At 38.8% G+C, this 68669-nt stretch overlaps 1 protein-coding gene across 1 annotated transcript; it reads right to left on the minus strand.

Moving 5' to 3' along the window:
- Positions 1-13096: 13096 nt before the first annotated feature.
- Positions 13097-24503, minus strand: ZNF475 (zinc finger protein 475). The gene is given in 3 exon segments (XM_066339549.1): positions 13097-13248; positions 16458-16638; positions 23811-24503. Coding segments are annotated over 3 exon segments (1026 nt in total).
- Positions 24504-68669: the final 44166 nt, after the last annotated feature.

Raw genomic sequence — 68669 nt, forward strand, 5'->3', positions numbered from 1 at the left:
TTTACTTGCTGATTTTGACCATTAATTTCTTCCTTGTTACCAAACACTTCATAAAGACTGGGAAGTCTGCAGATCCAGTAAGTTAGATACTTAGGGAGAAGAAATACATGATATAACAATGCACCACCTGCACCGGAAAGACAGCCTAGTGGTTATAATTAATCAATATCCCACAGTTGACCAAGGTCTTCTGCCTTTGACAAAATACATGACTTCAGCCAAAGTCTGCTCTCAATTACATGCACAGAAATCAAAAACAATTTCACTGTATTCTCTGATGTAAACAAGACCAAAGTTCAGGCCTTAGTTTCTTTCCTTTTTTTTTTTTTTTCTCTCCAAAATATGATATTTCACCACGTTTCTGATCCACAAAAATTCTGAGTCTGTGGCATACACAGACATACACAGTGAAATTCTTCCCATCAGCCTTTGGCAACATTTAAAGTATGTCTGCTGAAACTTAAAGCAGGATGATATAGATGTGGTCAGATATATAGACAATAAAATAATATAGGAGAAAGGGGAATAATGAGATGAAACAGAAGGGCTTGAAGAAAATAAAATCCTAGAATCAGAAAGGTTCACCTTTACACCTTCATGACTTGTATGTCTTTTATTTTTGACACTCAGGCTTTTAAACAAATGTTGCTTGGGCAGCAAGAGATTTGAGCCTTATTGACACTACACTGATGAGCATTGATGTATATTTCCCCTTCTTAGGAAAAGTAACCTAAGGACCATTATAATCCTTCAATATATTTCAAAACTTGGGAATCCAAATCTCTTAGCTATATTTATCCTATCCTTTGTGACTGGTCACTGTCAATCTCCCATGTGTGCCAGGTCTGCAGCAGGCTGTGGACACCTGGCAGGACTGTCGAGGGAGACCAGCACACAATGGAAATCAGTTCTGTCACTATGTCACCCCAGTGATGGGGGCAGCCAAGTGGCAACACAGTGGTGGCAATTCTGGGCATTGGAAGCTGCCACTAAGCCAATAAGCTTCTCTTATTGTGCAGCCTGTGGGTGGTACACAGCAGGGAGGAGTGATGTGGGAAAGGGCTGGATGCTGCTGACAGTTCCCATGTTCCACCCAGAACTCCCAAATGTGATCCTCCTCCCAACTACCTCCCACCTTTCTTTCCCCCCCACCCCCCGGGTCGAAACATGTCAGCCAGGATGCATCCTCCCAGTCACAGGGCTCCTGCCTGCAAGCTGAGGGTCCATATAATGTTGAATAGCTGGGGAGAGGGTAGTGCTGGTGCTCAACGCTTAATGATTGGCCTAGCCTCTTAAGTTGTTTTCATCAAACCCAGATGGTGATGGTGGCCCAGAGTCCTGGTGCTTTTTTTCCACATGGGTGTGTGTCTGAAGGCTGGGCCCCAAGCCTAGAGAGTCACAGACCATGAGTAGCACTGTGACACAGTCCTGAGATTTGCTTGTCAGACTGCAGTCTCTTCTCATGAGTGTGTCAGACAGTCTGACTTAGAAAGGAAGTGGTCTTCATCTCTCTCACTGACAGCGCCTCAGCTCTTGTCACAGCCAGAAGAAGTAATCTGCTAAAGTTCCTGGTGTTGCCTCTGGGAACAAACCTTAACTTGAAAATCATGAACTCTCTCCAGGTACAGCCTGATCAGAAGGCAGACAGTGACCTCCTCTGAGCAACATGTGTGACTAGAACTGTGACTGGGCCTGAGAGAGCATGTTTTGTGGGATCCTTTTCTCCTTTTTAAAATTTATTTACTATTTTTTGAAAACAAAAGGGCAAAATAGGAAACAAAACCAAAAACATAATTGGAGCCAACAGAACAAATAGTATACCAGAAAGCTAAGTATCTAAATGTTAAGAAAATACTGCACAGCATGTCAGATGAGTGTGTTTATAGCATCCCCTGAATTGTTCTCATACAGCATAAGGACCTAGGCACATGGTTCTTTGAAAAATTTTGAAGGATTCCTTCTTGAGCAGGGGCCTCTGGGAATCAGGAGGAATGCTAGGAATGAAATGTCTTCTCCTTCATATAGTGTGGTGTGCATCTTTCACTCCAGACATATGACAGGAGTATGACAGGAGTATGAGTAACAGGTATTAGATAAATATTACCGAGAAATAAAAGACCTGGGATTGAGCAAGTTGCTGAACAGATTTCTCAAGCAACAGTACTACTATGAGCAGAAGCAACCAGTTCTGTTCTCCAGAGACTTTGCTTGGGAACGCATTTGCAAAGATCTGTTTCTCATCAGCATCATAGAAAATGCCAAAGATTTTACATAGTCATATTGGTATATCTACATATGACTTATTCTAGAACTGGTTTGCAGCATTAAATATCAATTTTAACTTCTACATTGCCTGCCGTAGTTCAGAAGATCAGGCTTCTGGCAAACTTCAAGTTCCTGGCAAACCACCGAGTCAGGGTCCATTTCATGGAGGTTAGAGTGGGCAGAGAAAACCAGGACTGATCTGCAACGCTGCACTCTGTTTCACCAGCAATCTATTTTATCAGCTTTAGAGTGATGGTGATGAGCCTTGCCTGGCAAAGGCTGTAAGCCTGAACTAATGGTTGGTTTTAAAGCAGTTGGAGAGCCCTGAAGAGAAGGTGCAGTGCTAGTGCAAAGCATTACTCATATTAGATCTGTCAGATGCCTTAGCAGTCTGTGTGGAGTTCCTAGTGGCTCTCCAGCACTTTTGGTTCTTAGTTGCACCCTGAGGGTCTCTCCAATTACTTCAGTACCCAGAAGCCTGGAAGAAAACTTGATGTCTACTACAGCTCACTTTCTCAATATATTTCTCCAAGCATATACAGATAATCAGGACACTTTTATGAGAGTGGCTTATGGCTATAAACATCTTCTTTCAATATCTCCTTTGTACCCTTCACATGCCTTTTCCCATAAACTCTTTGTTTGAGTCTATTTAGAAGCAAAACATTCTAGTCCAATCTTAAGTGTTTTCACTCCTCTCTAAACAGTACATTTAAGTACAAAAAGAGCTGGAAATCAGTGTTAGTCACTAGGAGACATGATCTTGAAATCATACTGCAGTAGGAGGTCATAGTTTTGAAGAAAGCTGATTAATTGTGGATAGAGCAAACCTTTTGAAACCTTAACCATATGAGAATATTGACTTCATATGGACTCATATGTAAAACTTGCTTAGAACCACATTTTAGAAGAAATTTCAGGTCAGAGCTCATTCTTTCAACTTACAGAAATAAAATATCTGAGGTGTGTTTCTAGATGTAATTTGGTCTCAGCAGCTACAAGGCACTGTTCAATCTGAGATGAATGCAATAGATATGCAATAGTACTTGATAAATTCCAAAGACACGACAACGACCCAGAAATGGAAAGAATGGCAGATTCTCACACGTGGAATTTGCATTATTTTAGTGAACAGAATCACCTTCAGTATGAGGCTTATTTTCCATGCAAGTCAGACCCATGAAAGACTAAATCACAATGCTATTGGAGTACAAGACTTCAACTATTTCAAATTAGGAGAAGTGCTTCTATTGCCACCTGCTGGGCTTCGTTGCTTCACGAGCACAAGCTCAGCAAGCACATTGTTTTTCAAGTGCCTCTTGCAGATACAGGCTTGCCAGTAATTCAAAGTTGAATGAACAGAGAGAGTCACAGAAAAAAAAAATAAAAACCAAAACTATCAGTGTTCATGTGCTTGTGGTTCCAACAGACTACTCACTAATCTGCAAACTCCTCTAGAAAACTAACTATACAAACTGGGTTTTGTTAAAATGCAAGTAAATCCATTTTTAAGAGCCACATTTGGTCACTCTTACCACATGTGAAAGTACCTGTTTACAAGATAGGACAAAAATATATTTGACATACTGAATAGGGGGGCTGTTTTGCTATGGTGCAGTATCTAACACTAGAAAGACAGGGTAACAATAAGTATTTGAACCCTTTTAAATAGAATTATTTATATCTCTTCTATACTGAATGTTTTAGTCACTTCTGTTGTTGCACAAACACTCTAGAGTGCTGTGTCTGCTACAGTGAGACTGTATCAGCTGTAATCAACTGTGTCAATGCAGCCATCATTTTGTTCTGTTTTATGCAGTGCAGTTCATCTACAAGATAATGCAGCATAATTGGTGTAGATGTGAGTGATGGCAAGTTTGCAGCAAGCAAAGTGCTTCCTGAACACCTTTCCTCTCTTTAGATTTAGAAATATCATGAGAATGGGAACTAGTAGGAAAATGCTGCATATGAGACTTGGACATTAAAGTGCCATATGTTCTGTGAAAATAGTACTGTTTCTTCACAAAAACAGTTCTTAGGAAACAAGTGAAATGAAATCTAAGAACACAATATATTTGGAGGATTTTTGAATCTAAAATTTTTTTGGATGAAATAAAAAATGAGATGGGAAAAATACTTTAAAAATTTCAGTATCAAAGTTAAAAGTTGTAGTTTGGCCCTCTACTTTTACTCCTAAACAGATTTTGGTCCCTTGACCACTATGCTGTTGAATAGTAACAAACAACTTCTTAAAACTAGCAAAAGACCTATCCCCAAAAATGCTTAGTTTTCATCTGCATAATTGTTTTATTTTATCCGTTGTGGAGGTGGGCGGAGCTCGGAATTTTATGTAGATCTGTTACAATTGATTGGTTCTGTACCCTTTTCCTCCCACCCTGGTGTCCCATAAAAACCCCTGGGTTTCCTCTGGTCAGCAGAGGTTCCTCGTCCCTGGATCCCTTTCGCTGGTACCCTCTCAATAAAGTACCACCTGCGAAAATTCCATACGAGACCTCTCTCTCTCTCACCACGGCCGGCTAAAAGAGGGGCTAACTCACAAGGGCATGAGCTAAGAGCACTGAGCTGAAATCACTGAAAGCTGAAATCACTGAGCTGAAAAATCACTGCTCTGCCCGATGCTGAGAAGCCCCTCTGTCCAGCTGAGGAGCGCCCTGACCCCCCAAGGAGCTGTTTCTAGCGAGACATCCTTTGGGGTGACTGTGGCTCTCTGGGTCCCAAGCGGCGGACCCCATCCACCAGCTAGCATAATCCACTTCCAGATCAGAGGATTTACAGCTGTTTAATGAAGCTTTTCTTGAAAAACATGTAATTGAAAAACGTGTGTTCACATGTATGTTTGACATTCATCAAAGGATTCTAACCCTCTATTTCTCTTAGACATTAGGTTATGCACTCTGAGAAATACAACATTAGTGGAAATACCTGGGGCTTTTTTAAGGCAGTTCAGCCAGGTGCAGTTCAGAGTAAAGGACATCCTGCATGCTGCAAAACCTGCCTGCAAATACAATGTGTTAGCCTATTTGGATCATCATGGTTAGAATGCTTTCAAGGTCAGAACTTGGTGTGTTGAACTTAGCTGGACATTTACATGCAATGGTGCAGACTGTTGCATAGCAATGTGTCTGGACGGCTTCAGTTGCAGCTTGTCCTCTCTTTTGAAAGTCATAACCCTCCTCACTGACCCAGGCGGAACAGATCAGAAACATCTGTAATACCACAGTGTGGAAAAGCACTGGGTATGTACTGTAACTCTGCCCTCAACAGCTGGTATCCTTTTCCTTTTCCTGCTCTTTACTCATGACAAACATCTTGCTTGCATTGGAGACTGTCACTCCCAAAGCTGGGTTTTCATAATCATTTTTGCTAATGAGAGGAGTGAAACTTTGATATACCTGCAATTTTATCCATAAAAAAATCTCTAAATGGTTCTGCAAGGGCTGGTTCATTTTACCAGGATGATACTGCAGCTTTTGTATGACAAAAGAATAGCTACTTCATAAGGCTGTTTTAAACTAATTACCTGTATCAGTGTAATTGTACTGTACAGAATCTTATTACATTGTTTTATTTAAATGAATGGAAATATACGATGAAAATAAATTTGAAAAGAAAATACAGAAGTCTACCCCATAAGCGAGCCAACCAAGTCCCAAACAAAACAACCATTTACAAAGAGAGTTGTTGTAACAGGTTTTGGGCATGAAAAAAATGCAGACTCAAACTGTGGATAATAGAGAGAGATGAAGGCAATAAACTGGACTAAGGAGACTCTCAAGAAACAGAAAAAAAAAAAACAACCAAAAAACAAAAAACAACCCCAAAACAGAAAAAGGGCTGTGTCTTATTAGACTTTGACTTCAAATAACTGAGTTTATCTTTCCATTTATTTCAAGCTGGATTGCTGGAACTCTATTTATAAGTGCCAGCTGTTGACGGTCAGAGTTGTCCTCCCTGATCTTTTTGGGAGTGCTGTGAAACTCCTAGGCTTGCCTGTAACACGCTGATATTTAGTGTGCCCTGCAGAGTAGGAAGTTAGTCTGGAGTCACTGAATAAGGACCTTGGGACTTAGGTTACCAACTCCACTTCTCCACAAATTTTCCCTTAGAAGAGCAGCCGACTAATATTTGAAAGAATCATATTCAGGAAAAAATCCAATTATAAGTCTCATAAAACTCCAGAAATTTTTGCTTAGTTCTAATAAAAACCTCTCAAGACATTCATAACACATATATATAATTGCTGGAACCCTACTAGATAGAAGCTCTCTTTATTCTTCAGTCTTAGAAATATTATGCTGCCTAATGTTGTATTTGTCTTATATCCATCATAAAGTCCACAGATCTTCAGATTCTTCATAACACATGACAAACTTTTTTGCATAAGCCAACAGCTCATTCTAGCTTCCAAATACAAGTACAGTTCTCTAGATAAATACAGCTGAATCTCTTGAGATACATAGGCACATAACTCCTTTGACCAATGATGCTCACGAAAAGGAGAAAGGCCTCTTACCTCCCCTGAAAAGAAACTGCTTGTCCAGACCACTTCATACCACAGTCACATTTCTGACAACTCTCTATTCTCTCTGACATTCAGGTCAGCTTCACAGACCAAACTCAAGGGGAAACACTAGAGAATCTGATGATATTTGCCACAGACTGTTTCAAAAGAGCCAAGACAAGCTGATATGAGTGTCATCCCTTGTCTTTTCAGAAGATTAAATTTTGCTAAGCTGATATTCTGGAAGTTGCACCAGGTATTTTTAGTGCCACATCAATGAGGAATTTGGTATCTAGTCTGTTATGTTACCCATATGAGATGAAGTTTGTAAAACATTCTTGGGATCTTGGGCATGTCTAGGTTAAGTATGTAAAAGTGGAATTCTTTGAGTGCTCACTTCTACCCTTGTACTTGGTTTACAAAAAATTCAGAGCTGAAACAAGTCATCTATAACAGATCGGACAGCCCGTCTTGTCTTTGAGAAAGTGGACAGACTGAGCCTCTTTATTTTTGTAGCCACAATTGTGTTTTTCAAGATGCATAGTCCTTTTAGATCTTATCTTCTGAGTGATATAATGTAAATATTTCAGATTAAAGGATTAAAAACCCTCCATGTGGCTCTGTTGTATTATTTGAATGCATCCACATTACAGCTTTGTAACATGGAGTGTAGTGTGCTTCTAGCTTCCTCCATGCTGCATACATTTTGCAGCCTTATGGCAATACACTGAGAATTGTATTCAACTATCCTCCAAGAGGTATTCAGAGACGAGACCTCTGTCCAAATGCATCAAATAAACCTAAATGGTAGAGCAGGGGACATAGGGAGGAAAACAACTACTGTGAAAGCAAGGGTGGGTAACCAGCATTTGTTACATAGAGTAGACTGGAGAAAGAGCTCTTGGAAATCTGCTTTTATTTCAAGCTGAATCTGGCAGAGCCGTTATTTTGCATCTTTCCAGCCTTTAAACTTGGTATAAATAAATAGCAATAAGTTTTGAATTGGATGTATTACAACAATAAAGTGTGAAACTAGCCTGAAACAGCCAGTTTCCTAACTATTTAAGATTTACAAGACCTATGAGCTAACCTGGGTAAATATTTTTCCCTTTAAGGTGCCAGAGAAAGCAAGGAAGGCAAAGCATTTAATTGTTTTGAAATCAATCTCCTCTTTCTGACGAGACTGGCAGCTTATCTTCCATTCGAGACTGTATCTTAAATTTTTTTGTCCAGAGATCTCTCACTGCTGCTCTAAATACCTCCTTATCACAATCTGACTTGGCAGTCTGATTCAGCTTCCAAATAGAAGTACAAATCCTAACTCAATTCAAACACTTTTACCTTAAGAAGCTGTTCACTCTTGTTATTTACATGTTTCATTTGGGGCGGGGGGGGGGGGCTGGGTGTCTCCACATTCTTGGAGAGATGGCACCATTTTTAAAATATATGCATCTTTCAGTTCCTTCTTTTTATTTGCTACCTTTGAATTCTTGAATACCTAACCCAGAGATACCACTAATTACTTGCAATATTTTTCTTAGACTTCTGCAAACTGTTTTCTGTCCTTACAAATATAAGCCAATTATTGTATTTCATAATAATCTGGATGAATTTTAGAGTCCACTGCTTTACAGGCTACACCTAGATTTATTCATATTAGACCTGTGCCTATGTTGTTTTTTTCTCATTTGTTTGTAAAAATCCTGCCATAGACAATCTACTGAAAATCTCAGTAAACTGTTTGAAAGTTCTGGATTTCTTACTTCTGAGTTTGACTAGCAACAAATTCCTGATTGTTCAACTGTTCAATTGTTTTCTTCTGGAAAGAAGTCTCTTTAATCTGAATATGCCTGATAGGCACTTAATGTTTTTTTGAGAAGTTAAACAGTCTACTTTCCTGGAGTCTCACTTGTCAGGTACATTTTCCTGCTCTGTTGTCAACTCTTTCCTCTCAACTCTATGAAGATTATAAATCCTTTTCTTCAGCTGAAAATTACAGAAGTTGTTTAATATATATTTAGGAGAAGCACCTAATCTTTGCATGCTCCAGAGTCAACAATACTCTGTGTATGTCAGTTATGATATTGACCACGGAATAAACAGTAACAGCATGCAAGAATTTAGACAGTCCTTTCTTGGAGGGTTTTCCAGGCTTGCAGGATTTGTTTAAGGTGGACTTCACACCCCTGTTGAATCCTGGTTTTGCATAATCCTACCACTTTGCTGAAGGTGGCAAGTCTCCAGATACAGCAAACTCACTTATACCCATTGTTTTTGACACAGTTCAGAAATATAGAATTAAGCCTTATCCTCACTGAAAATGAAGCAAAACTAATCACTGGACCCTCAAAGAAAATACTAATTCAGAAAAAAGACTACCTAGAATTCTTTGTTCATGGACCAGCTCCGTGAACTGGGTAATAAAACCAAAATTCTCAACTATGAAATTCTATTGTTAAGCAAACATAAGCTTTGAAAGCTTGTGTGCCATCATAAAAAACTGCACAATCTAATTTGATTAAGACACATACATGTATCAGCACCTGATCATCCTGAAATCATATATTACTGTAGGATTTGTTTCAGTGAGTACAGGATCAAAAATCATGTTCACGAATCCTGGAGTAAAGCTTTAAGCATTGAAATTGTGAGTAGTCAATACTGAAAACATAATTTCGACATGGTGCTATAAGGTTTCTAGGTCTGTGGCCTGCAAGAAGAATTCACAGATCTATGTAAGTGCTCACTATCTTTAATTAGAAACTGAAATTACATTTACAAATGTTTTTGTTCCTTAAACTGTGGTCTGTTCACTCGTAGTAGTCCTTAAGAAAAAGGGTCCATGAAACTGTCTTGTTCAGGCCTATTAGGCATTTTTAACTACTGCCCTTAAAGGTGCAGGACCTTTTCAAGTTTACATGATAACAGTGATATTCCAAACTACATAAATTATAACACTTTACATATAATACTTAACTGTAGTTATGGATTCTTTCATTAATGCCCAATTTTTCAAGTCTCCAGTTAAACTTTTCTAGCTTGACAATGATCTTTTGATTTGCTTTCATAAAATGCCTCATTTCTTATTTGAAATTGGTAGGTTCAAATGGTTGAACTAAAACCTAAGTCATGGCTTTTATTTATGATCAGAGAGTGCATGCTCATTTGTTTAATGTGATTGTACTTTGCTTGTCAATCCATGTACTGACTTTATGCATGTTTTGTCCAGGAATTGTTTTAGCCGCTATCAGCACAATTGTGGGAAACTAGGTTAAATGTCACTGGTTTTGAACCACCAGAAGGTAGTTTTCAGCTCTTTAAATGTGCTGTGGCAGTAGGAAAACATGGGATTCAGCTGGAAATAACATTGAGCCAACAGTGGATGAGATAAGGTTAAATGACAAATCACTAAAGTATGGAAACAAAGGAAGCAAAGTAGCTCAATTTCTCATTTCCTTTTCCCCTCCTGCAAAAAAAAAAGTCAAAATTATACATGCCAAGCAATAATGAGAAATGTGCATATGATCTCATTTTAACTCTGTTGAGAGCAAACAGGCACTCTCAGTGTTTCTCCAGTAAACAAAGCTTGCTTTGAACTCATCATCATCATTGGCACACACAAAAGAGCTGGTGAGCTCAGCAGAAAAGCTTATGACAGAGTAATAATCTTGGGATGTGAGTGACAATCTGAAATGGGATAATATACAGGCCTGTGTCAATGATTTTTATATTTCTACATATTTTAGAAATCACTGTTCCCATGAAGTTGTGGAGGGAAGGGAATGCTACAAACTTTGAGATCTTGCTGAGGGCTGTTTGCTCCAGCTGAGCTTCTGGAGCCAGCATACTCTGGTCTCATCATCAGCCCTCACAGCCCAATGCTGACTTGATTCCATGAATGGTAAAGCTTCACCATTTCTCAAATCCCACGTAAAATTCAGAACTCAGCAGCAATCACCTACTAGCAGAGACAGCTCTTAATTTGCCAGATCCTCCTTTCCCTTTTTAAAAGAGATGATATGGAAAACACTCTAGGCTTATGGCTTCAGGAGTTCCCATACAATGGTATTTCTGGGTAAGACATAACATACACTTAATACTGGTACTTTTTTATTGTTCATAAACATTCAGCTCATCAGAAAAATTTTACTGCTTTTCTGGAAAAAAAATCCAGAAACCAAAAAATATACAAGTGTAGAGCTGACAGTGAAACACAGAAAAAGTGTTCTGGGTGAAGTCTCTGGCAGATTTAAAAGCATCAAGACACTAAATCCAACTTTCAGAATGACACAGGGACTCCCAATATCTGAATTCCACCAAGTGGCAGAGCTGAATTTTTAATGCCAAACACTCCAGTGACTCTGCAAAGGTTTCATTTCTTTAAAATATGTTTTTGCTTTTGAAGTGGTGTCGTGAACCTCAATGACCAATGAGGAAGATGTGGCCAAAAAATGCTTATCATGTCTAAGAAAAGAGAGGAAGAGGGAAGACAAAGGTGAGATTGCATGACATCCATAATCCTCCAATTACCACACCACTTGTCAGTGAGACAGCAATTGGTGTGACTTAGAAAATCCTAACGGGTTTGCAGTGTATGCTGCCAGCCAGCAGCTACTAGAAGCCAGTCTAGCAATCACAAACTAGTGCCCCTGTTCTTCTGTCCTCAGGCCACAAGCCTTCTCCCAGCCAGCCAGAAGGAGGAGGGGTGGCATTGGTCCAGCTCCAATAGCACCTCTTCTTACGCTGGAGACACTATGAACAGACCTGCAGGGTTTACACAGCTTTGTTCTGCTGAACAGAAACTGAACCTTTGACTCTTGAAGATATCTATCTTTAAACTATACAATCCTCATTCCAAAGATGAAAGGGATGCTGAGGTACCAGTGATTGTTTTGGAAATTACTTTTACCAAAGAATGCTGGTATTTCTCCAGTCTGAATTATCAGCTCTCCAGGGCTGGAGCCAGGAGCATTTCTCTAATAGCAGAACAAAGATATTACTTCTTGTTTCACTTACTCCACAAATCACACAACTTGATCGCTTGGAAAAGAAAAGTTGTTGGTACTCATATTTCATTTTAGTGTATATGAAAGCATTCACTTCCTCGGATTTGTAAGTACAATAGTAAGTGTGAATGCTCTGAAAAAAGTCACATCAATCACATAATATATAACAGACAACTCTTGGCCTTAAGCCCATACATGAGGTACAGTTTCTTTCATGATATCAGGAAGCCTAGATTGCTAGTTCACAACTTGTACTGGATTTTGTCATACCTTTTGAATAACCTCACCACTTAATAAAATGTTTCAGAGAAACTAAAATAATAATTGCTCTCTGCTGTACCTTGTAAAAGGGAGTATTACCTCCTTCATGTGTTTAGCCTATCCCTATACCAATGTGTTTTGGCACTCATTCCTCTACATAATGTAACAGCATTTTTCAAAATAGCACCTTCAAACACCTTCTCCATGGCTTTCTTGTATTAATACCCACCCTTCCAGCCAGCACCGGCTCTCTGTTATGGCCACATTTGGTACAGAGGGCAGGGTGGTATTATATTCCAGCCATCTGGCACATCATGCTTGTTTTACCTTTACATTAAAATGCTCTCTTTTACAAAGTTCATGACCAAGATGTGCTTCCCTGACTTATAAATTCTTTGGCATGATCAGTTTACTGAGTTGAGCATAAATCACATGGTCGGTATCATTCTTAAGCAATGAGAGGCACACTTCTGGGCATTTTTTAAAAACAGCCTGTGTCTGCTTCTACCACACGAATGGATCCCTTTAGATGGGAAGGTTTCACTTGCAGCAGTCAAGGGCTTCATAAGATGCAGTTACACAAGGAACTGGAGTGAACACTGGAGTGGTCCAAACAAAAAAAAAAAAAAAAAAAAAAAAAGGAAAACCCAAAAAAAAATTAACAAAAATAAAGGAGCTACTTGGTCTCTCTGATTAGTCAAGTTTGGCTAAAAGTCCTCATCAGAGAGTCTTTGAAAGAGGAGAAGCAAAATTTTCCAAGAACTAATTTTCTGTATTTGACTTTACACTTTAGTAGCAACTGCTGATTTTTACTCTGGAGATTTTTGGAACACATATCACCATTACACAATAAAGTTTTGGTGACCATGTCTCTCCAGATGAATTTTATTTCTCTCATGGTTTGTCTGAAAGGACGAGTGCACATGTGTGTACTCACATGTGTACACACACATACACTCTCTTTTTAGCTTGGGATGAATGTGTGTGAGTCTGTGTATCTGTGAGCAGACATGGATTCATATGCATGTGTGCTACATCTACTTCAGTTTGCAGTTTTCAGTTTACAGGACCTCTGGTGGACGATCAGTCTGTCTGGGAGAAAAGTACGCCCACAAACATCACATGGAACTAGCCGGCTTTGGGCACTGGTCCAGGCAGCCTCATTTAAAGCATCAAGATCATAGAAACCTTTGGCTGGAAAATTAGAAAAAGAAAGTATCAGCTTTCATTCTGGAGACCCACACTCAACTCTTCATGGAAAATATTTTCAGGAAATACCTGTTGACTGAGCCTTTCAGTTTAACCAAACCATATTGCTTTTGCAAATGAAAAAGAAAAGAAAGAAGCAAAAGAGTAAAAAATATATTAAAAAGACTCTGTTTTTTGTCCCAGGGGTTGAATTAAATTAACTTCAAACAGAATCATTTTGTATTGTATGAGAGTATAGAAAAAACATCATGCTGTGTGTTATGATCTGCATTCTCAGCTAATTATTAACATATTTGCATACATACTATTATCAGCAAATTCACTTTTTGGCTTTGCTTCAAGCTCTGTTTAACAAGCATGTGTTATCTGACCATGGCTATTGATGGGAGTGTATCGTACTTGAGAATATGCCCTTTGTACTGCTCTGGACAAGGAGCCAAATTTTCTTCCTGTTAGAGTCCATGTAAGTTACACTAAAAAGTGGAGTAGATCTTAGACAAGCCTAAAACCTTATAGACAAAACCTACAGTAATTTTAAGCCACAACTTCCTGTGAGGTCATTGCACTGATGGATCTATTGTCATATAAACACTAATCCAGCCTTCCTCTCAGTTATTTTCCACTGTGGGAAGAATGACTGCTCTGAAAACTCAAGAGCATTCTTCAAACACTCAGATGTGTTTTCAAGATTTAATTTGGGTAAAAAAAAAAGAAAATCTTGTTTACATTCATCTTGAAATGGACTTTCCTTCTGAAGTAAATTTTCACACAGTGTTGTTTCAAACTGATTTGCAAAAAGGCCAGGCAGGTTGCTTAATACCTGGATTTAGATCTTAAGGATTTTCATTTGAACTGCATGCACAAAAAAATCCACAGGGCTCAAATTGAAGACATATTTGCTTCACCCTTCTTATTTGGTATGACAATATAGAAAAAGATTTCAAAATCTGTTTTTTTTCTTTGAACAGTTAGCAGTGGAGAATTTTTAAAAGAAAAGGATTTGTGTATTTAAAAATATTCCATGGTTTCTGTCATTGGCACGTGATAGAGCTCTTCATTAAACGCCCATACAATTTTAATATGATTCATATCCAACGATTCACATAACCACAATAAGCCTTAGATCTCTTAATATGCCTGTTCCTAATGTTCTTTTTGTTAGAAGAGCAACCAAGTAGTGTTTCTTTTCTTGGCTGAGACAAATATCCCCTTTGCTTGCAGGAAATGAATGTGTATTTTCTGTACTTTGGAAAGTTTATGGAATATTAAAAAAAAAAAAAAAAAGGAGAGGGAGAAAGAGAGATGACTTTCTCCTTGCAGGCATGTGTTAGGCATTCCACAAACAAAACACTGTGTAATGAGGGCAGCGGTTGTCTTCCTGTGACACTTGAGTTTTCAGAAAAAGATTTATGTAAGTTATAAAAGGTTTTATGTAAGCAGTTAATATTTCTGAGCTTTTTTTGAACATTGTCTATTTAATTCAACAACAGGGGTAATCCCTCCCCCCTGAGCTGAGAAACTGTGAGACATGCAGTACATGCATGTGGTCTGAAGGTCAGTTATAGCATTTACAACATGATCAAGAGTAAGTCTTATAGAAAAAGAACAACACTGAGATTCTTTTCTCAAGGCCAAGAGTAGGAGGCAGCTGCAGGGGGAACAACAATTTTAGCTCAAGCAACAGAAGTGATCAGGCTTGCATCAGCAGGCATTTAGGGACAGATGCTGGAAGCAGGTCAGTATCCCCAGAGGAACTGTGGACACACAACACCTCACAGGAGATGCAAGGCGCCTGATATGACTCATTGACTAAATGAGACAACTTTCTGATTCATATCTGGGAGCCTTCTGCTAGATTGTTTTCTCAAAGAGTGGCTGTCTTTCTGTTTCCACTCCTTCAAAATAAGAATAGTGCATTTCAAAATAACCTGATTTGCCTTTTGCATCCTTCTCTTTCACATGTAATTCTCATTTCCTCCATCTGTTTTACCACACAGTGTGTAGTAATTAAAAGTGCTTAACATCTAAAAAAGCAAATACAATGAAGATGTCTTTTGAACACAGCTTTTACTGGAGATTCAACTATGCCACTTGGCATCTGTTAACCAAGTTCCAATTTTTATATTTTTTGAAGTTTGATTATTATTTTGAACATCTGGTTAGTGTTCTCAGTGATCCTGCATGTCTTCTGAGGACATATTTCTTTGTACTGCTGTAAACTGATCTAGTGTATGACTCTTTCTCAAGTGAGTTGTAGGAGACTTTGTCTACTTTTCCAGACATTATGGGAAGCTGAGGGAAATTGTGGGGAATATAAAAAAAAGTGTGTGTGAATTAAATGACTGTGAGAAAGTGGTCCAAACTTGGCCCAAAGGAGATCAGACCAGCTGACAGGGACAGGGAAAGCATCAAGCAGGAAAGGTGAAATAACTTTATGTGGGAATAGGGAAGTCTTGAGAACAGCTTCCAGGCAAAGCATGAACTGTAATTCCTTTTCATCCTACAGTGAACATATGATCTTGGGATATGACAGCCTATCTCTGTGGGTGCTGGGGATCTTCAGTGTTCATTGATTTCAAGTGGAATCTTAGAAAACAGAACCCACAGCACAAACATGTAAAACTGGCAAATATAAATTGTCTATTTTGTACTATATATATTTTTTCTCCACTGTGTTTATATTACACTGTCTCATAGTGAAAGCTTCTCAGACTTGTAAATTAGAAGGGGTCAATAACATCTAAGGGCTGTTGACTGTAGAAGAATCTGGCTGAAGTATCTACACCTATGTTGTCTGGGCATATTTTATTTTAATGATGCTCTGTCATGTCTGCATGCTATTGTTGTATGTTTTTGCTTGTTTTAAGATATGACTGTCTACAGCATGAAAAGAAGTCAAAAAGTAGTAATGTAGCTGTGAAGCAGATTGCTAATCTATTTGTGTTTTGATTCAGGACACATTGGCATTTAGAGGGGATTGTCCCAGGAGGCTTGTTCCATAGATAATGATTACTTTTACTTTCAAGACCTTGTTTTAAGATTTCCTTCTGCTTCACAGAAGGAAATCTTAAAACAAGGTCTTGAAAGTAAACTGCAGAAAAAAGTACCTGGAAACTGCTTACCTATTGCTTCAAAATACTTTTTTAATTCCTTCCATTTTTTGCTCATCTCTCTTAATTTGGTCTGTAGCCTACCTTGTATGGTTCTGACTTCAGGCTTTTTGGGTTCTGGCCTTCTCAAGTGCTTGGGGAGGTTGTCATTCTCCTGGTGCCATTTTTTCAGGCATTGTGGCTCATGTATACTGATAGATTTTGTTCCATACTCACGGCCACATATGTAGCAAATCACTGTTGGTGGCCGTCTTACCTCTTTTGCCTGCAAATAATGGTGAAGAAGAAGAAATATTATTTTCAATATTAATTTTGAATCAGAATGACTTTGTATGAAAGCAATCATGTAGATAAGGAACCTGCTATCTCTGAAATCTGTGTAACTGTTTATTTCAGTCTGGTTTTGTTTGGAATCAGGCCTGAGGCTTGTAAGAGATATTGTCTCATTAACTGGGCACCTGGAACAGGCAGGTTTCTTTTGCAGATGCTGGGCTGAAAATTCATGTGTATGATTAATCAATACTTAGTTGTGTTAAGTTTCCTCTTTTATTTTCATACTTTCAAATTCATGAAAATGCTAAGTCTTCACATGCATAAACAACACCTCTGTTCCCTCAGGCTGCAATGCAGCATCCACCTCAAATGGTTGAAGCCATTTACTTACCAAGCAGAAGTAAAATGGAAAGCAGCAACAGTACAGTACAGTAATAGAAAGATTGCATCTTCCATCAGAACAAATCTTGAAGTGCTGTGTACAGTCTTAGTATCTCTCTTAAGCTAGACAGTGAGGGCAGTTCTCCCAAGAGGAGATGTGATTCTTTACCCTACTTTTGCCACAAATCAGTTAGTTGGTGGAATTCTTGGCCTTCAAAGATTAAAACCAATCCAAGATATTTCAGGATGAAGGGTAAAATAGGAACTGTTGTTTGTTTATCCCAAAGTTCCTTGGTGTGAACTCTGCCAGTGACTGCAGCAAGGGCAGAACTGGACTCTAAGCAAGTCATTGTTTCCACACTGAATATGTGCTTTTGTTCTCAGAGAAAAACTGTTCAACAACAGAAGAAAAAGACTCCTCAACCCCAAACCTCACAGAGACATAATCTAAGGCTGAAAAATGTATAATTACCATGGTATTGCAGATTATGGACTCAGCTGTGTCCTTAGGCACGTCTTGGGCTAGGCGTGGTGTCAGTACCAGCCTTTCTCCAGGAAGTAGGATAAAAACATGCTGTAGAGAAGAACTTTGAGGCACACAGATGGATGTCACAACTGCCAGCACTTCCTACACTTCTGACTGCAGAGTACCAGTAAGAGATGAGCTATTCCCTGCCCTCCTCAAGTTAGACAGCCATACCAGACCAAATATGGGAAACTCTTCTCACTCAAACAAGTGTGGTGGGGGTTTCATTTTTTCCTCTGCTGCTGTGTAAAACAAAGCATAACCTGTTCCCGTATTTATGACTCTTTCTGTCAGCCCATCAATGTGTTTACAAAATTCTGGGCAGCTCTTCTCGTATTTAGGTTACAGCCTGAAAATGTCATTAGTGAACAATCTGCATAAGATTGCCTTCCTGAATCACACATGTAATCTCACTTACATGAAAGAAATACTACTCTATAAAGTGTATTTTTTCTGGGAAAAGTTGGACTTCATCTGGAAAAATTCTCACAGTGTCTTGAAATATAACATCCAAAAGATGGGCTTTCCAAGGACATTTTCATCCTCTTGACTTTCAAATGGAATTTCCTTGCTATCTTTGATAACATAGTATTTTATACAAGCATATTTTCTAATATATCTAAAAATATAGCCTTCTCCTATTTTTAGGAGAATACAGCAACAGCTGTTTTAAAAACACCTTATAATATTTTATTATCAGATTTCACCTATTTCTTTTCAAGTCGTGAGCTAGAACTTGCCTGATTTTGAAGTAAGACTGTGTACAAATACAAAGTCTTCTGAAGACACTGTAAGTTTATTTGTAGGCTCTGGAGAGCTTTAGATAAGGATACTACAATCTAAACTCCTGAAGCCAGAGAACTGTTTTTAGTGTGCATTCCTGCTGTGCATATGGTCATACCGTTTTAGAAATGGTTTCTTAAAAGAATGCTAGGTGTAAAATCACTGAAAACACACTTTCACTAGTTCTGATTAGCTAGGTTACTGTTATTCATCTAAATGAATAGTTACTTATTGGCTGTGAACTAGCAAAGAGCCATTTGACAATTCAGTTTGTAAGGACTCTTCATATACAAACAGAAAAAAGAAAAAGAGGTTGATGTGGTGGTGTATTTTGTTCATGTTTCTGTATATGATTTGTTCAATAAGATTTTACCGTAATGGTTCGTTCTGTAACCCCCTATGTTTCTCCTTGTATGGTTTACCCCATGTTCGGCTTTATGTCAATCATTGGTTATATAACCTCCTGGTCCTGTCTGTCATTCTGGGGCCTCTCCCTGCGTCCAGAAAGTTCCAGGGAAGGCGTCGAGTGATTGGGCAGGATCCAGGCTTCCCCTCCTATTGTGTTCTGTATGGTTGTTGCACATGTCTATTATGTTAAGAGCCACACCCTTACTGTATCCCATTGGTCCCTGACTGAACCCTCCCCTATGTTACACCCCCTGTTAAATGTTACAGCACAGAGGGGTTCTTGGTCTCTCTGAGGCTGGTGTCCCGAGGTGAGGACTCTATGTCTGGAGCCTCCAATAAACTCGATTGGATACACCACTGGAGAGTCCCTCCTTTCATTTCCTTTGCCATAGCCACGCTGCCCTCCTGATAAGCCAAGTACCACTGTGTTGCTGTTGTGCCAGGGCTGGCTGGACAGACGACACAGGCACCGCCGCAGGTCTTAGTACAAATGCAGAAATCTTTTCAAGTAAAATTGTCTGTCTTTTGCAATTTCCACATCTCAAAATAGTACAAAAACAACAGGAGAAAACAGAATTAATTAAAAGGAATCAGGTCACTCTTGGGATAGAATTGTTTTTATTCCAGAAAAATACTGAGATTGACCCATCACAACACATACAATTATATGCACAAATTCTTCTCTGTACACATGTTTAAAACCTGAAAGCGATTAGCCTAACAATTGGTAATAACAGAATTTTCTTTTTTTAACTGTGGAATCCAAGATATGATAAGCTTTACTTGGAATTTCTACAGCTGATGATATTTACCCTTCATTACGTTTTATTTTCAGTGTGCCTATCCCAAATGTCACATCTGGAGGCCTGCAGTTTAAAACTAAACTATTTTTGGAAACACCACAATTTTCCAACCCAAACTACTCACAGGCCAGTGGCTAGGCTGTCTGTTCACTGCTTTGTTTTTAACTTTCAAAAAGGGTTGTAGGGAAGGTCTGTTCCTGAGGATATGTGTTATTATAAAAATACCTAACAGTGTAGTTAGGCTTTCCTCTGGTCTCTCAGTATTTTCTTTTTTACTCCAAGACTGCTAAGTATGTCTGCGTGACTATGAATGAAGTTATTTAGCTCAGAGGGCTATGCAACTATGTATTTTCAATAGACCTGACATTACTTAAGGTTAGCCCCAGGCTGCTGTTATAGTGTTACATGAGGTCAAATCCTTCCATACTGCACAAAGCTTTTTATTTCTTCTGAAGTACACACAATAAGACTGAATCCCAAACTCTCCTACATAAATATTTATCATCCAGTACTGCATACAGCTCTGCTCTTCTTATTTGTTTAATTATCCCTGTATTTTAGCGGGAAAAGGGGGGGCATCCTGCTCTAGGATGGAGCTCTTCTCATAGACTTGAATTGCCCACGGATTAGAGGCAGGAAGAGATTGGTACAAGCACTTAGGAGCAGCATTTTATGAAAGCAGCCCTTCCCATACATTCCTCTCTGCCAAGTAAAAGGCATTTTGCTTATAAGGATCATGGACAAGGTATAGCATGGTTCTCATGACTATCCAAAGGTGCACTTCACAGCCTACTGAATCTTTAAAACAGACACAATAGCACCCATGTTAGGATCATATGCCTGTGTAGGAAATTTCCTTGAACAGCAAGGTGATTCTGCAAGATGATGCATATAATTAAAAATATTACTCCACTGGAGCATGAAATATCCCATGTGCTTTCTTTTTTAAATTGAGTAAGTCAGTACAATGAATATGGCATCCATGTACAAGTAAAGGACGGGAGCCCAGTCATTCCCAATGAAAACATTCAGTAAGTTTCATTCAAACCATCCATTCACTGTCCATTCTCATCTAACTTTCTATATTTGCCAATTTACTTGTCAGTATTCTCCTAGGAAGGTGTTGAAAACCACTGCAATAAGGCAAAAAAAGCTCATAGTTGACTTTCCACCTTCAGTAGAACTATACTATACCTGAAGAAGTTTTCCCTTTACCAAGATGCTAAATGACTTTATAGCAGAGCAAAATATAACATCAAAGTTCTTGCTACACAAATTTTCAAGACTTACTCTGTGTTAAAATGCATTACAATTCAGCAAAGGAAGATCAGTGAAATCTTTATGGGTAGTAAACCAGATAAGAAGAAAACAGCAGATGGCAGCACCATCTAATAGGCCTTTAAGATCAGCGTTTTATCTATTGTCAAAAATCCCATAACTCATATACACACAGCAAGTTATTGATGCTCACTTACATTTATCACACATTTTTATCTATGAAAAAATAGAGCGCAGACTCTATTTCAGTGCAAGTCTGAGTTTCAGTAGCTGCAGACGCCACTTCCGTTGTTTGGGGTATCACAGTAGAATTCACAGCAGAATTTCTGAGCTGATGTGACCCTTGAGAGTGTCTAAGCAAAGACTGTTGTTTTACACAGCCTGACATGATTAACTCAAACGTGTTCATTGATTCTGAGAGCAAGAACAGGTACTGGAAGAGATAGCTTACAGAAGCTGTTCAGTCTCCACCTCTAAAGACATTTAAAGCAAAACTGAGAAACAGTTTGTCATTGATGATACTGGCCTAGTTGATGCCACACTTGCTAAAGGGGAGAGAATTCCAGAGCATACAGGCAGAGGCATAGACGGTGAAGGGCTTGCAGTTGTAAAGTTAAAATGCACTTCACATGGTGTACCACTAAATCAGCCAAAACTTTATTTTGAAAATGTGGAAAATCCAGCTTTTTCATTTAGGGCATCTTTCATTGCTTAAATTTATTTGACAGTAGCATTACTCTTAAATACACTTACATAAGGGCTGGATGGAATTTTTTTTTTTTTTTTTTCAGTTACTGCTTTCCTCTGATGTTCTGCTGAATCAGGACTTCAAGCAGGTACTTAAATAATTCACTGTCACGGTGAGTAAGTCTGTTAGATGAGGCAGGGACTGCTCCAAATGCTTTCCAGCCAGGACCAAAACAGTACCCATTTCACTCTGCCACTAGTGAAGCACCATTTCTTAACAGAATTGTTAAGTAGCTGAGTAGCAGGTAAGGTGAGCAAAATTAAAACCATATGCTGGAAAAAGAGGAAGACTTTAGCACTAGAGACACAGACCTTGTCCCTGTTCATAACCAATCTGTAATTACTGCATAAGCTTTGGGCTTTTCCACACCCTTCAATGTGTGGGCCTTTCAAAATGTTCCACTGGAAATTAAGATCCTCTCACAGAGAATTTAAACCTACAGGAAAGTGGCTTTCTTTGACAACTTCTTCTAAGCTGTCTGTGAGCCCTAAAGAAGCCCTTAGATCAGAGGATATTTCTTTCAATCTTCCCATCCCATCTCTGTCTTAAATGCACAACTCTGTACTAAAGAACAGCTCTAAAAAAGTACAGTAATAGACCTCAGAGAGGTAAAATCCATCATCCTTTCTTGAAAGTCATTGTTAATAATAAAGACCCTCCAAGTCAATTACAAACTGGAAGCTGTACAGCCTCATTAGCTCTGCTGCAACTGACGAACTGTAACTGCTTGGAAGTAAAAGAGGAAACCTGTTTTTCACACAGAAGGAAGAACATATTTGAGCAGATTTCATTTTGGCTCTGCAGAGTTCACAGAAGTGGTAATATTGTTGTTCAACAAGTCAGCAGATGTGAGCAAATGCACATAGGGAACAGATACGTTGTGCAAAAGGGTAACATTTTTTACAGTCACTGTCATTGCCAAACCACACTCTAAACTGTTGTGTTGGTTTTTTTAATGGTATCATAACCATAGAAAATCGCCCTCACCTTCTTTTAATCTACAGAATTATGTGTGATAGATTAAACTCTCTGCTTCACACCCATGCCTTTCACTGAAGTCACCTCTAGAGCAATGACAGTTCTTAGGGAAAGGGCACAGTATAGTGTAAACAGCACCACTTTTCCTACATCTATAAATGCAGCTGTGCAGCACTTTGAACTGCCTGTGGATTACGCAAAATTTGCTGATAAAAGACCTGAGAAGTGACCTTTTATTTGCCAAAATATATAATTAGTGGCCTCATAGGGCAAAATAAAAAAGGTCTCATGAAGTCTTTAATCTCATTTGAGCTGGGGTAATGCTATTATCTTCATTTTACTCAGCAGCTGGTAAACCAACATGGTACATATTTTGACTTCTAAAGCATCTTAAGAAACGCTCTGCATAGCACTGCATTCCTTTGGCAACAGAGAGCTAAATCCCATTTTCAAAAGTAATGTAGGCAATCAGGATTCCAACTTGCATTTGAAAAAAAAAAAAAAAAAAAAAAAGGCCATTTAATTATTTAATTTGGACACTGGGCCTAAATTTAGACATCTATCTTACAAAACTCCTGGCTAAAAGACAGCTTCTGCAGAAACAAATGCAGAAAAAAATATCCCATTTTCCAAAACTCTGTGTAGCTTTTGGATAATGTGAATCAGCTTCTTTATTCTTGGATCCTGAATCAAATTCAGTGGAAAAAAATGTGCAGTCTTATTTATTTTGTTGTTGTTATACCCAGAACTGCTGCCTTTGAACACGCAGTCCTCAATAAACTCATATTGCATGCCAAGGTTAAGAATAACAGTAAAATATGAAAATCATGTTTTGAAGTGCTGGATGCTTGCAGGACAATGAAACATTGCATTTCATGTTAACTACATAAAAATACCTAACATCTCCTAAAACATATGATATCCAAACCTTGCCTAAGCTGCTTAACAGAATCTCCTAGGGAACTATATCAAACAATTGTCCCTCTTGGGGATATAACTGTTAAAGGATAACAAAGAACCCAACTACTCTCATTCAAAAGAAAAATCAAAATAAATAGGAATAAATAGTTTCCCTTATTCCCTTCCCAGTATTTCCCTTTTCTTTATCCTCTATTTAGCAGAGAAACATTTGCATGGAGCTAAAAGGTTCCTCTGAAGAAAAGTGATTTTAAATTTGGATGGCAAGCCAGTCTCCACCAGAATGCCAAGCATCAAGATTCATCTACACCCTTCCATACAGCACATGCTTAGCAATTTACCTGGTCTGATGCAGGTGGTGCAGCTCTGCTTGTTCCTTGATGGGCCTTAGATGCTTCACCACTTCCTGAGCCAGTTCCAGGTCTTGGTGCTTTACCAGATTTACTCGCAGCAGTGCTTGGCAGCCTTGCAGCGCTGCTGCCTCCTTTGCAACACCTTTCATGCACAGGGAGACGGTCAGGAAAAAAGGTTCGGCCACAGTTTCTACAGGGCACAAGCTGGGCTTGAGCACTATAATAAGCGGCTTCATTTTCATCGGCAAGTGTGTAGGAGCCACTACCAGTAAGGATCTCAGGTTTCTTGGGCTCTGGCCTTCTAAGGCGCTTTGGTAGCTGATTGTTTTCAATACGCCACTTCTCTAGGCACTTAGGTTCATGTATAGCAATAGAATGTGACCCAAATTCTCTGCCACAGATATAGCATACCTTGAGGGCAGGTCTTCTTGTGAAGGGTGCTTGAGACATGTCTGAAGAATGTGACTGTTGTGATACGATTGCAGTGCCTGGTCACCTTTGCTGGGATTCAGTTTCTAGATGTACTACTTTGGGAAAAATTCTGGGAAGATCTGGCACATTAGATGGTGAAACCTGCCCTAAAGGCAAGGTGCTAGAGATACTAATAGTGGCTTCCTCACCACTAGATAGAATACTACAAGAAGTTTTGTTCACACTCTTATTCTTGACATTTGTTTCCATTAAGGGTATCACATTTCAGGAAACTCCTCTCTCTCCTACGCATAAAGAGCTTGGCAAAGTCTGTTATTCAGAATGATTTACATCTTCTTAATCCATTTTCATGGGCCAAAATATATTAGGGACTTCAAAGCTGGAACACTGAACCTAATGGATGTTTCGGTAGAGAAAGGGGGTTTCTGTGTGTTTTCCTTTTGTCTTTTGCTCTTACATGGCCCTGAAACAAATGAAATTAGTATAAATTAATGTGTTCTCTCTAGTTAAGGTTGCCAACCACCTGTTTATCAAAAGGCACAATTAACCTTACTAATGTGTTATATTTTTAAATAGCAGATAAATAAATCAAATAAAAAAATCAAATTTTAAATAGCAGATAAATAAATCAAATAAATAAGAATCACATATTCTTATCCATAGTGATCAGCTAAACAATGCAAATCTGAACTTCTAGCCCAAGAGGAAGTAAAATCATGAAGGACGTGAAAGAAAATGGGTTTGCACAAACTGAAGCTGAGGACATGTAAGTGGTTTAGTGTATAACCAATATGCTTTATTTTCAGTTACTGATCGAACTGGTATTTCTGGCAGTCTTCAGTTTATAAGCCTTTGAAGTTGATACTTAAACATCATTTTTCTGTCTCCAGATACATAAGAAAAAGTCCCTCAGTAGAGAGCTGTCAATGTCCAATCTACAAAGGGACAGTCAGAAAAAAAAGTGTTCCCAGTCAGTCTATTCGTTGAAAGAGATTATTAGCACTTATTATTATTAGCACCTTAATTCAGCCCTTCTGATGTGGTGTCTCAATCCCTAACCAGTCTTGATTCTCCCAGGACAAAAGTGTTATTAATGAAATGGCGCACAATTTTTTAATAAGGCTTACTGAGGTGCTCTGGGAGCTGAAGCACATGCTAGATGAGAGAGAAAGGGCACTGTATTTGTTTAGTCTCCAGACAGCACTAAATATATTTCAGTTTTTCAATGCCCAGTCTACTCCTGTAAACAGATAAATTTGTGCTTCATCCCTTAATGTTCATTTCTTAAAACATTTTGTGCTGGTCCTCCAAGGATTAGAAAACATAATTCAGACCATACACATGTATAGCAGAGTCTACTGTTTTAACTGCATGGAAAAGTAAAAAACCAAACTAGCACATTGAATAGATAGGTAATTGCCAAGGACAGTCTACTTTATCTGTAAGAGAAGAAATATCTAGCTAAAGCCATCTTGCTCTTACTGAATATTCCAGATTTGATCTCAATACTTCCAAACTTGTAGGGGGTTCCTAACACACAAATATATCCACACTGGTTGTCTCGGTGTCTTGGTTCACGTCCTCAGCTGCAACCATCGAACCTGAATCAATCTTTTTACCATGTCACAATTGAAGACTTTGTTCCCACTCAAAAGCCTTTTCACCCTTATCTGTCCCACCTCTAAAAAAGAGCCCACAGGCTGACTTTTACTATACCCAAGTGCAATGACACAGTTTTGTTATTACCTTTGAGATGACAAAGTTAAACTTTGTATCACTGAGAAGCAACCGAGCTCATTCTAGTCTCTTACAAATATTCTAGGGCGTATCTTAAGTACAGGGGTAAGAGTGAAAAAACAAGCTGTCACTAGGATAATGTGAATAGTCATCTTTTGCCAGGTATAGAAAAATGTTTAGACGGTTGCATTGACACTGCTTGCTTAAATACTCACAAAGCTGCATATTTCTGGGACACTTGGGATACTTTCTTATTTTACAAAAAAATCCTGTGGAGCTTGTATTTATTTGTAGGCAAACTCAAAAATGTGAAGACCATCACACCCAGTCTACGATTTGTACTGGAACAAATCTCTGTGAGCAAGTATGTTGCAGTTAGCTGTTAAAAATAAAATTCTTGAGGGCTATTATACTTTGTGCCTTCAAAGTTAATACCTCATTCAAAACTGTATTAGATAACTGCAGTCTGCCAAAAAACAGCGTAGAGTATGTGGCTGTAGTATCCTCTCATGTCTGAAGCTATAAGGTGTATCAGGTGCATATAATGTACGTTGATGGTTAAAAAAATTATAGCACTGGAATTTTTAGTTCAGATACCAAAATAGCAAGTTCAGAAGTATCTGAAATTTAAATGTGCAAACTAGTATTCAGGCTACTGCACTGTAAGGCTGTTTCAAAGACTGGGAGAGTTTCCAAGGAGGGTGGCCTGTTGGATGAATCCAAGTTGGGAAGTAGCCAAACTCTTTAGGAGGATGAAGGGAATGGAGAACAGGGAAACATTAAAGGGTCATGAAGGCAGGAGAGATAAGGATTATTGGCAGGTCACAGGAAGGGAGCATCAGAAAGTTCAGTAACATTTCAGGGAACTTCTGAACTTTGCAAGGTCTATTTATGTCCTATTTATTGATTTATGTCAGAACAAAACTTTCTCGCACCTGAGAGGATTCTTGAAGCAACACTGAAAACTGAACTGCCTGCCATATGAAGAATGTTAGGTGACTTAATCTGTTGCAATTAGGAATGAATCAGTCAATAGAAGATGCTATAAACAATCTATTAACAATATAACCTATTGTTGGATTTCCAAGCTTGCTATTGTAAATACTTCATAAGAGAATTATGCTTCCTTGTGGGGATTACACCATTTGGCCTACATTTACTCCTGCCAAGTTGACTGTTATTATTTGGAAACTTCCTATAAATCCAGCGTGAAATGAAAAGGCATATAGGCAGTTCAAATCTTGTCTCAAGCTCAATGGTAAAGATGTGGAAGTAAATCAGGACTGGGATTAAACAATTCAAAGCATAAAACTTTTTTATGTTTTTCTTTCAAAAATGTTGCAACATGTTTTAATAAGTGGGAAGGTACAGTTGATCATTGCGTACAGCTATGGGAATGCAGCAGTGCCTGTGTCGTCTGTCCAGCCAGCCCTGGCACCACAGCAACACAGTGGTACTTGGCTTATCAGGAGGGCAGCGTGGCTATGGCAAAGGAAATGAAAGGAGGGACTCTCCAGTGGTGTATCCAATCGAGTTTATTGGAGGCTCCAGACATAGAGTCCTCACCTCGGGACACCAGCCTCAGAGAGACCAAGAACCCCTCTGTGCTGTAACATTTAACAGGGGGTGTAACATAGGGGAGGGTTCAGTCAGGGACCAATGGGGTACAGTAAGGGTGTGGCTCTTAACATAATAGACATGTGCAACAACCATACAGAACACAATAGGAGGGGAAGCCTGGATCCTGCCCAATCACTCGACGCCTTCCCTGGAACTTTCTGGACGCAGGGAGAGGCCCCAGAATGACAGACAGGACCAGGAGGTTATATAACCAATGATTGACATAAAGCCGAACATGGGGTAAACCATACAAGGGGAAACACAGGGGGTTACAGAACGAACCATTATGGTAAAATCTTATTGAACAAATCATATACAGAAATATGAACAAAATACACCACCACATGGGAAAACATTTCTCTCCTCTGCAATTCCTCTGAGGACAATACTTAAAAACAATTTCATGAACTGCAGTGACAGGTCACTTACAACTGCAAAAGGTCACTTACAACTAGTGGAGAAATTCAATGTAATTAAAGCAAATTAGCCATAAATACTATGGCTAGTTTAGAATCAGTATAAGAGCTTCAGTCTAACCAAAACAGAACAGAATGACGAGAGCACAAACAGCTCAATACATCCACCATTTTCCTGTCCTGAAGTGGGAACAGGAACTCTTGCACGCAGTTTTTAAACTTCACCTAATCAATTGCAACAATAACACTATTACAACACCAGCAACAACAGCATTATTAACAACACTTATGCTGCTTTCTCTTAACTACCATGTGTGATTCACTCTATAGAAGTGGAAACTTCCCTGAAATAGCCTTTGTTATGTCTTGTTTCATGTCAGTGTTGGAACTTGGAAGCAAAATTGACACATACGTTTCCTATTTCCTATATGCAGCCCATTTCTGAAGAGCGACCCTCTCTGTTTTTCATCTTTCTTGATTTTGTCCTGTAAACAATTCCTCAAAAACCATTACAAGATCATTTTATAAGCCTGGATTCCTTGACTGAATTGAACAAAACATACTGGTGTTAGCCAGGGGATTAAACTGGCTGTCTCCAATCCTCAACACTACTGCTTTTGACTTAGCTAGAACTCCACACAGAGACCTCCCAGCTATAAAAAACCCCAGAGTTTACCTTATGGAAAAGGTAACACATTGCATGAAGCTTCCTACTACTAGGACATAACTACACTTATTCAGTAGACAAAATACAGGAACAACTGAAAGAATCTGGGGAATCTGTTTTTGTACAGCTTATGGGTGCTGACTGGTATCACAGCCTTTCCATGTGTAGCTATATCAGACTGTAAAATCTATTTAATCTACATGGTGGTTCACTGTCACTGTTCTAATCTGCTAGCACAGAAGGACAAATCCTTGCACCAAATAAACACAGAGCTAAAACAAAGGTCACAGAACTTTCAAGCTTACATGTCAAAAATATCCCAAGAACCTCTTAGACATGTTTGACTCCATCTACAAGCAGAGACAATTTCAAAAAAACTTCCCCTTGGACATGCTCAGCTTCATCTAAAAGCAGACACAATTTCCAAGAAGACCATAAACTAGATAAGTAAGCAGTGGGAACCAATTACTTTGCCATTTTTTCCCAAAGTGCTTGATAAAGCTGAGAAAGATTTATATGGAGTACTTGCTTCAGGTGACAGTGGCTTAAATCCAGACGGCTCTTTGGAGACGTCATCTATAATTGTAGAGTGCTTACAAATATCAGGACTCCCATAACAGATTTATGAGAACGTCTGCAAGGGTTGATCTGCTTGACAGAGAGGATGAAAGGCTACAGAGACACATAAATGAAGGGGAAAACATACGGGTCCAAAATGGTGGTAAATACAAAAGCCTAGAAGAAGTTACAGACCATTTTGTCAGTGCCAAAAAAAGAATAGACTAATTTTGGCTTGCCAAAAGGAACTGGTTAATTCACTATCTTGGATTCAAGAACTCTTGGTTGTGTGAACCCTATTTATGTAAAACCCCACTTCACTCTGAGTTTTCCCTTCCTTCAATACTACACTCAATGTTGTATACTTACTCTGCCTGTCCACAACCCAGTGCTTAGAACCATAAGCTTTCTTTTTGTGACGCCACATTGTTATGCTGGTCATTTAATAAGGGTGATTTATTGGATTAAATTCACAAGTATCCTAAAAGAAAAGATTTTACTTGTAATACCGAACTTTACTGTTATATAAATTGTCTCAAATAGCTTTAAGTGAGAAGCAACAAGCAAAAACTTCTTGTACTACAAGGGCACCCAGAGATCCTTGTTTTTCAGTTTGCGCTGGACTGTGTAAACAGACAAAAGAGAAAACTCAGTATAAGAGGATATAAGATATAGAGAGATGAAATAAGTGATCTGCCAAGCATAACACAGCAAGTCTAAAAAAGAAGGAAATTAAATTTAGATTTTCTTGCACCCCAGTATTGAATCAGCCCAGTCACAGGATTTTCTAAGGCTGATCCCTAACTTTACAGTCAAGACAAAGGTAAGTCTTTTTTCTCTACTTTCCTGGGTTCTCATTATATTTACATGTAAAAGAGGCGTCAGAAAGGACCAAACTGACACCCTCTGCTGAGTGCCAGAAAGCACTAATTCAGGCTTTTTCCATATATTTTTTCTATGAGGCTTCACATTATTCTTTAAGGAAAAGCAAATAAAATTAAACCAGCATCTTGAGCTTTATTTTTTCTTGTGCTAAATGTTTTATATTGCTCAATTATAAATAATTTTAGAAATCTGTTAAGACAAAGTACTCAAATGTAAGCTGGACAAAAATATTGGACAATTTGTAGTATCTTACTGTTGGATCTGTTTTTCACTGAAAGATAAAAGGAAAAAAAACATTTTTATGTTTCCAACAATATTTTTAGCAAATTAACCACATATTGAAAACCTCACATTTTTCCAGCACAGTGCTACATTCTCTCCAGTTTCTGGCTGAAGGAACCTCCTTTGCTTAGCCCTAGAGACTAATAATTTCTTTCAGTCATGTGAAAAGAATAATCTATTATTTTATGGAACTTAAATAAATACCACTGAGATGTGGAAAATGCAAAGTTTACTATGTCAGCATCCTTCAGCTTTTCACAGCTGAGCATGATCCATGTTTTTATGCATCCTCCTCTCTCAAGAAACCACTTGCAAGCTCCAAACATACAAATATTGGCATGTACTTCACTTCTGTCAGCTTCCAGACTTTGTTAGTCTGTAATGTCTAGTATCACTGGCTTAGATGTCTTAGGAGCAATGCACACTCAGAAACATCCACGTGTGGAGCTTGTTCCAGCAGAGGATCAAGTGCACATACACCTTTTTCCCCATGTGATCTGCAGCCCAGAGGGTGGTGGTTATGCCTTTGTTTAAAGTGGATGCAGCCTGACAGGAGGACAGGACAGGAATACTCAAAAGCAGGCAAGTTAAAAAGCCATTGTGTTCTGATATTTGCAAACAGGCTAGAACTGTCTGGGAATCGTCTAGTGAACATTTTTCCCACTGTTTAAAGTGTTGGTTAGACAAAACTGGAAGTTTCCTCAAAGATGTACCCTGTATGACTTAGACAAGAGAGAAATTGTGGATGTGTCTGAGCCTGTGTCTGCATGTGTTCGCAAAGGTCCTCTACAAGATAAGGATAGCATAACATGATTCAGTGATGGAAAGACACTTTTCCCAAAAAACTGCAGTAATGCAGTTACATTATACAGGATAAAGTCATCTAAAGGGGTAAATGTTCTTTTCTTTTACAGTGTAAATCAATCTTAATAGATTGGTTTCTCTGAATAGAAAAAAGTGTTTCTGCTGATAAATGATCCCATAACTAAGGTTTTTGGTACTTTCGTTATGAACAGGATACTCAAATAGATAATCTGATTACCACAGAAATTACTAAACTCAGCAAGAAAGACCACCTACTAAAATATAAAAAACTAAATCATGAGCAGAGAGCCACAAGAGCAGAGGAGAAGCTGAGGGAATCTGGAGCAGCAGATGAAATTATCTTAAGTGGAAAATGTCTAGAAAAGCAAAACTCTGGACATTCCAATTATTTTGTGAAATGTGAAAACCTAACAAGACATTATTAAATACTCACTGTTGCATTTTGCATGAATTATGCAGCACATCCTAATACTTTACAGAACACCCGTGATGTAGTGACAAAAAAGAAAGGGATGCCTGTTTAATCTTTTAAAGAAAACAGCATGCTAGGAGGGCTATCAAAACATTCATCATATCCAGCAAGAGCATTAAGAGCATTATAGCACTCATTTTAAAGGTTCTTTTTTGTAAAAAATCATAAAAACATCATTCTCCTACATTGTTATTTTTCTCCTCCAGATTAAATCAACAGTTATTTACAATTGGGGTGTGATGACATGATGGATAAAGGTCATCAAGTTCTACCTGGTACCCCTGGGTCCTGATGATTATATAACTTGTCATGTTTAATGATCATCTTTTATTCACTTTGTATTTGAAGTATTTTATACTTCAAATAGAAAACCCCTGTTTTCTGTTTTATAATTCTTTAGTGAACATGATTAAATTCCACTTGCCAACAAAAATACATATGGAATATAAACCTGAAGTGTCCCCAGATAATGTGGCGTAAAATGTCTGAGATCTCTACTGTGTAGCCATAATTTCACCTGTTTATAAACGAGTGCATTCTACTACACATCAACTCCCTACAGAGTTAAGTAAATAGAAAACAAAATTTTAGTAAAATATATAAATTTGTAATGAAGGAAATGGTTTGTAGTTTGTAACTTGAGCAATCAGTTCAGTTACAGTACCTTAAGAATAAAGTTTGCAGTAAGCTTTAAGATAAACCCCTTGGACAGCAAAGTTTTCTATATCTGTTGTTCTTTCTAAACTAAACAAAACAAAGCAAAATGAAATGGCTTTTTAGTAAACCTTTTCATTATTGTTATGTACCACGTATTTTCCAGGAACAGAACTGAAAGAGATAATTTGCTACATAGTACAGTGAGCAATTATGTGCCAGGCTGCCTTTTAGAGGGAGTAACATTTCTACCTTTCAATGTCTACATTGTTGGCCATGAGTACTGCAATTGTATTCTCCTGTCCCTTAAACACACACGCAAATGAACTCAGTCCAGCCCCCTAGAAGAGTGGGGAGCCAAGAAGTCAGAACATTTGACCTGGTAAATGCTCATGCACTACTGTTGCCAGGGCAGAAAAACCTCTGAAGAAACAAGTTACAGAGAACAAATGCATTATCCTCACAGTAAGCACTAATATAGATGAATGCTAGCTGGTCTACGGGTAGAAAGTCACACAAATTTTTGTTGATTGACCTTTCTCCTTATTTACAACTGGCCCCTGACCTCTGCAGGAATCTGACCATCTGGTACTCAGGAAAAACACTGTTACAGTTGCATGAGGACAGGACACAAGACTGCATTATTTAAACCGTAGCTGACCAAGGCTCAGGCCAGGCACGGTATCAAGAGTGGCTTGGACTCCGGGAGATAAGGAAAAAAATGGCTCCTCTTCACCCAACCATTCTTCCACTGCCCTGCCCGAAAACAAGAATTGACAGGCTCATTCGGATCCACAGCTCTTGAGACCGTGGATGGCATCTAATTTTTCGTGTTTTCCTAAACACCTATTACCTCCGCTTGGATCCCTCATATCCCCTAAGGCTGGGTTTCTGTGCTGTTGCCCCTGTGCTCGGTATGCCCGCTCTGGATGGAAGGATGGAAGGAGGGAAGGAGGGAAGCAGAGAAAGAGGGAAGCAGGGAAGGAGCTCACACGCCCGCGGCGCAGGCCCCACCGGCCGCCCTGGCGCCGCAGCCCGCGCGCTGCCGTTACCGCGGCAACGCCGCACCGCGTGCAAACCCCTGCCGCCGGCTCGGCCACCGATTGGCCGGTGTGGCTGTCAGTCACGCGCGGGCAGCCCCGCCCCCGGGCGCTGAGCGGGGCGCAGGGAGCCTCTGGGAGTTGAGGCGACGCCTGTGCGCTTGTGGCGGGGAGTGCGGCTGAGGGCAGCTCCGGTCGGCGGGACGCCGGGCAGCGTTCTGTGGGTCACAGCGTTCTGTGACCCCTCGCAGGCAAAGCATCCTTGCACAAGGACCCTTCTCTGAATCCCTTTCCGTTCTTGCCTAGGCGAGAAGGGACATACGGGTATCATTGTCAAGTCCAAGCAGCAGAGAAGGGAATGACAAGTCCTAAATCATCTCCCACGTAGGCACTCTTCTCATTCAAAAATTGACACTTTTCGGCCAGACTGTTTTCGACACTTTTCCAAATTTAACTTTTGCAGACTTAATATTTTCCGTGGAAGTTGATTCTTACAGGAACAATGATAAATAATTGCTGCAAGAAAACACTACTGGTTCAAACATTCCCATGGCAAGCGTTCTCTGGTGGCAGTGCCAAGAGTAAGCCAGCAGGGCCGCTTTCATGCTGCCCCTTTCTGCATAACAAACTTCACTTGTCGCTTAGTGAAAACTTAAAATTCACATCAGCATTGTTTGTGTAGGGTCATGCCAAGAGCAAGTGTTCTGCTAAGCAACAGAGATCTACTGCAAACAAAGTCTAGTAGCTGTTTGAAATTTTCGGTGTGCCTCGTGTGCCTCCAGGTTTGATGGAAGCAAACTTGTCAAACAGGCTTTTACAAAATCACATCCATCAACCAGGTGAATTCCCAGGCCTGACACCCAAAATTATATTTACAAAAAGCTTTCAGATAAGTAAAATCAAGTTGTCTAATTAAAACATGTTGCACTGCAGAATGTCAGGGTGCAAAGGAAAGTTGTAGCAGGCAAGGCCTTTTGACACTGTAGCACCAGTAAATCCAACAGTTAATTCAGCTTTATGCTACCTGTAACTAAGGGTGATCATCAAATGAATAGCACCTGGATTAAAAACAAATGACATTTAACCTGCACTTTTCCTTAGGGGTTAAACACAATTTGTATTGCACCAAATTTATTGTCAGCATGACATAGGGTTCTCACCTTTTGACAGATTAAGATGCAGACCCTCTTTTTAGCAGTATTTGCAGAATGCTTTGATGCCATGAAAAATGCAAGAATAAATTATTTCACCTTCATCATTGATTCTATCACCTAAGACTGTTAGTTTCAAGTTATTTCAGGTTACAAAACTGTGATCATTGATAAGCAAATACTAAAGGATAATAGTGTGGTTACAGAGTCAAAATCCAGCAAGTGCTAAGGTTAAAGTTACCCTTTGCCTCACAGATCTAACAGGAAGTTTATAAATAGAAATAAAAACATGTTTTCATGTTGTAAAAACCTACATTAATCTATGTATCTTCAGAAAAATAAAAAATATTTTTCTCCATTGTTTGATTTTAGGTGGTAGACAGGTAAGACTGTTGGTTCCACATTGGCTGTCTCAGATGTCAACTCAAAGGTCTGAAAATAGCAAGAGAAGTAATCACAGTACAAGATTTAGGAAAAAGACCCCAACATCTTGCCTTTTTTTTTTTTTTTTTTTTTTTTTTTGTTTGTTTGTTTGTTTAAATTAATAGAAGTGTTTTCAGAGCATTAGAAATGAGGAACAAACTAAACAATACTTCTACTCCAATTCAAAAGCCTACCCCAAATCCTTAACAAAGTTTTCATCAAGGTGATGGAATACATTTTCTGTTACATGTACCATCAATAAAATAGATTGATTTTTAATAAGTTACTTTGCGTATAAAACTTGGTAATATTTTGTATAAATTAATACCAACAATATATTATAAATTTCCAGCTGAATTCCTGATTGGCATATTATATGTGTATGTACATATGCTTAGGTACTTGAAAAAGCAAAAATGGATGACCCTGAAAAATGTTTGCTGTACCACATATGCCATACATGTGGTTTACTGCAGCTGACTGGCACAGATCTCTGTGTTATTTTAAATTAAATGGTACAAAATTGGATTTAATCTCTTCTGGTTTGTATCTTTTCCATACTCCATTATGAACTCCTGCTGACTAGATAGAATCAAAACAAAAAATACAGGAATTACTTTTACCAGAGAAAGAAGAACAGCAGAAATTTATTGCTTTCCACTGTGTATCTTGTTTAAGCCAGACTCTGTCACATAGTGGACAATATACTCCCTAGAATCAGCTTTATTATATTAAATAATTTACATTTCACGTGCACGTGCATTTAGGGCACCTTGGAACAACAGGAAGTGTCCTAGAGAAGCCATGGGAAACTTATCATAGGATTTCAATGTGTTTGATAATTTCCCAAAGGGCCTGAGACAAACATCAATAAAAATATTTGCATCCCAGTGAGACAGGAACAGCCCTGATATAATTACTTGGCACATATTTTTGTAACCATCATTCCAGATAGTAACTTGTGCTTCTGCTGACCTATTTTGCTTCCTCCAAATCTCTGGGTGGGATCCTATCAGAAGGTCAACTTGGAAGCAGCAGAGGAACAATAAATAAACCAAGAGTATGAAAAATGCCTTAAAAAGTAGCTTGGATGGGGTAAAGGTGAGAGGTCATCAATTGCTAGGACTTCTTTATTTTTACTGTTTATTATAGCTCATTTGCTCGTGGAGAGAAAACAAATGAGGGAAGTCTATTTCATTATACATTATTTTTACTTTCTGGCTTGCTTTTCTGAAAGTTTGGAAACATTTATTATATGTTTTTCCCATTACCAGTATTTCTTTTCTCTTGTATGTAAAGCAGTAATATTAGCTCCACTGAAGATTTTCCTATGACAACATGTTTTGGAAACTGAAGATTTAAGAACTTGACTATTCAGCCTGTGAAATCAGTCTATGTTTAATATGATTTAGTCGTTGTGAAGACATTACACAGGAGAGTGATGTATTTCTATTTTTACATCACTTTATTAGGTGCCACCCTTTTTTTTAACTCTACAGATTAGCTTGCAGAGACCCTCCCTCAGAGCATATCTTCAAAGCATCTGAAAAATTGTCAGTAAATTAATTACTGAACCCTCTGTGTTCAGTAACTTTTCTTTCCTGAAGAAGGGAAAGGTTACACCAAGGCTGAAAGGAACGTTTCCAATGGACAACCAGAAGACAGAAAAGATTATGTTGCAGCTAAGAACATAGTTCAGATGTGTACAACCAGATTTCCCTTTGAAGCTGGAAGTTTTCCCAGGAAGATGGATATGGCTGCAGCTGAAGCAACAATCATTTTTCATGAAGAGAAATACTGCCACACATTCCAAGGCTGGACTACTCCAAGCAAATTACACAGTGTTAATGACATTTCCCCATGTGACCACCTGAAAATACCCTGTACTTTTTTCACCAGAACTGTGTTTATCTCACAATTATACTTCTACGATACCTTTGATAATACTTGTCACTAACGAAGATTGGCGGAAAAAATGTCAGATTCTCTGAATTAGTGCCTTTAACAAGAGAAAGAGAAATTCTGAGAAAGAATTTTGAAACTCAAAAATGCAGTTAGATGGAGAAAGGACCCTTGTGTTTGGGCAGGGAAAGAGTATTTACAAATACTCTTTGTGTAGAAGAAGTAATGAGAAGTAATGGAAGAGTAAGTGGCAGTAAAGATTGTAAAATACTGAACTTCTCAAAAAAAAAAAAAATCTTCCAGAAAGAACAATTTTAATTAGCGCATTGAATTTCTCTCTTTTGGCAAGAAGGTTTGATTTAATAACCAAATCATCGGTTATTAAAGACATCTATATGTGAACTATTCCTGTCAATGGTCGTGCAGTGCTGTAGCCATTAGTCCATTTCTCAGTCCATCACAAAGGATGTCTATTATGTTGCTCATAATAGTGTCCACACTGCTATTAGTTTATGCTCCCTCTTCAGGACTGTTGTTGCAGGACATGGTAGCCACATTTATTGGCCTGCCTTCCCAGAAGGCAGCCCAAGAATCATCACTCTGCATACACCACAGCTCTCTGCTGTGAGTTTCCTCCCGTGACTGCCAAGAATATCAGAGGAATTGGATTTGCAGAAACCCGAACTCCTCGCCTCCAGCTCAGGGCAGCCGAGGGCTGCTTTATACAGACTATACATTTCTTCCAGCCCCCTCGGAGTGGCTGACTCATTGCAGCCTCACGCAGTCTGCCATTTCACACTCTTTCCCTTCTTATTACACCCCACAGAGGCAGCCACCATTGCCAAAAGCGTCCCAAGAGCTGGAATCACCTTGTCTCCAGTGCAGCCCCCTTTACCGTGCTATCACAGTGTCTAGCCATCAGCGAGCTTGTGCCTCGAGCATCATTACCTAGATGCAAATTGGAACAGCAGTGCCTCAGCTGCAGGGGATCCCAGCTACATTCACAGAGTATACTTCACAATGAGCCAATTTTCTTGAAACAGATGTTCCTCATTCCAGTCACTCGTAATACTGCTGCCTGGATGCCCTCGTTTTCACGTATCTTTTGTACCTAGTGTACACTTTTCATTCCCATAAGCATCTTTCACATCAAGAACATAATAGGTAATGAAGGCTTCCAACAAACTAGAAAAAGCTTAACAGCAAAAACAACAAAAAAGGGGAAAAAAAAGAGGCCAAACTGTATAAAGTAAGATCAACCTATTTTAAACAAGAAGGAATAAACTACCCGAGGAGAAACTGTTAACATGCATTGAGTTCTTCAACCCCTCCATATCAAGCCCACCTGACTTCAAGAAAGACAGGCTTTAAGCTAGCTGCAAAATTAGTTGGATGAAATACTATGGCCATGTTACAAAGTAGGTCAAACTAACAATCTGTTGATCCATTCTGGCTCTTAAATCTGAGTCAAGTAATTTTTCCTAAGTGGCCCCCACAGGGATTTGAGCCTCTGTGACTTAAACTCCTACCATTTCTTCTTGCACTTACATGCTGAAGATTTTTATTTTTTAGTCCACCAGGCTTTTTCTTCCTATTTTGTCACAGTAGCCCCACCAAATGGATATCCACACAGAAGAGCTGCAAGTGATTCCCTATCCCTTGTCTTTTTCCCTCCATTAACTAAATTGGAAATAAATAAGCCAGAAATAATGTTCGCAGAAAGGACTGATTTTCAGTTCTTCCTTAAAAATTCCTCACAAGCAAGATCCAGAATTTAATTACAGCAAAAAAAAAAAAAGTCAAGAACCGCACTTAGATCAGTTTTTATCCCATACTTCTAAGCCAAAATGTCACTAAAACAACAGCTTCATATTATAAATGGGACAGACTTTAGAATCTCTCTGCACTCAGCCAAAGAGTGAAGAAACTCAGAGATTCTGCAGTCTTCAGATGGGTCTGAAAATACTTGAAGGTTTCCTGTGTGCAGTCTGTCAATTCATCAGGTGACAAGCATGTAAAGTGTCCATTGAGCCCTCTCCTGTAAACCTGTATTTATGTTCTGAAAGAGACCAAGCAAAGTATTGGTGTGAGAAGCACAGTGGCCACTTTGCAAGATCAGCAGCTCATTTGTATTATTAATAAATGAAAGAATCTACCACTGTCACATTGGTCACTATCTCCCTTTCTTCTGTCTGCTTGCTCTTTCCTTTCCCATATTGCAATCTTCCTTTGTTTTTTACTTTGTTAAATTTTTGTACTCTTTAGCCTCCTAGCTCTTGACTTCACTAATGCTTTGTTCTGTGACAAACCTGCCAGTGCCAACTTCCTTCTTCATCATCTTTCTCTTTTCCCACAGTTTGCTTTCTCTCTCATTTCACTTTTCAGCATGCTCACCTTTTGTCTTCATTCCCCAGCTGCACTGCTTGAACATTTTCTCTCTCCTTTATAAGCCACTTACCTATTTCAGTCAGAGGTTCATTCCCCAAACAACTACACCTATGATCCATTTTTGTCCGTGATACTCTTTTAATTGCTTGTTTTATGCAGGCCCACACAGAGATTTACTATTCAATATATGTAACATAGAACTGCAAGCACTATGTTGATTCTTAATTTGCTTGTGTGAAAAGCACTTCTAATTCTCCTTCAGTATTTCTTCTGCTTCCTCTGAATAATATTCTAGATTTCCCTCAGCCTCTCTAGATACCACCACAGTCTTCAAGTTCTCTAGGTTTTCCCATCCTTCTCATTATTTTGTAGTCAGTTTTTGCTGCTGAAGAGAAGCAGAGGAGTTAAAGACAAAGCATGGGAGCCATTTGCAATTGCTGTCACTTGCTAAAGTCATCCTCCCCATTGGTGGGAAGCAGGAGCAGCAGCCACACCCCTCTTTGCAGCCTGATCAGGAGAATAGGGCAACATAATTTGTCTAAGCACCAGGAGGGGATCTGCAAGGGGATGAGGGAAGAGCTATATGGCAAGTTTTATGAAGAGGTAGAGGCCAAGATTACTACAGGGGAAACCAGATAGCCTGTGGGGGAATAAAAGCATCCACAAAATGCTTCAGAAAATCAGAGAGCTGTGTGAAATGAAGGGGCATATCCCTTTTCTGTAGTTGGGAAATCTTCTTGTTATTTATTGGATTTAAAATAATCTGATCTCATTCTTCTGATGGAAGACAACAGAGATAATCTTTCACTCTTTTTCTTCTACAACACTGATCCCCACATATTGACCCCTTTCAGTACCTGCTTGAGTATTTTCTCTTCCAGTATCTCTTCAGCTGTCTGCCTATATATCAAACTATGCAGCTCAGCTCACATTCCCTAAGCTCAAAGGATTTCCTCAGCCCTTCCAAGTCCTGTATGATGCAAGCATGCTAGACAAACATTTAGCCCTCAAATGTACTTATGCAGTCTCTTGTTTTCCTCTTGTGTGGCTTTGAAGGGTTATGAAAATAAGAAGCCAAACAAATTCATGCCAGCAGTAATTCCAGCCCCACCCTGCAGAATGAGCAGACACCACATGGCTCAAGGAACAGCCAAATCTCATGATTACATTTAAATAAATGTTGACAGTTGAAAAGACTGCTCTGTTTCCCCCAGTTTTCACTCTCCTCGTGTTCTTTCACTGCAGGGGGCTATCAGCACCTTGGCTAACTTGGCTCCAGCGTGACATGAAGAGACTTCACTTTGTAGGAACAAAAAGTTCCTTTGAAAAATTGAAAATACCCACGTAACAAAGCAACAGTGGTAAACAGGATTTCAGCAAGGACCACAATGCTTAATGATTTTGGGGGTTAAGAAAAGGCACAGATGAGGTGGGAAGAACGAACTGCTTTTCCAAATAGTTTAAGTTCAGTGTTTGCCAGGAGCTGCAGGAGGGAGACACAAACAGAAATATTAAGAACAAGAAAATAAAGGATTTAGAACAGTATTTCACTTAATTTTGTAGGCCTTTTTTTGTATTTTGTTTGTTTGCTCTGCTTTTTTTCTGTACTTGGCTGAGGGTACCTGTGGTATTATCTAGACATACCAAACAGGAATTTATAGTTGCCTTTTATTGAATTGTTCACAAGCTGTATGGACAGCACATTTCTTCTCATCCTTAGTTTTACAGCAGACTTCTATGCTCTGCTTCTTCTGTTAACAGGACTTGTTGGTGTTACCAGAATTAGCAGGACCTTTCATGAGTTTTTAGAATAGTGAAATTTTTGTTACCTGATTCAGAAAATAGAAGGAAGATATTGTATATACATAAAACTAATTTTTAAAGGAAATATTTAGGAAAAAAATCAAGACTATTCTCAATCCTCTTGTTTTCTGAAAACTGAGAATATGAGTTGTTTGCTCAGCCATTTCACTTTAATTTTACTGTTCTCTGTGATTTGAATGCTGTCAATACAGACTTAGGAGGACGTATGAGGTTCTTTTTAATGAACATTGCATGGTCATATAATTTAGAGAAGTTTACTCTACAATGATTGGAAATACAGCTGAAAATTTTGCAAATCTTGCCTCTATAGTTTGTTTTATATTTTTTGTTAATGGCAAATGCTTAATTTGGGGTTTTTTAACTGTTGCAGGAGAAACTTGAAATGTAACTGAGACCTCACTGAGGGCCTTCTTGGGGTTGCCTATGTCACAAAGAACAAAAATACTAACAAACAAAAATACTAACACTTTGAAATAGCTGTCAATTGTAAAAATGCTATGACACCTTTTCATTTTCAACTTCAGTATTTTTTAGAGGTCAGAATGGAGCTTATTCACTTGGCATCATTTACAATGTCAGTACAATACCATGATTAAAAGTTTTGAGTCTATTAATAAAATGTGAGATATTTGACTGCCAAAGATAGTGTATAAGTTTGGCGGTTTTGGCTATATACAAAAGCTAGATTACCTGTATCATCCTTTCATACTTTTTTTTTTCCTTTTCACCTCCCCCTCATTCTCTTTGCAGGGATGGCCAGCAGCAGACTCTTGCAGATTTGCCTTCAAGATGCTTAAGGATGTTGTTATAGGTAATAAGAGAGCAATAGCATTGTGTCAAGGTTTCATGGGCAACACAGTGCTGTTTGACTTTCATATCTTCCTTTCAGGTGGCAAGACAGCAAACATCAAGAAATCAAGTGGCACAAGCATAACGTCTTTCTCCATATATTTCTGACTTGACTATTTGACAGTAATGGATCTGTATCACTGAAGAATTTTTTCACAGAAGACAAGAAATTGTTGGCTCTGTATGAACCTATCCAGTCTCTTTGGGTTATTATCTTTGGGCAAAATGAAGTTTATGCAGAGTGTAGTGTAGGCTTGGACTGGGTTTATCTCACTAGAGAGCCAGATTTGTTGTCTCTGTGCAACACACACCAAACCAGTACTGTAGAACCCTCTGAAACTGCATCCAAAGGGCTCTTCTTTGCCAGCACAACGCCAGCAGATTTTATGCACTTGTGCTTGTGCCATATCAGGCATCATCAGCCTCCCACTGTGCTGCAGAGCATTCTGTATTCCTAGAAAGCTTGTTAGCTCTGTTGAAATGTGGTTCACTTAGAGATCAGTTAAGGTCGGGTGCTGTGTATGAATGAGTGCACTCCTCCAGTTTGGAGTGTCAGGGGGGTACAGTGAAGGGATACTCCTAGGTCTGGCTGGTCTTGTGAGAACTGATTCCATGACTGCTCCTGGTACTTGCATCATCCATGTTTTTCTGTTATGTTCGTTTCTTTCCATCAGATAATGGAGAATTTACCATAATTATTTTTGGCTGGAGTACTGCCTTTAAAAACTATTTCAGAGTGGTGTAATGCAAAATGGGCTCATGCCAGAGAATGGTTTCTTTGTTTCATAGAAAATGGTGTTACTGAAGGTCAGACTAAGTAAGAGACCAGAAACCCCCGTAAAAATTAGCACGATGCATGAAAAGGATTGAACCTACTTGCCACATCAGTGTCCTAGCACAAGGACTGTGCTCAAAATGCATTGACAGTTACTGGGAGAGAAGACTCTGAGGCCAAAAAAGTGAAACTGCTTGTATCCTGAATGGGCAGTCTATATGCTTATGGAAAGAGAGACAGAAATAAAGAACAACAACAACAACAAAATCATTATAAAGTTGACCTGAAGAATGCATACATTTTTGCTTCTTTTGTTCAACAAAAGGTAAAAATACCTTTTTTACACAGTGTATTTAATGTTTAATTGGTGTGGTGTCCATCACCTTGTTTCTCACGTGAATATCCCTGCCACTGTATTCTTAGGCTTAAATGTAGTAACTTTTGCAATCCCTGCTCACAGGCCTCTCTAATATGGCCGCAGAAAATGAAATTTACTTTTGCACATTTTGTGAACAAAGACAAAGCCCTATCCTTTTCAAAGTTCAGGCACTGGGTTCTAGCAAGGTTCTTTGGAGGAGTTCTGTTTCAAAAGAATGTTACAAAAAATGTGAAAGCTTCTACACTGGCATAACATGAGAAGACCCTACAAAAATTGAAATGCCAGACTAGTGAGCTGGAAGTTGCCTGCGTTGCTAGCTGGGAAGGGAGCAGGGGGGAAGAACAGCACACATTCCTACTCCAGAAGGAAAAACCTGGTTGTGACTCAGAGAGGGGAGAATTTTTTCCAAGAACAGTTCATCCTAGTGAAACTAAGACACTCAGATCATGTTGCCAAGGTCATTGACATTTTTGTTTATCTGATCCTTAAAGGGAAATTACCAATTTAAAAGTTGTGGGCTATATCCTCCATAAGACAAACTGTTGCACTCCACTGGAGGCACCTAATGAATGGCACTATGGGTTTCATGCTGTTTCTTAGGAGTTCCTTTCTCATGTTATTTCAGTTTTGTATTACATCCAGTTTTCATAATCTTTTCACAGTTGATTTCTGACTTTTCAAAGTCTGGCTTCCCTATATGTAATCCTATAGCTGCATGATCATAAACAGAAAAGTGGAATGAACACTTGCTTGAAATGAAAAACAGTGTAATGAACATGCTGCCTTAGTGTCTAAAGCTACTCTGGACCATAACTCCCTGACACTTGCTATCTCCTACCTCCCCCATTCCCAATCAGCTCTTGTTAAATGCCTGTCTTTTTCCTCCTTTCATGTACCCTCTGATAAAAAACAGCTGTCTAAGCCTCACAACTAAGATGCAATTATTAAATGTTGAGCCCATGATCTCCCTATAGAATAAGCTGCACAAAACACATAATCACTGCTTTTTAAAAAGGGCAACTCCTTGCTGGAGGCAAGAATTTGAAAATAACTTCTTGCTCTAGATAGTGCCATTTTTGTGATCTCAGTGTGATAAGGTCCATCCATAGTTTGAAATTGTGGGATTTAACATTAACACTAGCACAGTATCAGTGCTGAGCTCTTCTTACTTGTCTTCTAAGTGGACAAGCCCTCCTTGCTGGCCAGTAAAGGAGGTATAAGAGTAGTCCCAGATTCACTGGGCATAAATTAGATCAAAGAGGCCAGCATTTCTTTCTCCCTACTGCTTCAGCATTTTGCACACGTACAGTGAGCCAACAGGCCAGATTCAGCAGAGTCCTGGGATCAGAAGTTATTTAACTTTTCAGTAAAAGCAGTGATTTTCGCACACTCAGATAGGTGGAATTTTAAGAGTGATCTCTCTCTCTGACAAGAGTTACCCACTTGTTCATTTTGTCTTTAATCACACACCCAAACTAGGAACTTGACACAGCATATTTTCTGTCTACCACGACCAGGGTATGCAAGGATGTGTTTCTCACTTCAGACATGTGGATGACAGTGCTATGATGCCATTACTAAAATATTAAATGGCTGTCAATAAGGAGTAAGCTCCTGTGCAATTTTCTGCCTGACCAGACCTGTGAAATCTGATGCCCCTTTGATGAGGTTCTCTGGAAGTGCCTCCCAGGCATCATAGGGGACACTGACACTACAGAGAGTGTCACCAATACAAACATATTCCACATTATAAACAGATCAAAAGAGTGATTATTCTCTGTCCTTGTGTCTTTGAGTCATTTATCCTACCGAGTGCAGCATGATGGTTCCTGGCAATACTCCTCAAGGAAAAGTTTTGAGTTGGTTATCACTTCCTCTTCTCATCATAAGCCAGTCAGTCAGAAGCCACTGTCATTTTATGTCTGACCTCAGCACTGCTTACAAAACATTTTCCTGTTTTGAAAAACACTTGTGTATTCGAAGTACAAGCAGAGACCCTTCAAGCAGCCTTACTGTGAAATGAATACTCAAGAGAAAAGTACTGAAGGTTCAATAACAAACATACTTAGAAAACAGTAACTAATAAGATGGGAAACCACATATTTTAGCACATTACTCTATGCAAGATTTTTTTGTTACAGAATTACTAAATCAAAATGTTGATTATTAAGAGAAAGACTTCTTTAATGACTAAACATTGCCCTTAATAAAATTACATATAAATCTACACAAAATACAAAGTTTATCAGACTTCTTTGTCTACAAACAGACTCTGCATATCCCTAAAAAAACCAATAAATTCTTGTCTGAATTTATTAGAAGGCCATGTCCATTAAGCAGTCAATTTTTGTTGTTTCCCTGAGAAACTGCTCACGGCAAATTTTACTGTATTTCCTTCCATCCTAATATTGGCTTATAATAAAAGAAAAATATTTTTTCCCTCTTTAATGCATTTTCAAAAATTACATCAATATCCATCCACTTCAAACAATTTCTAACAAAGGCCTGGTCCAGCTGGATAAACGAAACGATTTTACATATATTTCATTGTGCATTTTTAAATCTTTTTTATTGTAAAACATTAGAGGAAAACTTCTTGCCACTACTCTGACAAATAATAATTTACATGTTTAAGTTGAGGTGTAGGTTTACTATCACATCAAAGTTAAAAAAAAACATCCCAGTGTAATGAACTTGCAATCTCACATGAAAATAAGGCATTAGTACGCGGCAAGGATATCTCTGGAACAATAAATACTGACTGAAAAAAGAAAATAAACTTCTCATGCTGATACACCTGTTGTAAAGATGAGAAACATAAGATATCTGAGCTTGTTTTCTTTTTCAGCAGATTAAACACAGATCATTACCAAGGCTGATGGATAGATTTCTTGAGTACAAAACTATTCCCGAACAAGTAGCAACACAGGCCGCCTACCCAGTGCCCCCTAAGATAAAACTGTTTTTACCCCCAGCTGTTGAGGGCATGTACTTTGAATATGCTTAGAATGAAGCTTTATGCATAAGCTTTTGTGCTTTTTTTTTTTTTTTTTAATTAAAAACATTAAATCCAAGGAAGCAAACCCAGTATGAGCCATTCTTCTTTCTTTGTTGCTTTAAGAAGATTCTGTTAAAGTTGCATTGAATTGCATTTGATATTAAGGAAAGGAAAGCCTGTTCTTGAAGACAAGTTGAGTGGCAGGGTGGACATGGGAAGGATACTGCTGTTTATGGATACGTTTCAGCATCTCTGGTTCCTTTTTTTTCTTTTTTTTTTTTTCCTTTTTTTTTTTAAGGACATAAAGATAGCTGCAAATTAGTTTGCAATACAGAGGAGTTTTGAGTTACTCTGAAATCTTCTTCAAATCAAGCCTTTTCTTCCATTCTCATTATTTCAGTGTAGTCAAATTTTCTTTCGGAACACTGTGGTGTTCTGCTGCTGACTAGAAAAAAATTAAGAAAAAAAGATTCCTGTACTGATTTTTAAAGTGGTGGGTGCTTATAGCTGCCAGAATTATCCTGACTGCGGTGTTTCACCACAGAAAGTCCATGGAATCCAGTTTTTTGAAAGTGGCAATGTACATCAGTAATTACTTGTTATATGAGGTACCAATTAAATGTGTGCCTTTTCTTTATGTCAAAGTTTCATTTTTCCCCAGTGACATGTATTTTAGAGCATCAGATAAACTGGTGACTGTGTAGCTGATTCATAAGCTTGTGGCACAGGAATTCTGGGTCTTGCTCTGGGTGGTCTTCCTGCATAATCTTTCAAGTTAAGGGTCATTCCATGTCTAATGACAACTGTGACCTCTGCATGCCACCATAACACAGTAATGCATTGTGGTGGGTTAGCTCTGGCTACCAGCCAAACCCCCACCCAGCTGCTCTCCACCCCTCTGCAGCAGTTCAGAATAAAAAGTAGGTTGAGAAAGTTCATTGGTTGAGAGTTGCTGTTGTGGGAAAAAATACTTGGGGAAAATAAATTTCTTTTATTTTCAATTTAAATAGGTTCAGATGATGAAATACAAAGACAATCAGTGGGACAACTCTCCTACCCTCCATTCCAAGGCCCACACTGACTCCTTCACTCCTGACTCCTCTATCCCACCCTGAGTTGCACAGCAGGGGCTGCAGTAAATACACAGCAGTCCAACTCCCACCCAGTTGCTCCTTCCTCCTCACACTGTTCCCATGCTCCTGTGTGGGTACTCTGCACAGCCTCCAATTCTTCAGGATAAACCTGTTCCAGCATGGGTTTTCCATGGTCTTCAGGGAATTTCTGCTCTGCTGTGGAGGATCTCCTTCTCCTTGTCTGACCTTGGTTTTTCCCTGTGCTGCCTCTCACTCTTTTTGTTCTCTCCTTCTCATTTTATGGCTTTTTCTGCTCTTTTTAAAGTAAGTGTTCCCAGACACACTAGCAGCATGGCTGAAGGGCTCAGCCATGTCCTGTGGTGTATTCATTGGAGCTGGCTTAAGCAACTGTGGCCAGCATGGAGCAGACCATGATCTCCTCTTAGAGACTGCTCCCAAACCTTGCTTGGACACAGTACAAATATTGTGCATCCTAACTGTACAAAGAAGTGCCGGCCATAATACTTGTTTTGTCATACCACTCTGTGCTGTGACATTATGCAAGGCAAAGTGACAAAAATTTGTGACTGGAATGCAGTATTAGTGTTGAAGATTGCAAAGATACTCTTTACATTCTTTTTTTCCCAGCAAATCTCATTTCTCTGCATCCCTCTCTCAGCTTCCAGAAAATGTTATAAAACTCATAGGTTGAACCAGGTGGGAAGATTAAAGAGAAAGGAAATACTGTACCTACAACAATTTAACCATCTAAACAAATATTGTCTGCCAGTTATATGTCTGTGTGCTTGTGTAAAAGAAGAGAGGGATGATAAAAGGAAAGTAGAGAGTGAGAGCATGAAGAGAAAGAACTTGGACAGGAAAAAGAAGAACTTAAAAACATGTACACTCCAGACATTATGAGGCATTTCAAACAGCCACAGATGCAGTTATCTATGGGGGGAAAAAAAAAAAAAAAAACAAACCACCAACCAAAACCAACCAACTAACCAAACAAAACCCCACCAAACCAAAACCAACCAAAACCATGCATAGATGCAGACTGAACTAGGCTCAAAGAATGTTAATTCACCTGCCTGTAACTTAACCAGTAAATCTGTATCATACAAGATCCCTCCGTGTTTCTGCTGGAGTGCCAAAGCTGGGAGGAACATAGAGTTAAAATAAAAGGGATTAATGGAGTAATAACAGCATTTTAAGCATGGAAAGTGATTTGTGGTGTCAGATCTTGGCTGAAAAAAGCAATCTGTTGAGGACAGTGGTGGTTAAAGTGTATTTTATCCAAGCTGCTACAACACATTACAGAAAAAACGGCATCTGTTTAATATTACACCTATGACAAATACTTTAAAGAAAGGAATTCTGGAAGTGACTACAGAAACCACAGATTTTAAAACAAGTTCTGAACTCTTAGTGTCAGTAATCTTTCCTGTATCAACCCTGTAATACTAAACAGCCTGAGCTTTGCACAAATTATGAGCAGTAAAATGCAGTGTATCATATGGTTAAGAAAACAGAAAAATCTGCAATTGGGAAACTTCTGAAAGTTAAAAATTACATATTCAAAGTGAACAGATCGTGGCTGCACTGGATCCTGAATTATAATGAAGTAAACAAGGAAATGCTTTCTCATTTAATTGCCTTTCTGAAGACTTTAATGTTTTCAGAGGAAGAGGTTTTTAGTTCTCATGTATTTGATTCTAGGAGATATTTATTTTTCACAGTCTATTTTTTTTTCTTGCCTTTTTAGAACTCAATATTCTCAAAAGATTGTCAAAAGAACTCCTGTTCTCAAAACAGGAGAAGAGCAGAAAATACTAACAGGAGGAAATGGGAAAAATATATTTTTGAAAGAGGAAAAGAGGATATGTGTAGCTAATATGTTTCAAGACTGGTGGTGTCCTAAATAAACTTGTCTGACAGTTTCCTGCTGACCCATGATTTTTATGGGGTCACTCAACGTATATACAAAATAAAACCTCTCCCATTTTTAATACTTACTGGCACACAAGGAGAGTTGCAATGGATCAAGTGCAAACTATTTGAATTCAGTTTTATAGAACACCTGCCGGTCAGGACAGGGACATATTGACTAAGCATTGGGAAAATTCTGCTATGAATTCTTCTGGAGTAGAACAAGACAATTTATATGGCTGTCAACTTTTTAAATTTCGTAGCAATAGAGTTGCTATTTGTCTGTTTTGCCAGAATTTTTACAATCAAAGTATTTTCTTTATTAAAATAAAGTGATGATTCACCTCAGGCCAGGTTTTTTATGCTTTCAACTCTTGCTGAAATCGTAACATAGAAATAGTGTACATAGGAATAATTAAATTGCTAAGTAGTAGTTTTAGTTAGCAACTGAATTACTGTCTATTGTATAGAAAGATCATATAGGATTGGAAGGGAGCTCAAGGATCATCTTAAGCCAAACTTTCCTGGCAAAAGCACAATGTAGACAAGACGACCCAGTACCATGTTCAGCCAAATTCCCCAGTCGTGCTGGGGAATTCATGACTTTCCTAAGGAGATTAATCCAATGGCTTATTGTTCTCATTGTGAAAAACTTTCCTCTGCTGTCTAAACAGAATATCCCCAGGAGTAACTTGTACCGATCCCCTCATCTTTTCCATGTGACTCCTTGTGGAAAGGGAGTCTCAATTTTCTTTGTAGCCACTCTTTAAGTACTGAAACACACTGATTAGATCTTCCCTAATTCTTTTCCCATCTGGCAGGCTTCTGGGTTCTCCATGTCCCTTCTCTGGACTCTCTCCAACCTATCCATGCCTTTTGTTTTGTGTGGCAGGGGCCAAAACTGAGCACAGTGTTTCACGTGTAGCCTGACAAGTGCTGAGTAGAGTGAGACAATGATGCCCTACCTCTGCTGATGATGTCCTGGTTGATGCAGCCTGGCATCACACTGGTTTTCTCTGCCATAGCCAGAGAAACAGTTCATTGAGCTTGTTGTCCAAGGACATCCAGGTCCCTTTCCACAGAACAGCTCCTTAGTTGGGTAGATCCCAGCCCCTACTTCACTCATGGATTATGTTTTTCCAGGTACCAAACCTTACACTTGTCTCTGTTGAACTCCATAAGATTCTTGTAACCCCGTTCTTCCAGCCTGTACAGATCTGGAGTGCTGGGGGTAGTTTTGGGTGCCACAATGCAAAAAAGACATTGAGCTGTTAGAGAGTGTCCAAAGGAAGGCCATGAGGATGGTGAAGGGCCCTGAGGGGAAGCCGTGGGAGGAGTGGCTGAGGTCACTCAGCGTCTTCAGCCTGGAGGAGACTGTGGGGAGACCTCAGTGCAGTTACACGTTCCTTGTGAGGGGAAGAGGAGGGGCAGGCACTGATCTCTTCTCTGTGGCAGGATGTGAGGGAATGGCCTGAAGTTGTATCAGGGGAGGTACAGGTTCTTCATGCAAAGGGTGGCTGGTTACTGGAACAAACTCCCCAAGGAAGTGGTCACCACCCTGACAGAGATCAAGAAGCATCTGGACAATCCACTCAAGAGCATAGTGTGAATCTTAGGGCATCCTATGCACGTCCAAGAGTTAGATTTCAATGATTCTGATGTGTCCCTTCCAACTCAGTGTGTTCCATGATTCTGTTCTCAACAGGTGGCTCTTTCTTCCAAAGTGTCCACATCTCCACTGAGATTAGAATCATCAGCAAACTTTTTCATGTTACACCTATTTTCTCTGTGACTTACAGAGATATTAAACAGATCATTGGGCCCAGTATTGATCCTTGGGATACCCCACTTGTGCTAGGCTTACAGTTTTAAAAGTAACTATTTGCCATGACCACCTTGGTGCATTCAGGCAGCCCCTCACCCACCTCTTGTCTAGGCCGTAACTTATCAGTCCTCCACTAGAAGTAGGCTGAGGAAAATCTATGATTTATTATCTTGTTTTAGATTTAGAGTGACACCTACTTAAATAAAAACTGAGCCTTTCATTTTTTCTGGTTTACCTGGTTTTGTCTGGTTTACCTGTTTTTCCCTTATGCAAGGAAAGAAGCTTAGCCATACACATACAGCATCATGTCCTGTCCTAAAATTAAGGTTAAAAATGACAGCTATGTGCAAGACTGTGTGCAACATTTTTGCTTCATATTGCTTGCTGGAGAATTGCCCCATCTCATCCTTATAGATCGAGCGACTCATCCTTTTACATCTAGCTGACACAGGCGTGTTTTGCTTCACAAATAATAGTTCAGCTTTATTTTGACTCTAAATTGCAATGATATTTGGGAATAATATTCTCTTCCTGTTAAATTAGGTGGTCAACTAAAGTAAATACTACTTTTGTTTTTATTTTGGAAGTAGTTCATACTAGCTAAAAGTTTGGAGTGGCAGAACCATCAGCCATGCCACCTTTCATTGTCAAATGGTGGGAATCACAGTAGTACGGAAGAATGGAAGAATCGTGTCCATTTAGCTGGGATGAAGTTGATAGAGGCTAATAGAGTGGCTTAACAGAGACGCACACTTGGAGTGTGTCATTGTGAAGATTAGCCACAAGAAAAAGAAGTGATGCAAAAATGCAAAAACTGAAAATATGCAATACATTATGCCCCTCAAAAGATGAACTGTTCAGAGCAAATTTGTATTTGACCAGAAGCATAGAATCATTGAGCCAGGAGCATAGAATCATCTTGATGAAAATCCCAGACCATCAGATTGACTGCAATTCCAGAAAAATCTTAGCGCCATTTACTGGTATAATTAAAGCTTTATACAGAGTTTTGTCTGGCTTCAACTATAGAAAAATTCTTGAATTTAATTTGGGCTGGGGACATTTCAAGATGTAATTGAAAGTTAAATACACTATTCTGATAACTTATTAATTTGAATTGACTAATTTAGGTGATAATTTAGGAAAATTTGTTTGAATTGAATAGTTTAGGTGAAGACTAAGTGAAATAGAAATACTACCATCATATCAGCCTTGCAAAATTCTATTTGTCTGCTTATACATGATAAGTCATTTATTATTATATGCATGTCATTTTGGTAGGAAAATAAGTTTTAAATAGTTTTTTTGCATCAATGAGTATGATGCAAGTATAAAGGGGAATTTATGTGGGTGTAGTTACTCATACACATTATCACTTGGCTTTTATGCCAAGGCTAACATCCTTTCTTTCTTGAACACTTCTCAACATATAATGGTTGCAAGTTATTTGAACCCTAAGTCTCCCCTCAACTCACATAACATGCTGTACCTTGAACAGCACAGCACTTCCTACCTTTGTGCTGGATCACAGGGTTAATTAGCAGTGACCCAAAAGAAGGCTGTCACTCACTAGGCTGTTATCACTGTGTAGTGCTGGACTTCACAGGAGTATACTTCCATTGAGTAGGAGAGAGCTAACCATATATTGTCTGCCTTCTCCTGGACTACATTTAAGATATTGCTTCTCAACTATTCTCTTGTATTGTTTTAGCTAATCTTCAGCCATCTGTTTAAAATTGCTTTGCATGGTTTCTTAAATACATTTAAAACACTTTTTAACAGAAAATATCTGCACTCTTCAATCTCTAGTGAGCTTCCTGATTTTGGTTAAATAAATCAAAACACTTAGAAATGAGCCTAGAGTACACAATTCTGTTAAAATATATTTAAAAGTATGTTCAAAATTTCTGCCTGAGTATTAATTTGGTGCTACTATTTAAAAAATCAAGTTAGTTGATCTTACCACACACATGTGACCCTGGGGCTATAAGGAGAGTAGCAAAAATCAGTCCTGAAGGATGAAGGAGTCCAGGAAATCTGGGTGTGTTTTCAAAGGAACTGTTAAATACTCAGGAGCAGGCTGTCCAAATCTGTAGAAAGACAAGCTTTTGGGGGAAAAAGACTGGCCTGGTTAAACAGAGAAGTTAGGCTAGCACTTAGGGAAAAAGAGAATCTGCCATGTCCATAAGGTGGGTCAGGGAGCTTGGGAGAACTATACGGATGTCCTGAGGTCATATAAGGAGAAGATTAGAAGGGCCAAAACTCAACTAGAATTTGATTTGGCACCTACTGTTAAAGATAAATAAAAGTTATTATAAATACATTAGCTGCAAAAGGAGGCTCAAGGAGAGTCTCTATATGTTGACAGCAGAAAGTACTGTAGTGATGGGAGATGAGGAAAAGGCAAAGGTGCTTAATGCCTTCTTTGCCTCAGTCTGTAATATCCAGTTGTTCTCAAGATACCCATTTCCCCGAGATGGAAATTGATAATGGGTGATCAGTGAATCCTGCACAATCTGGGAGGAGACGCTAAGTGACCTGCTGTGCCTCCTGAAAGGAGGCTGTGGTGAGGTGGGGATCAGTCTCTTGTATGGTGCCTGCAGTGGGAAGATGAGTAAAAATGGCCTTAAACTAAGACAAGGGAGATTCAGATTAGATATCAGAAAAAACCTCTCCCTGGTAGGTGGTCAGACATTGGTATAGGTTGCCCAGGGAGATGGTAGATTTGCCATTATCAGAGGTGTTTAAGAGGGCTCTGAGCCTGATGCTGGGTGTACTCCTGAAGATTTACTAAAGGAAAGAAAAAGTAATACATATCTTTCTAACCATTTTCATGCATTAGATGAAGAGTCATGAATTTTGTCTTGGATTTGGATTAGTCTGAAGTAACATAACAAATAATCTACATGTAACCACTGCTGGAATAGCTCTTTATTTTCAATTTAAACCAAAAGACCCTCTCACTTTGAACGCAAAGACATTGATGTGCCTGATAACCACTCCCTGTACGTGGCAGATTATATAACCTCTTTTATACTCTGGCTATGGATCTACCTAGAACAACATAGACTATGATACCTTGTGGCTAGTATGCTAATAGTCACTGTATATCTTTAGCTGTAGGACAACCAAAAGTTCTAACCCCCGTTAGTGTTACCATATTATATAAAAGCCAGATTCCAGGATTTGGAAGTTTCCACTAAAACCTACCAGAATGTCTGTTAAATCTGGCAGACAGATTATTTTGGGAGCACTGTGAAGTTATTTTAGACAAATTCTTTAGTCTAAACAGTCAGTCTAAAGTCTTATCCCATCAGAAGTTAAAGACTTTTCTTTACTCCTGGGAGGTCTTGGAACCACCAGCATACCTCCTGGATAATTTGTGATCTGAATGGAATTATCTTCAAATGTAGATTAATACATAACATAGCTAAAGGAAAAGTGAAATTTCAGGAATGTCCCAATATTTTGGCTTTCACGACAACACTGCATCTGCAAGCTTGTGAGAGTGAAGAATTCGTGAGATCCAAGACTTAAGTAATTGTAGATGTTCATGCAAGTTTTCTAACGGAGCAAATTACTGGGGGTTTGATTTTGCATTATAAAACACAGGGTCTTGCCTTTCAAAGGAGGAAAATCTGGGATGAGTCACTATTATGTCTCAATTACACCCCTAGGCTTACCACTGATCTAACCCTTTAAAGCTGCCCTTGATTCACTTGAAACTTGCTCGCTGTCACACTTCCATGCCTAGGAGAGTCTTCCCTCAGGGGCGAGCCTTCAAAGTCTCTTTTACTACTTCAGCATCCTCAGGAACAGGACAGAAAGTCAGAGAATAACTTTCTAAATGAAATGTACAGATTGTATTAGCATTTTATACATGCACACATGCATGTGTAACATACATACAGACAAAAGGCGTGTAGAAATAAGATAACTTTGTGCCCTCGATATTACTCAGAAGTAGCAAGTTCACAAGGCAATTATATGCTAGTTTAAAAAAAATTACATTTTAGTGTAAACTTGGCAATGGCCATATTTTTAGTATATAGAATATCTCCTTATTCCCCTTCTCTGCACCAGTCATGACTTTTAATTTGTATTGTTCCTCTGAGAACATCCGTTTTCTCCTCTATGAAATGAAAGGTCTTATTCTAAGGAACAACCTCATCAAACATAGGAAACTTAATATTAAGAAAAATTATATATTGCATGGGTTGTGAAACACTTGAACAGGCACAGAAAGCAAGTGGGATCTTCATCCCTGGAGATACTCAGAAGCACTTACCTGAGCAAGCTGCTGAGCCTGGGCTTCATATGTCTCATGGAGAAACAGGTACATCTGTCCTCTGAAGAATCCCTACCTGTAATGGCCTGTTATCTCACAACAGCTTCCTTTTGTTCAAGTATTTATTACCAAAAGCTTTTCTTAAAAAAAATTCAAGAGTTGCCTGCATGTCCCAAAGTAGGTGTTGCAGACAGGTGCTGCAGCAGCACAGGGAGCAAAGAGCTCAGAGTGTGGCTCAGTGAAGCCTCTTAACCTGGTAGGTGCATGCTGATGAGAGGAGTAATTTGTGCTACCTGAAAAAACATCTTCACAGGTGATACCTGTGACTGGCAAAGGCAAAAAATCTGTTGAAGGATTAATGTTCTTAGGAAACCCATTTTGGACATATTAAACCTGAAAACTTACCAGAGGAAACCAGGAGAGGGCAATGAGCACACAGAATATTGCTGAAAGAAATAGAAAGGCCCAAGCTACTGAATGATATGCCATTTTTTCCTTTTTTCATAATCGAAGGATAAATATATATTTGCACCATCACTGGCCCTGAAGAAGCTGCAGTTCTGGTGTTAAATATTACTGCATTGCACACAATTGGTCTAAGGATCTCTCAAAACAAACCAGAGGTTTCCTCATCCATCTTGCTAAAATAAAAAACAGTTCAGAATTGCTGCTGAGAATTCTTCTTGCGCTAAATGAAAGAATGTGTTTAATTGGAAAAATTCCCAGAATTAATGCCACAGAAATTTGCATTAGAAAACAACAAAAAAACCTCCACTCCAACACGCAGTATTTAGAAGTGGAAAACCCATTGAAAAAGATCTAAGAAATTGCTTTCACAACAGTCTGCACATGTTCTTTCCCAGCACATATTCTTTTTAAGAAACCTATTTCGTTCATTTTAGTCACTTTCAGGAAGTTTAACTTTTGGTGAACTCTGAAAAATCTATGTGTTCATTAACAAAAGGAGGACAGCATTTGTTTGGTTTCCCCAGGAAAAAATCTTACTTGCAGCTCTATGTGTTGCTGTTAAGTCCACTGCAGACATAAACAACAATAAATTGTCCTGCTGGATTGAGGCATATAATTTTCTTAGTTTAAGAAGACAAGGTAACTGTTAACTTAGAAAAAAAAAAAAAAAAAAGTTGCTTCAGCAGAAACAAAAATAACCCTCTCCAAAAGCAAATGAATAAGGTACATCATTATTCTCAGGTATAAACAAGTGCAGGGGTTTAAACGGGAAGCTTTTTATAGCTGATGTGGAAATATGTTCCACCAAAAAAATATTCTTCTGAAGCTTAAGTCCTGATTTTTTATTTTTCAACCTTAGTAATTTAGGTGGTATGTGTTGGATTCTGGTTTTGTCCTAAAAGTATTGGTCTAATATTTTATAACATAATATTTAAAGTCCTGAGGAATTCAGAATACTTTTAGTATCCACGGGAGCAAACAAACACATATTACCTGCATACCTAATAGCCTAGTGGTTTACTGCAGTGAGAAACTGCCCACCACATTTTATGGTTTAACCTCAGTGCTTAGTTTTTTATGGGTTCAAATGAGTTGAGTTCATGTTTCTCCAAGATATTGTCTTCTCACACTTAACCTACAGTTTTCTCACTGCTTGGAACATTGTTTTGGCATAATGCATTTTAAATACCTGTTTATAAAAACATGATTTTATGAGATATGAAGAACAACATGGCCATTCTTTTGGTCACAGAAAATGGCTGAATTAAATCTTATATTCTTCAAGAGGACAAACTTTATTGTTTAAGAGAGCATTACTTCTACAATTGGGGTGCTGCCACAGAAGTGAAATAAAAATGAAGGCAAATTTTTCTCAATGGTATTTTGAAATGTAGAGATAAGAAATGCACTCCAGATGCTATACAGCCAGCAAATATTCAAAAGAACAGGAAAGAATTTACCAGTAATCTTTATTTTTATTTGCAGGTTTTTTTGGGGGAAGTACTTTTCAGTAAGTGTTTTGTCAAGTAGAGGTGACGTGCAACAGACAGGTGCACAGGACTCTGTGGGACTGCACAGGCAAGACAGGAGTCCTGGGTCACACTAACTGCATTAGAAATCTGTACCTTTTTTCTGGTCTCTGTTTCCTATCTTTTGACCCCAGAGAAAGGAATCTAGTCAGTTTCTTCAGGTATGCAATATAGTTTACCTGACATCTTTTAGGTCTGGGCAAAAGCTGCAAATCATGATGTAAGACTAAACATGAACAGCTCTGTGGTCCCCCAGTACCAAGTTTTTGAGAAGTCCCTCCACTCAGAATGCCTTTTGACTACAATGTGGATCCCAAATATAGTTTTATAAACTACGTTTATAAAGGTGCTCTGAATGGTGAAGGAATTTGAACTTTTTCAAGCAATGCATTATTCACTCTGATCCCAGTGTTCAGCAAGCAAAAGCCATGTAAGAAAAGAGAAGACTTAGCAATTTATCCTAATTAATGTATCTGTGAAGACATCAGACTGTCTTCAGGTGCATGGATGTGAAAACTTCCCAAAATGCTTCTGGGGGATAAGTGGATCTCTTCCTCCTAGCTGACAGTTACTAGTGGTTTTCTCAGCCCAGTAGCACTCAATCATTTGGCAGGAAGAATGTAAAGTTAGATAAATACATTTTCAGCACAGCAGAGTCTGCATCCAAAACTTCCTTTATAGCAACATGCCCCTTTCTCAGTTAGAAACCCAGGGAAGGACAGTCACTCAAAAGACCAAATAATGGCAGGGGTAATTTTAGAAGGTGTTTCAAAGCTGCTGCAGCTCTTCAGCAAAAACCTCCCCCATGAAGCAAGCAGCCAGGAGAGAAAAGGGAGGGACTTTATAAAACTGGGGGAACAAGAACAGTGAACAAAACTTTGCTTTCTTTTTCTTAATTCTCTAGTCAAAATTTTTCATGCTTAAAATGTTTTCATTCCTGCTTGTGTTAACAGATGTTTTCTTAGTACAGGTGTTCTCCTGAATGACAACTTTGGTGGACGTGTTCAATTCAAATTATAAACAAGACATGGTTTGTTTTGTTTTGCAGGGAAGGAAAGAAGTATTGCATCAGCTGACTTTGGGATGTGGTGTGCTGTCTATCATTTGACCTCTTTAATCCAAGACTGTCTTTCTAAAAACGATAGCTCAGATAATTATGATCTTTATGCAGAAATTACTGGGTGAAATTCCATTGCCTGTGTTATGCAGAAGACAGACTGTACAGGTCCTTCTTGACTTTCACATTTTGTAAATCCAAATTCTAACACATGTAATCTTACTTACAGATTTCTGAGGGATTTCTATAAAAGAATATTTCATTTTCCAACACTGCTCATTTATGTTACTTCAACGGAGTTAACATGTTCCTCAGTGTTGTGCAAAGATCAGTCATGGGAGAGATTTCTGTAACATGCTTTTAAATCTTTCATGACATGACGCAAACCAAAGTTCCTTCTTGCTGATTTTCAGTCTTTGGCCAATACTAACCTGCAAAAAGAGTGCAATAATGATGGAAAGGCAAGTAGTAGTTTGAGAAGTACAGTACTTTTCTCTTCTTAACTCAGCACTTTTAGATTATGCTCTGGCTTGACTTCTTATATATTTAAACTTAAACTTTAATTAACCAAAGTTTTACACCAGAACTGTGCTATTAACCATGATAGTTTTAATAAGAGGCAAAATCCAAAGCTCAAATAAATAGTTTCGGGTACCACAGTACCAAAAAGACATTGAGCTGTTGGAGAGTGTCCAAAGGAAGGCCATGAGGATGGTGAAGGGCCTGAGGGGAAGCCGTGGGAGGAGTGGCTGAGGTCACTTGGTGTGTTCAGCCTGGAGGAGACTGAGGGGAGACCTCAGTGCAGTTACACCTTCCTTGTGAGGGTAAGAGGAGGGGCAGGCACTGATCTCTTCTCTGTGGTGACAGTGGCAGGATGTGAGGGAATGGCCTGAAGTTGTGTCAGGGGAGGTTTAGTTTGGATATCAGGAAAAGTTCTTTATCCAGAGGTTGGTTGGGCACTGGAACAGGCTCCCCAGGGAAGTGGTCACAGTACTAACCTCACAGAGCTGAAGAAGTGTATGAACAATACTCTCAGGCACACTCTTGGAGTGTCCTATGCAGGGCCAGGAGTTGGATTTGATGATCCTTGTAGGTTCCTTCCAACTTAGCATATTCTCTGGTTATATGATTCTGTGAAATAAGTGGAAAATCTAATACCTGGAGCAATTTCCATTCTTTTAAAAATCCATCAGAGGACACATAATAACATGTTAAGTGCTCCACTCTCAGCTGCAAAGTCTCATGCCGGTGTAACTCAATTAATTACCATGAAGTTTTTCACTAGAACTCAGTATTATCCACAAAACTTTTAAAGGTAATCCAGGCATACTGTATTCCTTTCATGTCTGTGGGGGAAACATCTGATTCTGGAACCAGATATTCATTCTCCTCAAGCAGAAACTTTGCTTCTTAAACCTGCCAATGCTTAATCAGGTTCTATCTTTCTGCGTGGTCTCTTTTGCCGATATGATTCCTACAGCAGCCCTATAGCAATTTCTGTAGTTTCTGCTCTTCATTCCTCAAGAGGTCCATGACAGTGAGTAAAACAATGCCCCTAAGTCAAAATTTTTGTATTTGTTATTGATTTCTTGTGACAGTTTGGAAAAACTCTTTCTGACTTAACCAACAACAACTTCACTGGAGCAGGCACAAAAGCTTCCACTTGAAAAAGCACAAAACCTTGGAGCAGACACACTTCCCTACAGCCTTTTCAGACTGTTGTGCTGGAAGGTGTAGTCTGTCATACTGTAACTGCTAAGACATCCCATGTTGTAGAACAGCTGCCTCCCTCCTGAGTTCCCCATAACAAAGGATGGAGGTGACCAGAAGTGTAAAATCTCCTGAAGGTTAGGATTTTATGTGGGGTTTTTTTTTATGGTCTGTGTAGATCCAAGAATTTAATTTTGTTCAAGCTATGCAGGGAAATTGTACTTGTACCTAGATACAATGTTATATAGACAGACGCATAGAGAAAGTTGTGATAAGCAAGAGCAAGTACAGAAAGAAATCACCGTGGTAAAACTAGACCAAAAGAAAAAGCACTGTGGGTTTAACTATAGATTTACTGGAGAGGATAAGTTAGAGGTTTAATTGTTCCTGTTTTCCTCATCTCATGTCCTCACATCATGGAGGACATGATGTTTGACTGTTCTGTTTGACTACATGACATTGAATGTTGAGATAATCTCGAATGTTTTGAAATGACACACATAAGAGCAGTTCTAACAAATTACTGTATGAGACTTCAACTCAGAACAAACCTAGTGAAATCAGCTTGACCTACAATACAGGTCCTGAGTTTGCCCTCAAAGAATGGTCTTCAATTAGGAGCTGCTTGAGTCTGTTCACTTTGAGGGAAAAAAGTATTAAACATCAACTTTATTTCAACTTAAATAAGTCAAAGAAGTTGTTTCTAAGTATACACTTTTTTCCTACTCTTAGATGGTAAAGCAAATATTACAGTTATTGCCCTGATATACCTTCAACATATTTTTACAAACATTCCTTGCAGTCTAACTGCATGACTTAATGTTTTACTTCAAAAAATTTCCCCAATCACTGAGAATATCTAAAGCAAAATCAGATAATTATGTGTGGATGAAAATAGGGTAGATTAAGAATGTATTTCAAAAAGGATCTACTATAAAGCAGAATAGTAAAAGAGTTCATTATATTGGTATGTGAGACAAAATATTATGATGAAATTTAGACCAAAGGGAAAACCACCATGGGTGTTTTATTTGAGTCAGAATTGCTGAGTGTCAACTAACTCAATAACATACACAGCTGCATGAGGGTTTTCACATGTTCTAAATGTCACATTAGTTCAACGCAGCATTCTGTGTTCAGAACTGCTCTTCATATTGCAGCAGTGGCCAAAAGTAATAGTCAGACTCAGTGCCCTACTGTGACCATCACTGAGCTGACACATACGAAGCCATGCTCCCTGCCCTGGGGAGAAAGGGGCATAGCAATTGGAAAAAAACAAGAGTAACGAGGAAGAAAGATAACAGAACCAAGATCCTGTACTTGATAGGATAGGAATCTGAACAAAAATATCTCAATAGGTTTAGGGTTCTCTTCATCTTATAAGGAAGGTACATCAATAAAGTCAGTTTTTCCCAAGAATTTTTCAATGAGGTACTATTTATTTCAATCTTCCTAAAATAGTTTAATTAGTTATGCCTAGCCAAAGAAATGCTCAGAAGCCAAGAAATGCTCACCAGTCCAGACCATCACTTTAGACAAACTGGCATATCTCTACTGTTGAATTTACACTGATTTGTTTCAGGATTGGAAATATGTCTATTTTCACAGACTCATGTAATGGTTTGGATTGGAGGGGACCTTCAAAGACCATGGAATTCCAACAACCCTGAAATGGGCAGGAACACCTTCACTAGACGAGGTTGCTCCAAGTCCATCCAACCTGGCCTTGAACACTTCCAGCAATTGGGACATCCACAGCTACACTGTGCAGCTTCTTTCCATGTCTTACCACCAGCACTGTATAAAAATATCATCCTTGTATCTAACCTGTATCTACCTGCTTTCAGTTTAAAAATATTCCTCTTTGTTCTGTCAGTACAGGCTTCAGTAAAAAGTCTCCCTCCATCTTCATTACAGGCCACCTCTATAGACTAAAAGGTAGCTAGATGGCCTTCCCTCAAGCCTTCAGTCCTCTAGGCTGAACAACCCCAACTCTCTCAGCCTGTACTCAAAAGCATGTCCTCCAGCCCTCTGATCATTTTTGTGTCCCTTCTCTGGGACCTGCTGGACAGGTCCAGCAGGGCTATGTCTTTATTTTGCTGAGGACCTCAGAGCTGGAAACAGTACTCTAGGTGTAAAGACAACAGAGCAGAGGAGCAGAATTGCCCAGGATCCAGTTAGCTTTCTGGTCTGGAAGAGCAGGCTGTACCTCTTCTCTCCAGCAGAGAAAACTGCACCACTCAGAAAACTTTTTCAATTCCACTGTCTGTGTCATCAAGAAAGATATTGAACACTACTAGTGTAAATATAGACCCTTGAGGGACACATTACCGATCACTATTTGGACACTGAGCTGTTGATGGCAACTCTTTGGATTTTGCCCTGGACGAAGCCATGCTGGCTGCCTCTAATTAACTCTCTGTCATCCACATGCCTCGACAGATCATCCAGGAAGATGCAACAGATATGTTTATGTAATCCAAACAGAAAACATTTAGGTTTACACAGAGTTTACACATAAAACTTTCTAAACACAGCTGTCTGATAAGCAAAATAGAATCAATATGTATTAATAATACCAAACATTTGCTTGCCAATACTATGTTAGGAACCAAGACTGAGTTGAAAATGGGAGGTATTTAATTTAGAAACATCCTGCCCCTGATCAGGTATTTCCACTTTGACACCCGGTGCAGCAAAGCACTGCTGTAGATATTCAGGAGGGATAGATGCCTAAACAATACTGTTTTTCTATAGGGGCTTGGTTAATGCAACTCACAAGTTGGAACCTATCTCTCTCACCAGAAGGCCTTTGTCAGATTCCTGTGCCCTGCCAGAAGCAGACCTCACTATGGAGAAGTTGGACCATTCAGCTGTTTCCTATTTAACCCTCATTTCTTTTTGAATGCAAACTGCAAACTATTTCTAATGTCCTTGATCCTCTAAACATTCTCTCTAATGCAAAGGTGCAGGGGGGTTGCTTGTTTTTTACTGTGTACATCTTCCCCAGTGAAAACAAAGTAGACAATTGAAATCCTAGACATAGGAGTTCCTCTGCCAGTTCTTTATTTACCATAATCAGTGTCCCACTTTTATGCATTCACATTTGCATTATGAAGGGCAATACTAATCACTGTTTTAATGAAGCCTTGTCCATATAACACCAAATTTTTCTAATGTCAGTTATGATAATTCACCTTGGGAAGTTCCACAAATAAAGTTACTTGTCTCTGTGACAGCCATGCAAATTCAGGGATGGTGATGAAGACGAAAATGCTATTTAAAAAAAAAAATCACATCTAGGAATTTAGGGGAGTTTTTTATGACATGCATGGTAAAATCATGTTCCAAAATTTCTGCTGACAAGTTCTGTTCTTACATTATGTAGGACAATGTTCCTCACCATGAATGATTTACAGGGACTCATCCCCTGTTGAAAATGGAAGGAAAATTACAAATGTGGAAAGCTATCCATTTCTCTCCCTGCATACATAATATTCATAATCTCAATCTGCTGAATGTCTCAATTCAAGACTAATTATTCTCTCAAGCCTTCCTCAGCTTGGACTTACTAGATGCGTTTTCTTGCTTTTGTGCAAAATATGCAGAAGAGAAGACTCATTTTGGAGCACTGCCACAACAAAGATGTGCCTGTGTATAGAATTGTTCAGCCAGTTTGTGTTTTTCACAGTAACCTCTCCTCAGTATTCACAACTTTCAATAAAATGAGGTATTTGTGTCTGAGATGGTGGGCAGTCCTTAAGCATGTGCTCAGCTTGTGGAGAAAGTACAGGACTGAACTCCCTGAGAAATAAGTCACTGTTTATCCATGCACTGTCTAATCTATTCTGAATTTTATTGACCTTGCTAAATGAAGCTAACTCTAGTACCTATCACAGGTGTTAATGGGCTCTTTACTATGAGTGTCTTGGATTTCTGTTCCTTTGTATGTGTCATCAAACAGCTTGCACACCATTGCAATGAATACTGTGTAGACGATAGGTAGGAAAACTTTCATTACAGATGCTGACATATAAGAAAAGAAAAAGCTTTTTATTCATTCCACATCTTTAGAAATCTTGTTTTTACAGAAATCTTGGAAGACAAAAAACAAATGGGAAAGTCAGAAAAAATATACAGAGATAGAACACATTATAAATTCAAGAAGTCAAAGGCTTTTTGTTTAATATTCATTATGCTCTTTTAAAATCTACATTTAAGAAAGAAACCAAGTGTCACAGTGTCTGTGTCATTCTGCTCAGCCAGCCCTGGCACCACGACAACACTGGGGGTTCTTGGCTGACCAAGAGCAGTGACACGGTGAAGGCAGGAGATAAAAGGAGGGACTTTTCAGAGACAGGGCTACAGAGTTTATTGGATCATGGGGATCCTCACCCCAGGGCTCTGTGTCAGAAGAGACTCTGAGGATCTGAGGGGAGCAACTTACAAAGGCGGGGTGGGTCTCAGGAATGGGGTACAGTGACAAACCAACAACAGAAAAGTAAGGGGTGACTCTTAACATAACATACAGGTGCAATATCAATTCATAACCAAATGGGAGAGGACCCCCTTGATTCTGCCCAATCACTCAATGCCTCTCTTGGAATTTTCTGGATGCAGGGAGAGGCCCCAGAGTGACTGACAGGACCAGAGGGTTATGTAACTAATGATGGACACTTAACAAATATTTGACAACTTGGGGATGAACTAAGGGAGAAGAACAGGAGCGGAGTGCAAAGAACAAACCACTTTACATTAAACTTTCTAGAAATAAACTCATATAAAAGGAACAAGCTAAGTAAAATCCAAAACATGCACCACTACAACCAAGAAACTGCATCCTATGAAACCACTCATGTTCAGCTTTAGCAACACATCAATACTCTAGGCTTAAAAAAAACCCCTGCTATTAAAACCTCATGTAAATGTCTGATTTGACAAAAGAATTTTACTGATATCAGAAGGCTTTGTCTTCAAGCCCTCACCATGCAAGGAAAAGAGCAACAGCTGTCTCAGGTCCTGTAGCTGCCCTTCCTGAAGAAATTGTCAGATCCTGAAGAGATATACAAGTGTGATTAACTTACTTCATCTGGTGCAGGTATTTGCAATTCAGTAGTTCTACCCATGGTGTATGAAACAAAGTAACGACAAACTGGTATTGTAATGCAGATAGAGAAACAGAAAATATTAGATAAAGACAAGAGGTATTTTGGCTGTTAATTTTGAATTGAGGATATTACCTGCTAATAAGATTATAATAACTTTCCTTTTTTTGACAAATTTACAAGCTCATTGAATCAACAAAAATCTATTTGTTCCTTTATAGGTTCAGAGGAGAAAAAAAAAAGTCTGAAAGTTTACGGTTGCATTTTACTTATGGTAGTGGAAATTTGCCTGATTAAAGACTACAAAATCAGACATACAAAGGGTAGCTAAATTTAACTAGAAGCCTAACTTTTGTGAAAATAATAACTGTCTGCTCCAAAGGCTACGGATGTCAGAAAAAGTCTGTAACTCTTGTCTCTAATTAAGTTGGTTTGTTTAAAAAACTCAATAGACCTGAATCTGAAAGTTCTCAGTCTTCTTACTTTCTGGTAAAGTTCACATACTGTAAAGAATACCTTTACATCTTGAACCCAATTATTAAGGGGAATTCACTATAATTATGAACCTTTTAATCCAATGAACTTACAAGGGAATTACTAAATAAAGATACCTGGACCTTCTATAAAACATTCTTCAGAAAAATCCAGTGTTCTGGTGAGGAATAAAATTACACAATTTTTAATATTTGAAACCAATAAATGCCAAGTCATAAAAAATATTATAAGTAAAATCTACAAAATAAGATAAATTTGAATAATCTATTTGCAACTCACTGTTTGGGCAAACAGAAGAATCAGAATAAGTTCTTTGCCTATTCAAGCGTAAATCAAATTAGTACATTGAATATTTCCCAGGTAGAAAAGGCTGAAACAAACCACTACTTCTCAAGATTTTTCTTGTAGCAATTCCTCAAAAAACCAGCCCTTCAATCCCAAATGAAAAAAATATCAGTATATAAATATACTTAACACATACTAAGTTTGCCTAGTTTTCTGTTAGGATTTATAAATTATTTATATTTTGTGTTCTATGTGTGTGACCAGTAAGCATACCAGTATATATATATATATATATTAGTATATATACTAAGCATACCAGTATATGACTAAACAAGAACATGAATAATCCAGTGCATTACTACAGAGCTGATATTTTAAAAATAATATTTAAAGTAACAAATTATGTGATTGATGTAAACTGACATTTAAAATTGCTTCCCCTTTTTTACACTATCATGCTTCTTTCTTGCACACGTCAAATAGCAAAATTAAAGAACCTTAAAATGCATGTCTTAGGACATATATTAAGATATGTCAAATTCAAACAGCTTTGGTCCTGTTTGAGGTTTTTTTGTTGATTTTTTTGTGGTGAAGAGGTTAATATTTTTTCATTTTCAAGATTCACCACTGAATTAGCTGTTTAGCAGTAGCGTATACATTAAAGTAACTCCAGATGTTACTAATGACATTGGAGATATTTTTCTATTTGTAACATCTGAATCAGGACTGGTACAATCTCACAACTAAATGTAAATTTGAAAATAAGTTATCACCTGATACCAGATTTGGGATATTACTGCAATTACTTACTGACACCTGTTTTAATTAATGTCATTTTTTAGTGAAGGAAGATTTTATTTCTCAGTTGATATACACTGTACTTATGTCTGTAGGTGGCAGGAATCAAAATCCTCAGTACAACCAGTGGGTACAGGCATACCAGTCATTCCAGACAAAAAAGAAAGGAGTAAGCAAATGCTTAACTAACTAAATTAAGTGTGATCAGGATCAGAACTGGACTTTACGAAGCAGCTATATCAACCGTGTGAGAAATTTTAATACCAGAGTGCTTGAACGTTTTTAGGCCACTTTTAAAGCAGTAGCAGTACCTGACTTACTTATGAGTCTTTTTAAAGTATTGAAGAAATTTTCACCTCCACACTTCAGGTCACAGAGCTTTTTGATGGTCTTTTCAAATCCATGATGTAAAAATCTGGTGTCATTAGGAAATCTACAGGGAGAGGAAGGTAGTTAAATGGACACAGGCACTTAATGCTAAGGAAAGGACATGACTCTCTAGGGATGCTAATAATGTTTCTCAGGCATTATGAACCCTAAATCAATTAATAAATGAAACTTGTGCTATGGAAAAAATGGCTGATGGATGGGTGAGAATAACAGCCTCAAATATGCTTCCTCCAGTTTCATGAAAAATAGTAACTTTATCAGGCATAAGAAAAAATGGCTGGAATCCCACTGTGTGGAAACATTGTCTAATATCACACATTGGGCAACAACCTGCTGTTTGTAACATTAGTAAGATTCAGAGGAAGATTAAAAAGACAGAAACCTCATTCCTTCAGTGTTGCATTTTCCCTATCTTCAACCTTTCCGTTTTACTCAGACTTAGTCACCGATTGTTCCAGGCAAACCCTTAAATGGAGAATAATATTTTCAAAGCCACAATGAGAAAGACCAAAGGGGATGAGGAACCTGCAAATATGATGAATAAGAGAAGCCAAACCAAACCACCTCTGCAGCTGACTGCTCAAACTGGAACATGCAACCCACTTGTGGAAAGACACCAGTTACTGTTCCGACTGTGGGCCCAGTCCAGCAGATGCTCCTCACCATCCTGGGGCTGGCTAGCAATGGTAACAAGCACTCACTGGGTATGTTCTCAAGCAAGAAGACTTTGCTCTCTTTGGAGCACAAGTGCCCTTTGCTCCTCGATGCTCTCCAGACTGACCATGGGTACAGTTAGAGCAGAGCCAGCCAGCGTGGCGTGGTGAGCAGCTGATGCCAGCACCAGTTAGAGCCAATGACTCCCCGTTCACAGGCAGGAGGGACCTTTGATGGCACCGCTGATTTCAGGGTGGTGACAGTACTTTAAAGATGAGCACTGTAGCTAATAGTTCTACACTGCTAGTTCTATAGCAATGTAAATCAGCATTCACTATCTATCACAGCCACAGTGCAGGACCACATTTGGCTGGTTTTCTATTATTAAGGGTGCACCATTTAAAGTAACGTGCAATTAAAATAAACCACAGCACAACACGACTGGAGAACTGTGTCAAAACCATGAAAATCCAGTTGCAATATCCACCTGGCCTGGTAACGTGTGGACTGTTAACCTGACCTGGGGAAGCTGGCAGTGGTCTGAGGTTGCCTTGAGTCTGCCTGAGCGAGGTGAAAACCTCCAGCCCAGGCTCATCATCACTGACAGGATTCACTTGAATATTCTCAGCACCAAACTTTCAGTGAAGGAGAACTTTTGTGTATTCTCCTCAATTCCTTTGCAAGGATTCATAAGCAAACAGCCTTTGGAAAAATACACCCAAAAGAAGTTTTGGCTGAAATCCATGGACCTTAATTCATTTGCCTTACTAGGTGATTGTACTTATCAAAACACAGCCTTGATGAACTCTTGTAAAAGAAGGAAGGAAGGGAGGGAGAGGCTTTCGAGCCACAGCTTGCTCCTCTTCCCCAGCATGGTTTTGGGGAGACACTACCCAAAGTAGGTTTATTTGTTCTGGTGATGGGGCTAAGCCTCTCCCATGTGAAATTTCACTTTTCATTG

This window comes from Sylvia atricapilla, chromosome Z, assembly GCF_009819655.1.
Source record: "Sylvia atricapilla isolate bSylAtr1 chromosome Z, bSylAtr1.pri, whole genome shotgun sequence".
Lineage (NCBI taxonomy): Eukaryota > Metazoa > Chordata > Aves > Passeriformes > Sylviidae > Sylvia > Sylvia atricapilla.